Source organism: Physcomitrium patens, chromosome 16, assembly GCF_059467195.1.
Source record: "Physcomitrium patens ecotype Gransden chromosome 16, ASM5946719v1, whole genome shotgun sequence".
Taxonomy (NCBI): Eukaryota; Viridiplantae; Streptophyta; class Bryopsida; order Funariales; family Funariaceae; genus Physcomitrium; species Physcomitrium patens.
The window spans coordinates 7,583,210-7,655,298 of NC_143425.1; the positions used below are offsets into that span (position 1 = coordinate 7,583,210).

Genomic DNA, 72,089 nt, shown 5'->3' on the forward strand with positions numbered 1-72,089 from the left:
TGAGTCTAATATCTCTTCCACCTCAAATTCTTCATTATTATCTACTTCTGTAGGAGGCTGTGGCATTTGTCTTCTTCCTTGTATATCCTTTGTCTTATATGGTTCAAGTAGAGACATGTGGAATACAGGATGGATCTTCATTGACTCCGGTAGATGTAACCGATATGCAACTGGGTTGATCTGTTCAGAAACAGAAAAGGGGCCAAGCCTACGATAGTCCAACTTGTCACAAGGTCGAGTAGTCTTGATATTGCGACGAAGTAGCCATACCTTATTACCCACGTTGAGTTGTAGTTGCTCCTTACGATATAGATCTGCGTTTATCTTTTGTCATTCTTGAGCTTCCTTCAATTGCGTCTTCATTATTGCATGTAACTCTGACAACCGATTTGCCATATCTTCTGCTGCAGGATTATCAACTTTTGAAAAATCAAAAGTATCAAGTCGTGGATGATAGCCATAATTGGCAAAGAAAGGTGTTTGTTGCGTGGAAGAATGTATCGTATTATTATAAGCAAACTCTACCAATGGCAGAAGGGTTGTCCAATCATCTTGTTGATAGTTGAAAGTACACCTTAAATATTGCTCGAAGACTTGGTTTACGCGCTCTGTTTGTCCATCAGTTTGAGGATGGAAAGCCGAAGATAGCTTTATGTCCACTTTTAAAATCTTGAAAAGGGTCCTCCAGAATCTTGACACAAATTGAGTTCTCCTATCTGATATGATATCTTTAGGTAATCCATGATAGCGATAGATATTATCAATGAAAAGCTTAGCTGTTTCTTCACCTGTGATAGATTTTGTACATGGCACAAAATGTGCCATCTTGGTGAAACGATCTATTATCACAAATATAGAATCATAAGATCTTAAGCTTGAAAGATCTGTGATGAAATCCATAGAAACAGAAGACCATGGTTGTTCTGGTATAGGTAATGGCTGAAGAAGTCCGTAAGGTCGATAACGAGGAATTTTTGATCTTGAACAAATATCACATGATTGTACAAAGTCTTTGACTGACTTCCACATTTGTGGCCACCAAAAATCTCTTGATATGAGTTCTAAAGTCTTATTATATCCAAAGTGCCCTGCTGCTGGAAAGTCATGACGTGCTTGAAGAACACATAAACATGCTTCTCCTTCTGGAACATATAGGCGTCCTTCAAAATATAATAGATTATTCTTGAACTCGAACTTAGAAGGATCATGAGACTTGGAAGAATCATTCTCGATATCATGAACAAGAGGGTCTGAGGACATACTGAACTGGATTTGCTTGAGAAAAGTTGAATCAACAGTCAATGTTGATTTCATTGCTCGGAGATGAAATTGCTCCGGTTTCAAGACGACCGTTCTTTGTTGCTCAAAAGCTGCATCTCCTTCTTTTGGTGCAAAATAAGAACGTCTAGATAGGGCATCGGACAAACCTTGTTGTTTTTCTGACCGATAAGTGATAATGAACTCGAATCTTGACAAAGACATACTCCAACGAGCTTGACGACGATTCAATACGCGTGCTGACATGAAATACTCGAGGTTCTTGTGATCTGTATATACAGTGACTGGACTAGAAGCGCCTTCTAGATAATGATGCCATTCTTGAAAGGAATCCACGATCCCAAGAAGTTCTTTATCGTGGATCTCATAATTGATCTCGGTTGCTGAGAATTTCCTTGAATGAAAAGCTATCAGATGAAGTTTGTCATCGGTTCCCATTTGTGATAAAATTGCACCCAAGGCAAAATCTGATGCATCTGTTTCTATAAAAAATGCCTTGGAAAAGTCAACACGATATAAGACTGGTGCAGAGACAAATGATGTCTTCAAAGCTTCAAATGCTGCTTCCGCTTCTTGATTCCATTGGAATTTATCTTTACTAGTCAAGCGTGTAAGTGGAGCTGCAACTCGTGAGAAATCTTTGATGAAGATCCGATAGTAATTGGCAAATCCCAAGAAACATTGGACATCTCTTACTGTCCTTGGAATCTTCCAATCCATGATTATTTGGACTTTCTTAGAATCCATCATGAGACCATCATTTGAAATGATGTATCCTAAAAAGTCAACTTGAGTAGTGTGAAATACACACTTTTCCATCTTGGCGTACAATCCTACATCTCTAAGTTTTTATAATACTTGACGAACATGTATTTCATGTTCTTCGACGTTGTTAGAATAGATCAGGATATCGTCTAGATAGCAGACGACAAAATTGTCTAAGAATTTACAAAATACATCATTCATGAGATGTTGAAAAGCAGCTGGTGCATTCGTGAGTCCAAAGGGCATGACATTGTATTCGAAATGTCCATACCTGGTTCGAAACGCAGTCTTCCATTCATCTGCTTCTTTGAACCGTATTAGATTATATGCTCCTCTTAGATCTATTTTTGTATAGATCTTAGCTTGATTCAACTGGTCACGGAGTCTTGATATCAAAGGTAATGGATACCTGTTCTTGATTGTGATCTTGTTGAGTCCTCGATAATCAACACACATTCGTAAAGATCCATCTTTTTTCTTTACGAATAGAATTGGAGCTCCTGCTAGAAATTTTGAATGGCGTATGAAATTCTTTGCTAAATTCTCGTCAATATATGTCTTGAGTTCAGCCACCTCATCTTGCGATAAACTGTAAATTGGTCCAAATGGTGGCTGAGTTCCTTCCTTGAGGTCGATTGAACAATCATATGGGCGATGCTCAGGAAGAATATCTGCATTTTTTTTCTCAAAAACGTCTTGATACTCCTGATATTGACTTGGAATGCCACTTGAAGTCTTTACATTTTCAGCAATAGGTGCAGCATAAATAGCAAAAGTTGATCCTTCTTTTGCTGCGTGTATAAATGCTTTTGTACCTATTAGTACGGGTTTTACTATACTAGACTTATAATTTTTTACTTGGTTGGTAGAACTATTAATAATACTTTGGGAAAAGTCGAGTTTACACGAATTCCAATGTATTCGAGGGTTATATTTTTCTAGCTAGGATAAACCTAAAATAACTGGATTGGACGGGGATTTAATTATGTTAAAAGCTATGTAGCTATCATGACCGTCTATTGTTACTTTTATAGGATGAGTTTCATGAGTGACATCTCCAGAAGACAAGGGACGACCATCTACGACTTCTTCATGTACTGGTTTAGGTTTCTGTATAAAAGATATTTTACGACTTTTAACAAATTGTTCATCTAAAAAACATGCTGAGGCTCCCGAATCTAATAAAGCAAAGGCTTTGTAATTCTTAGGTCCTAAATATAAGTCTATTATAAAACAAGGAGAGAGTTCTGAGGAGAGGATAGGACCTTCATTAGGAATTGTACAAGGTTCCAGCTGCATGGTCCCTATTATAGCTGGACGAATCCGTTTTCCGACATGTTATTTTCTTTGACCGTCGTACCCCTCATTTTATAATTGCGTCGTTTCTTTGGACAATGTTGAGCAGTGTGCTTAGGTTCTCCGCAACATAAACATAATCCTTCTTGACGACGACGAATCTTTTCTTGCTCAGTTAGGAGTTTAAAATGTACCGCGTCAATTTGCATGTCTTCTACTTCCGAATGTACGTTTGGCAAAGATGTTGATGTTGCCATTGAGTAATAACGTTGAGGATCCCGTGAATGATTCTCGGATCGAAATTTGAAAAGTCGATTATCACATTTTACCGCAAAATTGATTGCTTGATTCAAAGTTTGAGGATCAGGTAAGTTGAGCATCAATTTCTTTACTTCGTATTGTAATCCATAAAGAAATTGATTGATGAGTGCAGCATCATCCCACTCGATGTCAATTGTAAGTTGTCGAAATTATGAAGCATACACTGTTACTGAGCAATTTTTTTGTTGAAGAATTCGGATCTTATTTGTTGCAACACGAGTTGCATTGTGTTCACCATACATAGATCGAAACTCCGCCAAAAAAGCTTTCAAATTGTCCAATATTGGATTTTGTTGTTCAAGAAAAGATGAAAACCATGATAATGGAGAACCAGAAAGTAGAGTGCCAATAAACCTGACTTGTGATCCTGGAGTTGGATAGCTTTGCGGTTGAAGTTCAATTACCAATTGTACTTGATTGATGAACCCTCGAAGCTTTGATCTCGTACCATCAAATTTCTCGGGTAAGGTAATTCTTGGTTTTCTAGTGCTTATAGGGTGTTGTACAATTGGAGAAGGAACGTGATTTGTTGTAGATGTCGAAGCAGCTCCAACCATCTCTATATCCCCACTTTCTGCTATTCTTGTTCTTTCCTGTGTTGGTGAATTGAGTTGATGCATCGCAAGCATTAACTCCCTCATTTGCTCTTGCATTTATGCCATTGCACTCTTCATTTCAACAAGCTCTGCCATAATGACACTAAGAAGAAAGATTTGTTTGATACTGCTTAAGACAAAAGAAAAGAAAGGCTTCATAACAAAGAAGATACTAAGAACAATATCAGTTTAGAAGTGGGTAATCCGCAAACTTCTAATACGCTTATGTCTTGTCAAGAGAAAGGGGTAATCCACTCTTACTCAAGAAAAACAAAGCTCTGATATTGTAAGTGTACTCTTGTCAATCTGTCAAGGACAAGAACTCGATGAAAAAACAATTCAAACAAGTGAGCATTCACTCAAAGAGAGGTAACAAAATATATATATATAAACAAGTATATATATTGAAAGAGAAACTGGAATGGCTATTGTCAAAAGACAAGAAAACTAGAGACCATTGAAACAGACTAGAAGGAAGAAAGGAGTTGACAAGAATGAAGAAGCCTTCACTCTTGTCTCTATATATACTATCTAACTTGGGGCTACATGGCGACGTTCTATAGGACCTCCAATATGTGTTGACTTTGTAGGACACATGCCTTGACTTACAAGGCAAGTTTTTCTACGTGTGGGCCACATAGTTAGCTTGATCTTCAAGCTAACAACATGTGTGGCACATGGCCAACTTGTTGACCACGTTTCTAATCCAAAAAGTCAATTAAAGACACCTATGAAGTCAAAGCAGCGTCTAGAAAGTTTCTAGGAAGCTTTTATATTAAATATTATAGAATTAACTTACTTTTATCTACTTTTACTTACTTCTACCTATTTCTATATGTAATTATTAGCTTACATGATTATGGCCGTGACAGTAAGATCCTGCTTTGGCAACTTTTTAAATCATCTAAAGCATCCTAGAACCCTCTTGAATCTCCTATGACCTTCTACAACTTTCTTAGAATCTATTGGAACCTTCTAAAATCTTTTTAGAGGCTATTAGAACCTTCTAGAATCTTCTAAGATCTATAAGAATCTTCTTAGAATCTTCTAAAATCTTCTAGAATCTTCTCAAACTTTCTTCAGTTGTATGTCCATGACATCACCCCTTTTTCTAACTTCAAGGTCTTTGAGAAGTGATGTTGCTCCAAATCATTATATGCGCAAGAAGTTGAAGATTTGTCATAATTAAGAGTGCGACTATGTAGAATAGGTAAGTTACTAATTGGTTATTGATAACTTTGAGAATTAGACTGATGGGTAGGCAATTTAGTTAGTGACAATAGGTTGTTAGTGGAATAAATGGTTAAGAATTCAAAGGGTCATAACCTTTGGAATTTAGTGGCCAACAAATCATCTATTTGGTAGGATAAATAGGTTAAGGAAAGAGAGATCGTAGCCAGATTGTGTGAGTCATAAGTCGGGATAAGCTTCGTGCTACTTTTTTGTTTTCTTTGCTTTTATTATTTGCTTATGAAGAATTATAATTAAGAGAAGTAGTGTTGAATTGATAGTCATAAAATGGATTATGTGTTGAAACAAGACGAATGTAGTAAGCCTTGGTATTTTGTAGTTTGATAATTGATTTCAGATAGCAACATAAGTTTATTTACCTATTCTACATAGCCGCATCTTAATTATGCAGCATCCTCGCAAACATTATTTAGTCTCAACTTATAAACACGTAGGAGTGTATATCTCTAAAGATGTTGTCGCTGAAACTGACATATTGGTCCGTACTAAATTATTGGCCTCCTTTGCTCATGCGGCTAGTTTAGTCTACAACATCGCAACCTCTACTTATAGCCGCTCTTACCGTTCCTTCCAATCGGTCTTCATCCTTGCTTTCTTAGATACCATGTTCACCATCTTCTCCTTAACCACAAAAGAAAACACGATGCTTGTCAAGAGCCCTCCTCATACTTCTTACTATAGGGCAATCAATTGGGTCCACTCTCTCTTTTGTAACAGAAAACCCGTCCCATGTTTATGTATAGTAAAGTTTAAGCCGATTACCATTGATTTGTGTCATAAATTTAGTACCCATAAAATCTTCCAATTGTATTGAATCATTTGAAAATCCTTCAATAACTCAATATGGCCCATGCCATCAAACTTGAAATTTTTCTTGGAAAATTTTTAAATTGACTATGATAAAGAAGTACCAAATCATTTGGCATAAAAGCCTTTGGTCTAAGCTTACTATCAAAATAAGTCTTCCTTCATTTTTGTATAGTTTCCATTATCATTAATGCATTGGCTTTAATTTCATCAATTTTTTCTATTTCTTCTAAACGGTGTCGTAATGAATTCTGATCGCCCAATCTAGTATCTATAGCAATTCGTAAACTTTGGACTTCCAATTCAATAGATAGTATTGCTTCCTGGCCTTAAATCAATTGGAAAGGGGTATCATTGGTAGTAACTTTATACGTAGTACGGTATGCAAACAACTTAGTATCCCAATCTGTTCCCGCTCTTAAAACTGTTTTTGTTAAGATTTTACATAAAATTCCATTAGTCTTTTCTATTTGTCCATTAGCTCTAGAGTGATAAGATGTAATCTTCCGATATTTTATCTCGTATTTAGTCGTAAATGCTTTGATCATACTATTTATAAAATGAGTTTCTCGATCACTAACCAATTCTCGTGGACAACCGAACCGTGTAATAATATTTTCATATAAAAAAGTTGCTAATGTACTTACACTATCGATTTTTGTAGCTATGGCTTCAGCCCATTTTGTTACATAATCTGTTGCTACCAGTATATACCATTTTTGTCCATTTCTCAAGGTTGATGCAATTGGTCCCACAAAATCAATTCTCCATTTTTCAAAAGGTGCTTGAGCCAGAATTGGTACCAATGGCATTGCTGAAGTTCCAGTAGGTCAACCCGTTCTCTCACATGGGTCACAATGACAGACGAATTGGTGGGCATCTGCAAACATTGTTGGCCACCAATAACTAGCTTGTAAAGCTTTACAAGCCGTGTTGTCTCCCGTAAAATGTCCACCACAACTGTCCAAGTCGCAACCTTCAAATATAGTATGCACTTCAGTCTGATAAATATAGCATCCCAAAACTCCATCTTTGCCTTATTTATATAAAGCTTTACTAATCATCATGTAAGGTGCACATTTTAATATTAAGTGTTGTTTAAGCTTTTCATTGAAATTAGGTGGAAAGGTTTGAAATGTCAAGTATTGAATTATTTCACTATACTCTGGAATAATTACATCTACCGCAAACAGTTCCACATCGGGTAGTGCATCGTTAATGGATTCATTACCCAATATATTGGATAATCAAGATAAATGGTCCACATTGGAATGTGATTCTCCTAGTCTTACCTGAATACTAAAGTTAAATTCTTGCAAGAGTAAAATCCATCATGCAATACGACCACTCAATTGAGGCTTATTAATCATATATTTTAAAGCATCATGGTTGACATGAAAAACAAATTTATTACCAAGAAGATAATGTCGAAATTTTTGTATGGAATAAATCATCTCCAATGCTTCTCTTTCAGTTGTTATATAATTTCTTTCAGCTACTACCAATTGACGACATGCATAATAAATAGGGTGATCAAAACCTCAGTCATCTTTCTAGATTAGAAGAGAACCAATCGCAACATTAGGTGCATCCACATAAACTTAGAATGGTTTTGTCCAATAAGGTGCCACCAATATTGGTGCTGAAACCAATTTCTGTTTCAATGTTTTGAATGCAATTGTACATTCTTTTGTCCAAAATGGACTAGATCCATCGGTTGGTGGTTTCTTCAAGAGATTTGTCAAGGAAAGACATTTAACTGCTAATAGATAGATAAATCGTCGATAAGAACTGATGTAGCCAATATCAGTTATTATCGATGATTTATCTATAGAATACATTTAATTCTACTATAATCTTTATTTTTATCTCGATCTGTAGCAATGCCTGCCATCGAAACTATATGATCCAATAGTTTACGAGAAGGTACACCAAATTGGTATTTTTTTGAATTTAAAGAAATTCTATATGTGGCACATTGATTCAAACATTGACATAGACATTCTAAATGCTTGGCTCTCATACTAAATGTATAGAAATCATGTAGAAATATTTCCATTAAGATTCATAGAAAATCTTGGAATGCTTACGTCATTATCCTTTGAAATGTAGCTAGTGCATTACAAAGCCCAAACGGTATAACCTTATAGGCAAAGGTCCCCCAATCCGTAGTAAAAGTAGTTTTTAATTGGTCTTCTTTTATAATCTTAACTTGATTATAACCAGAGAATCCATCAAGAAATGAATAACATTCATGTCCAGCGATGGCATCCAATACACTATCCGTGAATGGTAAAGGAAAATAATTCTTGGTAGCCGCATTTAATTTTTAAAAATCTTGACAGATGCAAACTTTTCCATTCTTCTTCGGTACCATAACAATTGGTGAAACCTATTCACTGAAAAGAACCGGATAGATAAATCCAACCTTCATGAATTTATCCAGTTCTTCTTTTACCATAAGTGAGTATTTTGGATTAAGTCAATGTTGTCTTTGACGTACTAGTATAGCGTTCTCCTCTAATATAATTCAATGCTCACAAACTTCACCTGGAATTCTTTTCAAATTCGTATACGACCATGTAAAAGTAGTTTTATGCATTAAAAAATAATCCACCCAAATTTCTTTCTCCTTGTCTTTTATACCATCATAAATCTGAATAATTTGGAGAGCCTCTCCTGTATCTAAATTAATTAGTTGACATCATGGAATTTCAGGAGTCTGTAGAATAAAGATCTGCTCGATTCTAGAATCTTTCATAAAATCCCACACATTAGAACTTTCCAACTCCAGTTCAATAGTACTAATGTGATAAACATCCTGTCTATTCATCCAATATGCAATCATATAATCAGAATCGTCAATAACATCTGGAGGAATTAAGTACTCTCTCGGTCCTCTACACTGGTAGTTCATTCTAATGTGCTCGACAACTTGCCTTGTATCAGCATAGATTGGGTCAGTTGTATCAATTGCTTTTTCTGTAGACTCATCTTCACAATCCGACATGAATTCTGAACTGACAACTTGAGTTTCTCCATGATATTGGACAGGGTACATTTGAAGCACAATTTTATCATTACCTTTTCCAATTATCAATGTACCATGGCCCTAGCTATTTCGAGCTTTAGCTTGATACAACCACGGTTGCCTCAATAAAATTGGGTATGATAATATAGAGCTTTGCACTCAGAAAATAATATAATCAATTTTATAGGTAATCTCCGCAATTACTGTATGAATACTTTGTCAAATACCCATAGGTTTAACTCGACTAGAGTCAACCATTCTCAAAACTACTGTAGTAGGCAATAAGTGATCCAAATTGAACTCTTCCATTGTTGCGACATTCACAAGATTTATACTAGATCCTCCGTCTACTTGCACTCCTGATAATAACACTCCATCAATTGAGACATCAATCGTTGGTGCATCCAGATCAGGATTCAAACTTATTTCTCGGATTTCTTTATTTCTAGATCTACAATAAATTAATGAGGAATTCAAGATAGATCGGCACTCAAGTGCTACCACTAATTGTTGCTTCATAGAGATCATGGATTGTATGGTGCCCAAATCTTTTAGAATATCATATGGTTCTATATTAGTCGTAATTCCTAATGTCCATTTCTTCTTTCCAGTCCTAGACACCGACGTAGGTAAATTGATTTTCTCTATATTGGAAATTGATAAAGCTCTTGGAACTGAATTTGACGGAGCCTATAAAATCGATTCTTTCAACGGATAAGATTATTTTTTCAATTGGGCAGATATTGCTTCTTTAGAATTCACGCCTCTGAGAGGATCTTTCAACGGAAAGGTCGTTTCTCGAAATCGTGTAGAGAACGGAACAACTTGACATGGAATCGAAGCCTCCGTAATCTCTACCTCATTGGGTTGCAAAATTGATTCAAGTCTTATACTGAGTAAGGGGTCCATGTCAGGACCTAGATTGGATGGCCCCGTAATTGAGTCCATTTGGTCCTTCGCTTCAGGATCACCCAAATGTTGAATTGGTCCTTTCTCCTTTTGTTGACTTCTTGTAAGGATAGCTTGGACTACTTCTACCTGAAGAATTGGTGAATCAAGAGGACCTTTATTTATCTCCTTCATTTTTCATTGCCTTTGGATCTGTTGATCTTGATTATTGAAATTGAACGGAGCATTACATTGCTGATAAGTATATCCCAACTGCTTGCAATTTGCATACACTCACGTATAATTGTCATTGGCTCTGGGATTAGGATATTCACTGGCATAATGACCAATCTGTCTGCAACGGAAACAATGAAGTGGTCTTCTTGTACCTCCATTCGATTTATTGGGTGTTTCCATCAATATATACATACTAGGCTTGTTCCATGTAGGATTAGAAAATGATCATAGTTGTTCCATTTATATGGAGGGTACTTAGTTTGATGACATTGGTGGAGCATATTGGTAATACCTCTACTACTCTTTCCCATAGTTTTGGAAGTTTGATAGAGACCCTGATTAAAATTGGAACTTTGAAAGTTATTGAATGCTTGATTTTGTTGATTAGTTTGATTTCTATTCCATCCATACGTATTTTCTATTTGAACTTGATTGACTTCCCACTGAGTCGGTGGAATTATGGTCTGATTACTGAATTGTTGTTGCCTTTGTAAATGCCAGTAGTTTTGGGTAGGGTGCTTTCCTCCACAAAATGTACATTGAATATCCGTTTGTCTGGGTGATAGACATTCTGTATTAAAATGATCTTATCCCTTACAATTATTATACCATACATTAGGTCTCATATTAGAAGGCTTATGTCATTTCTCCTTATCTTTAGCCAAATTCAAGGCCAATTCGTCCATCTTCTTTATTAGATTTAATAACAAAGCTTCATTTGGATCTTTAACAGTCACATTTGTGAACAATTCTGGTTGTTGATAGGTTGGCAATGTAAAATAAGGTATCATCATTATTGACGCTATTGCTTGTAGTATTAATTGGTTGTTGCAACATAACATTCTTCACATTAGAGGCAGCCATTTGTAGATAATTACCCATCGACACATTTCTTGGTTGTATTTGTCGGCTTCCTGAACTTAGAATCATCATGGTCCCCATTGTTAACAATTGGTCATAATGACATTCTTCCTCCACCTTTGCTCATGCCAACGATGCGTCTATCGTAGTTGGTCGAGTCTCTTTTACAAACATTTTTAATTCTGGTGGATGCAAACCGTTAATTAATATCGACGATATAAACGCATCTGGCATTTGATTATTTGACTATTTACAAAGTATATCTGCAATCTAGCCATAATATAACTCTACAGATTCCCTCGCAAATATCCTGCTATTCATAAAACTTTCTCGAAGCCAATCTTCAAATCCAATTGGTCCAAAATGGATTAGGAAGGCATTCCTCAAGGCCTCCCAATTTGGAAATCTATCCATTGGTTGCCGAATATACCATTCAAAAGTTATATCTTTCAAAGTTGTTGGCAACTATGTCAACCAAATGTCTTTAGTTCTACTATTATTAGCTACGTAGACTGTCAAGAATTGAGATATATGGTAATTGGGATCAAAGCCTGACCAACCACTAAAAGTAGGTAATGGTGCCACACCTATAGTTCGATCTCTTACTACTCCCATTTGTATCGCAATTGGTACTTCTGGCACTCCCGCGGCCATTGGTGTTATCATTGGTCTCATTACTATTTGAATCTGAATTTTTCTTCCTTTGATTTTTTTTGGACCTGCAATCCTTTTTGTCGTTCCCGTAGGATATTTCTTTTGCTTATCGATTAATTCTTTGATAATCCTCCCCTTCATGATTATTACTCATAATCTTTCATTCTTCCTCACAAAATCAATACTGCCTTCAATTAAAACTCACATATTTGTAATCCTAAAACTGGTTCTTTTCAAGTTCTCATTCAACATATAATTCCATCTCCCATACAATCAATTTCTTACATTTTATATTATTATCATTTCTTCGGCAGCGGTGCCAAAATATTGATCTCGTTGTGTTCAAGCTTCATTATACTAAAGCAATTGAACTAATAGAGGTGGGTTCTGTCAAGGACAAGAACTCGATGAAAGCTAAAGAGTAAGTGAGACTTTTCTCAAAAAGAAATAGGACAAAATAGAAATATGTATATTAAGAAAGAAACTGGAATGGCTATTGCCAAAATACAAGAAAACTAGAGACCCTTGAAACTAGACTAGAAGCAAGAAAGGAGTTGACAAGAGTGAAGAGGGCTTCACTCTTGCCTCTATATATACTATCTAACTAGAAGCCACGTGGCGATGTTCTATAAGACCTCCAATATATGTTGACTTTCTAGGCCACATGCCTTTGCTTGCAAGGCAAGTTTTCTATGGATGGACCACGTAGTTAGCTTGTTCTTTAAGCTTCTAACATGCGTGGCACATGGCTAACTTGTTGACCAAGTTTCTAACCTAAAAGTCAACTATAGACTCCTATAAAGTCAAAGCAGCATCTATGAATCTTCTAAGAAGCTTCTCTAGAAGATATTACACAATTAACCTACTTTTACATACTTTTATCTATTCATATAGGTAATTATATGTATGTCCGTGACATTACCCGCCCTTCTAGGGACGAGTTCCACGAGGAGCGGTGATTATATATTGAGAAAATCTAATATGCGGCGAATTGTATTTGCTACATACTCTGATCTTTGTTCTCTTCGAAGATAGTTGATGGGTCCTCTTAGCCATCGATAGTGTCCCATTCCAGGGCGAGAAGACCACCCTGTTATTTGATCACTGTTGAGGCCTTCATAACTTCCTTCAAATAATACATTTGAAAGACCATCAGGAGTCATTCCTATCTCCAATAATATCACCAAACATCGAGAATCTCTTCCAAGGTCGTGATACCAAACGCGTTGTATCTCACCATCTATTCGAAGAAGAACATGTCGTTCTTGAGGGTCTTCATCTCGGTTGCGTCGTCTTGAAGGTTGTGACAATCGCAATGTCTCATCCGGTAAGTCAGCAAACGAAGGTTCTTGAGTTGAATCCGCTGGTTGTTGGCTCTCCATCTAATTAGCGTCACAAAATGCAAAGAAGTTACAAACAAGAATAGGAAATTGAATGTTATCTTGCCTCAATCTTGTCTCTTTTATAAGAGAGGTTTTCATCTTGGTTTTGATGGATGTCGTTGATGAAAAACTTTGACTTTAGCTGATGCATTTGCTAGATTCCTGGATGGCTCCCATGTGCGCTCACTAATATCATATCCGCACCAATGAACAAGATATTCCAGCTTATTTTGGCGCCGCCTTGAGTCTAATATCTCTTCCACCTCAAATTCTTCATTATTATCTACTTCTATAGGAGGCGGTGGCATTTGTCTTCTTCCTTGTATATCCACTGTCTTATATGGTTCAAGAAGAGACACGTGGAATACAGGATGGATCTTCATTGACTCCGGTAGATGTAACCGATATGCAACTGGGTTGATCTGTTCAGAAACAGAAAAGGGGCCAAGCCTACGATAGTCCAATTTGTCACAAGGTCGAGTGGTCTTGATATTGCGACGAAGTAGCCATACCTTATCACCCACGTTGAGTTGTAGTTGCTCTTTACGATATACATCTGCATTTATCTTTTGTCGTTCTTGAGCTTTCTTCAACTGCGCCTTCATTATTGCATGTAACTCTGACAACCGATTTGCCATATCTTCTGCTGCAGGATTATCAACTTTTGAAAAATCAAAAGTATCAAGTCGTGGATGATAGCCATAATTGGCAAAGAAAGGTGTTTGTTGCGTGGAGGAATGTACCGTATTATTATAAGCAAACTCTGCCAATGGCAGAAGGTTTGTCCAATCATCTTGTTGGTAGTTGATGGTACACCTTAAATACTGTTCCAAGACTTGGTTTACGCGCTCTGTTTGTCCATCAGTTTGAGGATGGAAAGCTGAAGATAGCTTTATGTCCACTTTTAAAATCTTGAAAAGAGTCCTCCAGAATCTCGACACAAATTGAGTTCCCCTATCCGATATGATATCTTTAGGCAATCCATGATAGCGATAGATATTATCAATGAAAAGCTTAGCTGTTTCTTCACCTGTGATAGATTTTGTACATGGCATAAAATGTGCCATCTTGGTGAAACGATCTACTATCACAAATATAGAATCATAAGATCTTGAGTTTGGAAGATCTGTGATGAAATCCATAGAAACAGAAGACCATGGTTGTTCTGGTATAGGTAATGGCTGAAGAAGTCCGTAAGGTCGATGTCGAGGAATTTTTGATCTTGAACAAATATCACATGATTGTACAAAGTCTTTGACTGACTTCCACATTTGTGGCCACCAAAAATCTCTTGATATGAGTTCCAGAGTCTTATTATATCCAAAGTGCCCTGCTGCTGGAAAGTCATGACGTGCTTGAAGAACACGCAAACGTGCTTTTCCTTCTGGAACATATAGGCGTCCTTCAAAATATAATAGATTATTCTTGAACTCGAACTTAGAAGAATCATGAGACTTAGAAGAATTATTCTCGATATCATGAACAAGAGGGTCTGAGGACATACTGGACTGGATTTGCTTGAGAAAAGTTGAATCAACAGTCAATGTTGATTTCACTGCTCGGAGATGAAATTGCTCCGGTTTCAAGAGGACCGTTCTTTGTTGCTCAAAAGCTGCATCTCCTTCTTTTGGTGCAAAATAAGAACGTCTAGACAGGGCATCGGACAAACCTTGTTGTTTTCCTGGCCGATAAGTGATAATGAAGTCGAATCTTGACAAAGACATACTCCAACGAGCTTGACGACGATTCAACACGCGTGCTGACATGAAATACTCGAGGTTCTTGTGATCTGTATACACAGTGACTGGACTAGAAGCACCTTCTAGATAATGACGCCATTCTTGAAAGGAATCCACGATTGCAAGAAGTTCTTTATCGTGGATCTCATAATTGATCTCGGCTGCTGAGAATTTTCTTGAATGAAAAGCTATCGGATGAAGTTTGTCATCTGTTCCCATTTGTGATAAAACTGCACCCAAGGCAAAATCCGATGCGTCTGTTTCCATAAAAAATGCCTTGGAAAAGTCAACACGATATAAGACTGGTGCAGAGACAAACGATGTCTTCAAGGCTTCAAATGCTACTTCCGCTTCTTGATTCCATTGGAATTTATCTTTACTAGTCAAGCGTGTAAGTGGAGCTGCAACTCGTGAGAAATCTTTGATGAAGATCCGATAGTAATTGGCAAATCCCAAGAAACATTGGACATCTCTCACAGTCTTTGGAATCTTCCAATCCATGATTGTTTGGACTCTCTTAGAATCCATCATAAGACCATCATTTGAAATGATGTATCCTAAAAAGTCAACTTGAGTAGTGTGAAATACACACTTTTCCATCTTGGCGTACAATCCTGCATCTCTGAGTTTTTGTAATACTTGACGAACATGTATTTCATGTTCTTTAACATTCTTAGAATAAATCAGGATATCGTCTAGGTAGCAGACGACAAAATTGTCTAAGAATTCACGAAATACATCATTCATGAGATGTTGAAAAGCAGCTGGTGCATTCGTGAGTCCAAAAGGCATGACATTATATTCAAAATGCCCGTACCTGGTTCGAAACGCAGTCTTCCATTCATCTCCTTCTTTGATCCGTACTAGATTATATGCTCCTCTTAGATCTATTTTTGTATAGATCTTAGCTTGATTTAACTGGTCAAGGAGTCCTGATATCAAAGGTAATGGATACCTGTTCTTGATTGTGATCTTGTTGAGTCCTCGATAGTCAACACACATTCGTAAAGATCCATCTTTTTTCTTTACGAATAAAATTGGAGCTCCTGCTGGAGATTTTGAATGGCGTATGAAATTCTTCGCTAAATTCTCGTCAATATATGTCTTGAGTTCAGCCAACTCATCTTGCGATAAACTGTAAATTGGTCCAAATGGTGGCTGAGTTCCTTCCTTGAGATCGATTGAACAATCGTATGGGCGATGCTCAGGAAGAATATCTGCATTCTTTTTCTCAAAAACGTCTTGATAATCCTGATATTGACTTGGAATGCCACTTGAAGTCTTTACGTTTTCAGAAATAGGTGCAGCATAAATAGCAAAAGTTGATCCTTCTTTTGCTGCGTGTATAAATGCTTTTGCACCTATAGGTGCGAGTTTTACTATACTAGACTCATGGTTTTTTACTTGGTTAATAGAACTGTTACTAATGCTCTGAGAAAAATTAAGTTTACGAGAAATCCAATCTATTCGAGGATTATACTTTTCTAACCATGATAAGCCTAAAATTACTGGATTAGAGGGAGATCTAATTATATTAAAAATTACGCAACTACTATGACCATTTATTACTACATCTACAGGAAGTGTTTCGTGAGTTACATCTCCAGAAGACAACGGACGACCATCTATGACTTCTACGTGTACAGGTTTAGTTTTTTGTATTAATGATATTCTATGACATCTAGCAAATTCTTCATCTAAAAAACAAGATGAGGCTCCTGAATCTACCAAGGCAGAGGCTTTGTAATTATTAGGTCCTAAACGCACATCTATTATAAAACAAGGAGATGGTTCTGAGGAGAGGATAGGACCTTTATTAGAAGTTGTACAAGATTCCAGCTGCACGGTCCCTATTGTAGCTGGACGTACTCGTTTTCCGACATACTGTCTTCTTTGACAGCCGTACTCCTCATTTTGTAGTTACGTCGCTTCTTTGGACAATGTTGAGCAGTGTGCTTAGGTTCTCCACAATATAAGCACAATCCTTCTTGTCGACGACGAGACTTTTCTTGCTCAGTAAGAGGTTTGAAACGTACCGCATCAATTTGCATATCCTCTACTTCTGAAGGTATGTGTTGAGGAGACGTCGGTGTTGCCATTGAATTGTAGTAACGTTGAGGCCCACTTGTGCGACTCTCGGATCGAAATTCAAAAAGTCGATTGTCGCACTTCACAGCAAAGTCAATTGCTTGACTCAATGTTTGAGGATCAGGTAAATTAAGCATCAATTTCTTTACCTCATATTGTAATCCGTAGAGAAATTGACTCACAAGTGCGGCATCATCCCACTTGATATCAGTTGCAAGTTGTCGAAATTGTGAAGCATATAATGTTACTGATCGATTGCCTTGTCGCAAAATACGGATCTTGTTGGTTGCAACACGAATTGCATCATGTTCTCCAAACATGGATCGAAACTCCGCCAAAAAAGCCTCCAGATTATCCAATATTGGATCTCGTCGTTCAAGAAAAGATGAAAACCATGACAATGCTGAACCTGAAAGAAGTGTACCAATGAATCTTACTTGTGACCCTGGAGTTGGATAGCTCTGGGGTTGAAGTTCAATCACTAGTTGGACCTGATTGATGAATCCTCGAAACTTGGATCTGGTACCATCAAACTTCTCGGGCAAGGCAACTCTCGGTTCTCTAACACTCGAAGGGTGTTCCATTCTGGGAGAAGGGACATGGTTTGGTGCAGATGTTGAAGCAGCCCCAATCATCTCTATATCTTCACTTCCTACCATTCTTGTTGCTCCTTGTGGTGGTAAATTGAGTTGATGCATCGCAAGCATTAACTCCCTCAATTGTTCTTGCATCTGTGCCATTGCACTCTTCATTTCAACAAGCTCTGCCATAGTAGCACTTAGAAAAGAGAAGATGTCTAATAACGCTCAAAACAAATAGAAGAGAGGAATTGATAACAAAGAAAATACTAAGAACAATATCATGTTAAAAGAGGGTAATCCGCAACTTCTAATGCGCTTATGTCTTATCAAGAAAAAGGGGTAATCCACTCTTAATCAAGAAAAGACAAAGCTCTGATATTGTAAGTGTACTCTTGTCAATCTGTCAAGGACAAGAACTCGATGAAAGCTAAAGAGTAAGTGAGACTTTTCTCAAAAAGAAATAGGACAAAATAGAAATATGTATATTAAGAAAGAAACTGGAATGGCTATTGCCAAAATACAAGAAAACTAGAGACCCTTGAAACTAGACTAGAAGCAAGAAAGGAGTTGACAAGAGTGAAGAGGGCTTCACTCTTGCCTCTATATATACTATCTAACTAGAAGCCACGTGGCGATGTTCTATAAGACCTCCAATATATGTTGACTTTCTAGGCCACATGCCTTTGCTTGCAAGGCAAGTTTTCTATGGATGGACCACGTAGTTAGCTTGTTCTTTAAGCTTCTAACATGCGTGGCACATGGCTAACTTGTTGACCAAGTTTCTAACCTAAAAGTCAACTATAGACTCCTATAAAGTCAAAGCAGCATCTATGAATCTTCTAAGAAGCTTCTCTAGAAGATATTACACAATTAACCTACTTTTACATACTTTTATCTATTCATATAGGTAATTATATGTATGTCCGTGACAGGTTCAAACACAAGGAAAGACTGGTTATATGAATTTGGTCTGCTAGTGTCACAAATGACTGTACTCTAGCTATCTGAAATCAATTATCAAACTATTAAACACCAAGGTTTACTACTTTTGTCTTGATTGAATACATCATCAATTTTATGACTATCAATTCAACAATACTTCTCTCAATTATTATTCTTCATAAGCAAATAATAAAAGCAAAAAAAAAAGAGGTAGCACCAAGCTTACGCCGTCTTACGACTCTCATAGTCTAGCTCTCGGCTTACGACTCTCATAGTCTAGCTCTCGGCTTATGACTCTCATAGTCTGGCTCTTGGTTTACGACTCTCACAGTCTGGTTCTGATCTCTCTTTCTTAAACCTATTTATCCTACCAAAAAGATGATCCATTGGCCAGCAGATTCCAAAGGTTATGACCTTTTGAATTCTTAACTATTTATTCTACTAACAACCTACTGTTATCAACTAAACTGCCTAATCATCAGTCTAATTCTCAAGATTATCAATAACCAACTAATAACTTATCACAAAGTTTATTTACCTATTCTAAGCATGAACTTTAGTATCTTTGTTATAATATTGTCGTGCAAACACTCCTTCATAGATAGGTTCTACCTCAAATACAATTATCAGCAACCTATTACTGGATATCTTTTGACGTCTTTATGATTTAGGTGGTTCTTTATCTGAGGGTCATCTCTACAAGCTATTTGATTGAGATGGTATGACCAACAGGGTGTCTACCTCTAGACTATCCTTATTACATAATGTAGATAAGACCAAAAGAATATAAACAAGTTATGGTCATGAACTCAACCTATTAATTTATATTGTTTTAAACATTTGAAAAAACTACTTCTTTGGAAGCTACCTCCTCCCCTTCTTTATGAGGCTAAGAAGTAAGAATCTTCATAGTTAATCTATCTTGTCAAATTATCATTCTTCATTTTGCCTCTTTTAGTTTGGATGGATGTCATTGATCGAACTTTTGAATCTTCATTTGTGCATTTATAAGGTTGCCAGCTAGTTCCCACATGCAATCGTTGATATCATATCCATGCCAATAGACTAGATATTCAAGCATTCTATGTCTTATCCTTAAATCTAATACCTCTTCTACCTCAAATTCAACATGATAATTTATTTCAATCATAGGAGGTGGTGGTTGTCTTTGAGTTCGTATGTTTGATTTTTTAAACCTTTTCAAAAGAAAAATATGAAAGACTAAATGCATTTTCATAGATGAAGATAACTCCAAGTGATGAGTTATGTTATTAATTTATTTTTGAATTACAAATGGTCCCAATCTTCAATAGTCCAACTTATTACATGATTTGTTGGTTTTTATATTGCATCAAAGAAACCACACTTTGTCACCAACTTGGAATAACATTGTTCAGCTCTTTCTAAGTGAGTCTTCATAATTGCTTGAAGTTTGGCCATTTTCATAGCAAACTCTTCTACTACTGGATTTGTCGACTTTGAAAGCTCTATCATATCCAACTTTGGATGATGACCGTAGTTTGAGTAGAATGGCATTTGTTGCATAGATGCATAGATTGTGTTATTATTTGTAAATCCTGCCAATGACAAGTAGGAAGTCTAGTCATCTTGTTAATAATTGATAGTGCACCTCAGATATTATTCAAGAATTTGGTTGATCTACTCTGTTTGGCCATTAGTTTGAAGGTAGAAGACAAAAGAAAGGTTGATGTCAATCTTAAGAATCTTCAAGAGTTCCTTCCAAAATCTTGATATAAATTGTGGCCTACATTCCAATATGATATCATTTGGCAACATGTGGTAACAATAGACATTGTCAATAAAGAGTCTTGATGTCTCTTTACCAGTAATTGAGTTCATGTAAAGTATAAAATGAGCTATTTTATTCAATCAATCAATAACTATGAAGATAGTATCAAATGAGCTTGATGGTGGAAGATCTATAATAAAATTCTATGGATATACATGACTATAATTTTCTTAGAATAGGAAAGGATTTAAGAAGTCCATATGGCCAATATTGAGGATTCTTTGATCTTGAATAAGTATCACATGATAGTTCGAATTTCTTAAAGTCCTTCCATATTTTAGGCCACCAAAAGTCTCTAGATAAAAGTTCTAAGATCTTGTTGAATCAAAAATATCTGGTTGTAAGAAAGTCATCGCATATTTGAAGAACACGTAGGCAAGTTGGTTCTTTAGGAATGAACAAGCATTCTTCAAAGAACAAGAAGTTGTCTTCATACTTGAATTTAAAATACTCTTCAAGAAGGTTGTTAGTAAGATGCTTGATATTAAGAACAAGAGGGTCAATATTTGAGGCTTTATGAATCTAATTAAGAAATGATAAATCCACACGCATTGATACATTGATTGCTTGAAGATAAAATTGCTCAGATTTTTATAACGTTGTTTACTATAAATCATATGCTGCCTTGCATTTTTTGGGTTCAAGGTATGAATGTCTTGATAATGTATCTGATAGTTCTTGTTGGCTCTTAGGTCAATACGTGATGCAAAAGTCAAATTGTGATAATGATATACTCTAAGCTGTTTGGCGACAATTCAAGACTTAGGCTGATGTGAAGTATTCAAGCTTCTTAATATCTGTATATACAATCACCTGATGAGAGATGCCTTCAAGAAAGTAGTACCATTTTTAGAAAGAAAACCACAAAGCCACTTAACTCTTTATCATTGATTTTATAGTTGATTTTTATCGTTGTGAATTTTCTAGAATAGAATGCAATTAGATGAAGTTTGCTATCTTCTCCATATTACAACAAGATTACTTCAAATGCAAAATTTGAGGCATCTATCTCCATAAAATAGGGATTTTTAAATTTTGGATATATCAAAATTGAAATTGTTGTAAAATCATCTTTTAAGCTTTGAAAATATTTTTTTGCTTCAAGGCCCCAATCCAGCTTATCTTTGCATGTCAACATTATAAGTGGAGCAACGATTTCAAAGTAATTCCTAACAAAAATCCTACAAAATTTTACAAATCTAAGAAAGCATTGGATATCATTTATAATTTTTGGCTTCATTCAATTGATGATTGCTTATATCTTCTTTGAATTTATAAAAAGGCCTTTGTTGAAAATAATATATTCAACAAATTTGACTTAAAGTGCATGAAATACACACTTCTCTAGTTTTGTATATTGCCTACACTTCGTAGCATTTCCAACATAAGGCAGACAGGTTTTTTGTGGTCTTTCAAAATCTTGAAAAAATATTAGAATATTATTTAAATAAATCATAACAAAGTCATCAAGATGCTCGCAAAATATGTCATTTATTAAGTGTTGGAATATGACTAATTCATTGGTAAATCCAAAAGGCATGACATTTTATTCAAAATGTCTATACTTGGTGCAAAATATTATCTTCCATTCATCTCCCTCCTTAATGCATACCAAGTTATAAGTGCCTTGTAGATTAATTCTTGTAAAGACCTTTGCTTGGCTAAGTTGATCAAGAAGTTTGGATATCAACGGTAATGGATATTGATTCTTTATCATGATTTTATTAAGAGTGCAATAATCGACACACATCCATAAAGATCCATCTTTTTTCTTCACAAATAATATTGAAGCATCAGCTGGCAACTTGAAATATCAAATAAAATTCTTAGCCAAATTTTTTTCAATATACTCTTTTAAAGTCGCAAGCTCATTGTGGAATAAATTATAAATGGATCAAAACGATGGTTGAGCACCTTCTTGAAGGTCAATTGTACAATTATAAGGGCAATGCTTTGACATAATGTCCGCATTTTTTTTTCAAATACATTTCCAAAATCCTTATACGCCTCTAGAATTGTTGTTGTAGCAACCTTAGGTTCTGATTGTGGATTTGCATAGATAACAAATGTAATGCCATATTTCATTGCCCTCACAAATACTCTAGCTTCAATAAATAAATGTTGATTAAGTTTTGGCTTGTCGGGTGTTAGAAGTTTTTTCATAGATCTGAGGGTTCTATGATATACTAGAAGAAATTCTAACTTTTGGGATAACCAATCTATCTGTGGATTATATTTTTCAAGCGATGATAATCTTAAAATGATTGGACTTGATGATGATCTAATGACATTGAATACTACTTGGCTGCTATGGTTGTTAAAGGTTATTTCAAATGGAATCATTTTATGAGTAACATCTCCAAAGGATAAAGGTCAACCATCTATTACTTCTATATGTACAACTTTGGATTTTTTGACCGTACAAATTTAATGTAATCTAGAAAATTCTTTGTTAATAAAACATGAAAAGCCTCCCAAGTCAAGTAATACATAATACTCTAGTTTTATGACTTCTAATTGTATAGGTATAGTAAAACAACAGGAAGGGCTGGCAGAGAATATGAGATTTTTTTTGATTTGTGATAGTGAAGAATCAAGTCGCACTGTGTTGTTTTACATGGCATTTGGCTTGAAAATACACCAGGCATTTGATTGTAGAAGATAAAAGGAAAATTGCAATAATAAGTTCTAAAAATTTTAATATATTTTTAAATAGATTATAATTAAAGATTAGCAAATATAATCAAACATCAATCAAATTCAATTAAAATTTCAAAAAAAATTATACAAGAAACACAAAGAATTCCTAGAAACCCTTTAAAGAAATCATAAAAGAATAACATAGAAATTCAAAAAAAATATAAAAAAATAATAATCTTAATAGAATATTATAATAAAAATCTTTATTAAATTCTAATCAAAATTTAATCAAATCTTAGTCAAACCTTAATCAAATCCTTGTCAAACCCTAGTCAATTTCTAAATAAGATCTAATCAAATCCTAGACAAAATCCTAATAAAATCCTAGTCAATTTCTAAATAAGATCTAATCAAATCCTAGACAAAATCCTAATAAAATCCTAGTTAAATCCTAATCAAATCCTAATCAAATCCTAAAAAAATCTTAATCAAATCTTAAATAAATCCTACGTAAATCCTAATTAAATCTTAGTCAAATCCTAAAAAAATCCTTAATAAGTCCTAATCAAATCCTAATTAAATCTTAATCAAATCTGAATTAAATCCTAATTGGTGTATATATGTGGTGTAATTGAAGAATGTTTAACTTCGTGTTGTTGAAATAAATAATTATTATACTTCAAAACTTAATTAATAGCTTCATTGAGGATTTGAGGATCTGGAATATACAACAATAAGTCCTTGACATCATCTCTTAATCCCTAATGAAATTGGCTCATCAACCCATCTTCTTTCCAATTTATATCACATGCTAATTGTCAAAAATCTGAGGCATATATTGATGCAAAACATGTTTTTTTTATTAAAGGCTTCAAATTTTAGTTGTTGAAGAATGAATCTTATCATGTTCACCAAATGCTTCTGCAAATGCTGCCAAAAATGTTTCAAAATTGTGTAATATATGGAAATATTTTTCAAATAATGGAGTGAACTAAGATAAAGCTTGACGTAAATCCAAAGTTTCGACCAAACCAATACGAGATGCTTTAGTGGAATATCATTGGAATTGGAATAAGTCAATTAGTTGTACTTGATTTATAAAGCCACAAAATTTTGGGTGGATGCCATCAAAATTTTTTGGAAGACTAATCCTTGGTTCTTTTACTATTATTATTGTCAGATTATTGCCTTGAATGGATGCACCTCTCATGTTTGATAAAGCAGACATAGTTGTTTGAGAATATGGAACCTCTATTGCCATTTGATGTGGTGGTTGAGGCACTCCGATTCTTTGACCATTATGTATGGTCATATATAGTTCTTCATTCTGCTTCGACAAAGTCTCTATCATAATCCTCAAAACTACAAGAGCATTAATAATAGAATCTAACTTGATCTCTTTAAAGACTATCATATTAACTTTTCTACCTTTTGCCATAAAAAATCAGAGAATCACACACATTCAAAGGAAAAAATAAATAAATAAATAAATAAATAAATCTAATCTATAGTATAAAAAAAAACCAAAAGAATATTAAAAAAATAATAATATTAGTCTAGGAGAGGGTAATATGTAACTTCTAGAATGCTATAGTACTTCCAAGAAGAGGGGTAATCCACTCTTTATTAAGAAAGACCAAGCTTCTAATATTGTCATTGTAAAGCTTTACTTGAGAATATATCAAATACGTTGTTATTGAAGATAGAAGAAAATTTGAAAAAACAAGATTCTAACTCTAATAGAATCCTAAATAATTCCAATTAAATCTTAATAATGCTAATGAAGCTTTAATCAAATCTGAAGAAACCTTAAAAAAATTATGAAAGAAGCATGAAAAAATCCTAAAGAAATTCAAAAGAAGTATTAAAATAAAATTTTACATATATTTTACATAAATTCTAATAAAATCTTAATTTAATTTTAGTTAAAATCCTAATATTTCTTAATTAAATCCTAAGTCAAATCCTAATTTAATCCTAAAAAATCCTAAATCCTAAACAAACTCAAAATCCTAACCAATTCCTAAATTCTAAACCAAATCCTAAATCCTAATAAAATCCTAATCAAATTAACCTAATCCTAGGATAGTTTAGAATCTCAATATTAACAGTTATATTAATGATTTAGCTTAAGATTTTCCACACCTCTTAATAACTAAGTTGAAAAGAAGCACGCAAAATTTGAAGAAAATCAAACTTATAAAATAGAAGATCAATCCTAAATTTGGCCTAGGTATTGGCCAGTCTCCTACTTCAATCTGAATGTTGAACTTCTAGCACCAATATTTCCTTCTTGAACCATTGATTTGCTCCCAAAATTCACCTAAATTTTTGAAAATCAAGTCTACTGTCAAAAAAAAAATACTTCAATCCAATTGACAAATTGCAAAAGATCTTAAAAATATTCACTAACCTTCAAATTCTAATTTCTGAGACTTTAACTAATAAAAACCTTCATATACTTTGATCCAAATATTTGATTGATCTCAAATTTTGCAAACACCCTAACAACTAGAACACCAACACATTACCTAAAATTCATTTATATATACACTAGAAAACTCAAGAGGTTTTCAATTTTGTAAACATAATTTAATTTTTCATAATCTAATCCAATCTTAAATACAATTAATTTTGAAATTCCTCCAAAAATTGAATATTAACTTGATTATCATAAAACCAATGCTAAAAAATTAAAAAAAAAAAAAAAAAAAAAAAAAAAAAAAAAATCTCTCTAATTCTATTCTAGATCTTTGAAAAAAACCTTGGAATTGTTGTAGGTGCATGGTTTTGTCTCTTAGAATTTGATTATGATCCAGGTCAACAATTGGTCCTCTTCAAGTATCAATATTTAGTAATTTGAGGTAATTTTTACTTAAATCTATTGGTAATTTTTTTTCTAAACATGTCTATATCAATTACTTATCTCATTTACTATGATTTGTGATATTTATATCCCTATAGAGCAAATAAAAGGCCCTTCTCTAGAAGACAACATTAAAATTAAACCTTTTATTACCTTCCTATCATTTATCCTTGTTTTTCTTCTACATCTTCCTACTAGGCTCTTCAATAACAACATCCATATTTTTGTTTTTTTACTATATAATTGTGTTATTACATGACATTGTAATAGTAGAGAGAATTTGCCTCAAGAAAGTATTGGGCCTCTAGTTAATCATTCAAATAAGTTGTACGTTTATAAAATAAAAATTTTCTTTATAGCTTCTTTTCATAAAGTTATTTACATCAAATATACAAGTCTAGGATGTACAAGAGTTCTCAAGATATGATTAGAAATCCTAAAATTACTTCTATTCTTATGGAAATTCCTTCCAAATATGTATTATCCTATAACATTTAATCTATTTGTCTAGTTAGATTCAATCTATTCTATAAATTATCTTTTATCTTTAATTGCTTTTATAAAAAAATAGAATTATATATTCATTACAAATCTTTGGAAATTGTCAAACTTCTAGAAAATACAAAACGTATTTATTTTTAGGCACCTATGCACTAAATCCATTATATCTCAAAAATTCAATACTTAAATATTATGAATTTTTTATATATAATTTTTTAATGTAGTCATCTATACTTATAGAAAGTTTGAGCCAAAAAGTCATCCAAAAATTCAAAATATAGCCCAACTTAAAACTTCTATGAAAAGAATTCACTTACAAAATTTAGATTTGAAGCATAGACTTCAATAGCTCATCTTTTTTGTTCAAAATCAGAATTTGACAATTCTTTCATATAAAATGTAATTCTTCAAATCAACTTTTCAATGCTATCTTTTAATTATTAAATGCATTCCTGAAACTCTTTATATGCTTAAAAGAATAACAAGAAGTACCAAATTTATACCCTAACTTCAAACAACCATATCTCTCCCATCCAAAATCTAAATTGCACATTTTTTTTTTTTCAATGTTTAGCCCAAAATATAAGCTTTTTGAATCCAACCTCTAAGCTTCTAATGCATTGCCTTGCTTTGAATGGTCCACCTTGTTTTAAATGAATTGCCTTGAAGTGACTTCAAATTCCAATATGGTCCTAGACAACATCTCAAAGTCCATTGGACATAACTTTCAACCAATGGAAATGAAGTCCTCTATCACACATCTTATCCATCCACATGAGATGGCTTAACAATCAAAACATTATAGTTTTGTCACCAAAGCCCCTCAAAATTCCTTACTAATGAATCCTACAACTTCTATCGTTCATTAAAAAACTTAAACAAATTAGAGAAATATTTTATTTTATTTATTTTATTTTTGACTAGAATCCAAACTTTTGTAGCATTTCATATTGTTTTTACATATTATGCTATTTTTTAGCACAACAACACCTTGATCAACTATAAATTGCCTCATAGAGTATCTTAGTCATATGTAAAACGTCTTGTAGAACTTTAATGAAGGTTAACTTTTTTGATGAAAATGATGACTGATCCATGCAACCATTGAAATCCTCTATTAAATGAACTTGTATTGTTGAGAATTCTTGACAATATTACATTTTTTGATGCATGCAGTGAATAAAAGCCACGTTCTGTCTCTACAGAATGTGAATATTTTTTTGATAAAAACAAAGACCATATAAGTGCATGAAGGCACTCACTCTACAATGCAAAGCGACTTGTATAACAACTTGTGAATTCTAAAAATATGTGAACTTTTTTGATGAAAATGAAGATTCATCCATGCAACCATTGATAACTGCTGCTTGTCAATTTAAATGATCTAAGCAATATTTTTTTTCTTTATAAAATTTATTTTAAATATGATTTTTTTCCAAGAAATAATATTGATAGGAAACGGTTCTCTATAAATTTGGAAGGCATGTAATAACATTTTTTTGACTTTGTTATAGATTTTTACAGCAACTATTATTTTATAATTTTATTAAAAATTGTTTTTTTAAGAAATAGATCCATCCATAAACAAAATAATTTCTCAGTATTAAATAAAATTATATTGATTAAATATTACATTTTTAAATAAATAAAATTTTAAAATTATTATTGAAATAGTAATGGTTCAATAATGGGTACTTTTAGTGGTTGTTTATTCTGATTAAATTCTTTGGTTGTCACTGATTGGTATTTACTAGTGACATGAAAGGCAGTATTGTTAAACTTATGTTTAAGTCTCTTTATTTATCAGATTCTGGCATGAGTTGTAGAAAAACGATTTGCTATATAATGTATTGTATTTGAAAAGAAACTTGCCTAGCACATCTAAAACTTGTTGATGTAAAGAATAACATGTTTAGATGGATGTTGTTATAAGCTCAAAACCAAAGAGAAATATTTAATATTTAATAAATGTTAAATATCATTTCAAACTTCAAATAATATTGCAGAATTATTTTAATCATTGAGGTGCACTGTTACTTCTAAATTTCCTTATAAGTTTCTATATCAAAGAGATACAAAAACTGAAAATAAAAAAATAAAAAAGATCAGAAAACTGTTTATTTATTTTTTATTTCATGTAAATAATTATCTTTACATCTACATTTGATCTTAATATCATACTATTTATTTATTTATTTATATTCTACCAATAAACACACAGAGAGCAATGAACATATAGATAAATATATATATATATATATATATACACACACTTACTGACGTAGAAACATATACTTCTTTAATGCTTTAAGTTTTATTGAATTTTAAACTTTTCTTTTCTTTTCCCTGTATGTATATGTATACTTATAGGATTGTAGTTATAGATAAATTACTGGAACAATTATCTGCAGATAATATATTTTCAAAAAACATGAATTCAATTAAAATTATTGACCATGTTAGTACTTAATGTATTTATATGTTTAGTAGTTGTTATTTATGTTTTGCATTCAGATAATTATATATTTTTTTTTCAAAATTTAGCTTTCACAAATATATACTTAAATTTAGAGAAATGTTAAATTGAATCACTTTTACTAAATAGATCCATTCATGATGAAGAATATGGTAATGATGATGAATGTCATTGGTTTTTATTGGTTGCAAATCTAATCGTAAAGAAATGAATCTAGATGTTATTTTTTTTTTATATATTCATGATGGTTAGGATGGGTGGGTTGATTTAGTAATAAGTTGGGTCTATTTAACATTCTCCAAAATTAATGACGTGTTCATTGAGCGAATTTCTATATTCTTAATTTAGTGATTTAAATATAAAATAATGATGCAATTATTAAAATGAATCAATGTTTTCAAAAACACATCAACAATAATTAGTAAACTATTATATATTCAACAAGTTGTTTCAAAAACAACCTTCCATGACTTTATATTTGATTGGTCCTTGCAACATTTACTACAATTTCCACAAACTTATTTCCATTAATACTAATATTAAGTTTTAAAACCTTAATTTTAAAATGTAATAAACCTTATACATTTCTCATAGGAATTCCACAAACAATTTGTAAATGTTTTCTCTGTGTGGTTAATTTCATGAAAAAGATTAATAGCTTTATTGTTGTTAAAACATCAATATTCTTTTAAGTATAAAATCATGAATTAAACGATCTTAATACAATACATATTTCCTCAATTTGATTTGATATTCAAAAGAATACAACATAATATTTCAAATCTATGAACATTCAATCTAAGATTATTTTGTATTACTTTATCTTGTTTATATTTTATTCCACAAATTTTAAACATTACATATTCAAAAGCATTTCCGCACACGCATTTAAGAATATTTTGATAGTGAATTATTATTATTATTATGATAACATCGTCAGACTGACCTTCACTGCAGAAAGAAAAACTTGCATGGAACTCCTTCCATGGCTAAACCATGACATTGGAAGCAGCTCCTGCAGCTGACATTCGGACAGAGAGCCCGGCAAATTTTGTGCTGTTCTGCAGGCTAGAAGCTTTTCTCCTTTGAAAAGGTTTCATGAAATCAAGCTGCGGTATCATCCCATTCATTGCACTCTGAGTCTTCGAAGGTCTCCTGGGTTGAACTATCATGTCTATAACCCAGAAAGCGACCTGTGTTTATAACCAACATTTTCTAAGCATGTCAAGGAGATAAAGAGTCATTTCCAGATCACGGAATTTGGGTTCTCGCAGCTGAAGTGGCGACCCATGACGTGTTTGCGACTCTACATTGATTGTCACATGCTCGGAGCCGCATGTTGTACATGGGCTTCGGTCGAAATAGCTCTAGATAAAGTGCACATCGCTGGTAGTTAGCTTTGGAATCTCATGGATCTGCCTAAACGTGGTCCGAAGCTCATGTTGTATACATCGGGCAGAAGCTCCCCGTTGAGATGACATGAGAGGGTAACCTACCTAGTACCCCAGAGAGTACTGATTCTGTAGAGGCTCAGTTTATGGGGAGTGTGATTGCACTTAAGGCTCTGCAGTTGCAACTGTAATCTGGTCATGGAACCACCATGAAGGACATGAGGGTGACAGACACGGTTGAGTGTATCAGGTTGTTGCTTCGTCACGATCACAACAGTCTCGTGTCGACTCTTGTGCACTTCAAGTTTCTTCTAGCACATGGCAGGATACGAGGTCGTCATCGTGGTCGCTGCGAACAAAGCAAGGAGGACTGGCAGAAAAAGCATGCTCACCGAATTCGAGGAACTGGAAAAAGGGCATCGGCCAGAAGCAAGCAGACTTTAACAACTGTTCCCCCCATACGTGAGATGCTGCTGTTAAATATTTCCTCAACTCTTCCATAACTTGGAAAGTTAAGAAAGGCACGACACAACTGCTCACATAAAACAACCAGAACTGCCAGCACGCCCGTCACAATCTCAGCATCTACAAGTCTCACCTAGACGATGATTCATAATCAGGATGCGTGCACGCTGAGGACGGTCTGATTTTTTGTGGATGCAAGCTGGAAACACGAAATTCTGCTCTCGGTACCTCCTGGGTGACAGCCACTCTTCATGAAACGCCACCCCAACTTTGCTAGCTTCACCGCCGCGAAAATACAAGATGAGAATCACGCGTTCCACCTGCCGAATTAGCCATCAAGTTCCAATCAACCGGAAATAAGCCTAAGTGCAGACCCGACAAAACTCAAGCTCCAAGAAGACCAACCACCACACGTGACGAGTGATGACCAGGTATACTAGTACCCACAACCGAGCTCGACAAGACGAGTCACAGTGACCGTCTGCAGACTGTTGGACGAGGAAGCGCCACGGCCATCGCCACCCTGCAACACGATCTCTCTCGCACGTGCCCGCTCCCCGGCCCCGGCACTTCGGTCCAGACTGAACCCACACAATCTTGTTGTGTGATTCACGTCGGCGGTGCGAGCCAACGGCGCGCATTACTCGACTCCGGGGTGGCGCTGTCCATAGCTACAGCAAGAGCCGACATCGCTCGCGGTGGTGGTCCTGCGCCATCGCTGCATCGCTGCTCTGCAATGCCACTGCCCCAGGGCAGGAGCAGTAGAGGCTGTGCCAACTGGCGTGCCACGCGGCACTGACCCAATCGGTGTCGCCCGCTGACGTGTCTATGCCGCGTGAATTAAGTGGTCCACGTGTACCCTTCGGTTTTTGTGTGTGTTGCCTTTTGGAGTGAATGCCTTCTCAGATGTTTGTGTTTGTGTGTGTGTCAGATATTTGTTTTTGACATGTGGATTTCGATGATTGTGGTGGGTGCAGGGGTCATGTATGTTGTTTGGTTTGTGTGTTTTCAATAGGAATTTAGAATATTTTTGTATTGATATTTTGCTTTTGTTCTGAGATGACATAAAATGGAATGCATGCAATTGTTTGGGTTAGAAGGTTTGCCACCACACTGTTTATAAGGAAACCAGTACTTACCTCAGATAAATGATTATATCTCTTTTAAACGCTTACTTTTTATACTTTTCTTGTTGTTAAAACATGATTCAAAAATGAAACATACCAACTAGTCTATAATGTTTTAAAACTAGTTTCATTGTGTTTATAAAAATTATGTTTGTGACTTAATGTACATTGTAATATTTATGCTATTTTAATATCAATTTTTGAGTCTCTAAACAAATGAAAACTCAAAACTATTCTAACTAATCATATAATCTTTGTACCTCATGTGTAATGACATACAAACAAGCATATGTAGATATATTTTTTTGAAGATAGAAGTGCTTGTATGCAAAACAATTCTATTTTTAAATCTTCTATAATGGTTTAGTAAAAATCAAGTAACTAATTTACTTTGTTTTATTATATTTTCAAAAAATGATATGACAAACATTATGTTTGCCAAAATCATAAAAAATATTAAAAAAGTCTCTTGATCCAAGATTTTTCTAAAGTAATGTTATTAAAAGCCTAAATACAAGAATGTGTGGTTGAAACCCTAAAGTAAAAAATTTAGCTAAAAAGCAATCCAAGAACCTTTTAATCTTAAGGCTTATGCTTCATTGTTACACCACTATCTACACTTTCATTTACTATCTTTCACTACTTTTCTAAATTTCTAAAACTACTTTTGTTCATCAATGTCCACATATAGATCTTTGGTCTTTTCTTCTTTGCAGCTCTTGTCATGGCAACTAGCCCCACCTTATGCCACAACAAGTTGTAGAATTTCTAAATTATATATATATATATATATATATATATATATATATTGCATAAGTAATATAATGCATTTGGAATTACATTATACTGTGTAAAAAATATATATTGTGCTATTTTAAAATCAAATAAAAATGTATAAATATATTAAATTTAAGAAATATTTTTGTATATATATATATATATATATATATATATATATATCATTAAAAATATTAGAAATTAAAAATATTAGCAACGAAAATCTTATATCTACAAAGATATGTATAATAGACATATTTGTTTACATGTACACATATTATTTAAAACATGTTTTTATAAAAAACTTATTAAATCTAAAAATAGACATGGTATTTAAAATAACAAATTGGAAAAGTTTCAAATTCATTAAGCACATCTTACATATGAAAGATAGTCCTTTATATTTATGTTTTTTGATCTATCCAGAAGACCGTATGTCTACTTGGCAACTATTCAAATATATTTTCTAACCACTCTTATTCCTTTTTTTCTCCTATTGTTACCTTCACTGCTTCTTCCTGGTAGAAAAATACAATTAAAAGATAGGATTTGAAACATCATATAAAAAGAGGCAAAATTATGTATATTCGTCTGTTTAAATGTCCATGTTTCCATCTTAATGTTTTTTTGTTTATTGTTGCACCTTAATGTTTGCTTACAACATTGTTCTTCTCAAGCAAAGCATGGAGTTAAATGCTATTATGTATGTATGTATATGCATCCATACATACACAAGTACATATATACATCCATACACATGCAAACAAGCATTGAGACCTTTACTTGGTTTTTAAAATAACAAGCTTAAGTATACTACTAATATGTAGTTATTTATAATAGAATGATGAATCATTATACAAACAATGTAGCCAAAAATCACACAATTGTATTTTGTTCATATGAAATAAGAATAATTTTATATGATAAAAAATTATATATATATATATATATATATATATATATATATATACACACAAATATAGAAAAATAAATAAATAAATAAATGTAGTTAGTAACAGAAAATAATGCAAATAATTATGAAACGTAATACAAAAGAAATCAAAGATGCAATTATATGAACCTTTAGAGTATGATTCTCTTTACTTTTGTCAAATTGAAAGGTATAAAAAGTTCTGTGCAAATTAATGTTGAGCTTTTTAACTAATTTTATTATCTCTTGAAATCTTCATTGAAAAATGTCAAAAATGTGGAATGACTTCGGCATTGAAAAAATATAGAAAAAAAAAAAAAAAAAAAAAAAAAAAAAATCTTTAAGTTCTCTTATTTGTATAAATTTAAAAAGTTGTAGTACATCTTCTACAAAAAAATATAATTTGAACACACCTTCTTTTGTCAAAAACCAAAATTAGATCCAAACACATTTTTGGTATACATTGTGATCAAAATGCAACAATTCATTGTACCAAATTCAAGATGCAAAAAGCATTGCAAGGCGCCTTGTATTAGATGTTTGCTTCCCTAAGAGTTATACCACATAAACTAGTTTTATTATATTGTCGTAAAGAAAGTAGGCCTCTTTTTAAGAAAAAATAGTTTGCTAAACTTTGAACATTAATACTTGTACTTGAAGTGCAAGATCTTTTATAAGGAAGAACATTGAAATGATATCACAAAGAATCTCATAGCTAAAACAAATATTGATGTTTTATAGTTTGATTACTTTGTATTAAAATAAATGCAAAGAAATGTAGATGGCCTATATAGACAAACACAACCAACAAGTGTAGAGGAACATGAGCAATGGATTTAAACAATATTTATTTATATAAAAATTAAAATGACTAAATTGGAAATCATCTTTTTTATAATCATAATGCAAATAATATTTGAAACATAAAATTGCAAACTCTTTGGCTATTTGATTACCTAGCATGATACAATGTCCATTATTTGAATATGAAACTGTAATTGAAGGAGTGAAATGATTTTTTTTCCATCAGAACTCAATATTTTAAAATATGATCTTATTCTTAACCACATTTAAACAAAAAAAATTACAAAAAGGAAATTAGAATGATTTTCTATTCCTTCATATGAGCACAAATAATACATTACAAATTCCGTTTCATTTTTTATTTTCTTCCTACTGAAAGGATGCAATGAGTCTTGTCCCACATAGCAAGCTATGCTATATTTAAGAACAATAGTCAATAGAAAAGAATGATTGGCACATGGGGCACTATGCCTGAGTAATACCTACCACATGGCATTCACACATTTTCTTTACAAAATTATTTCCATGCCTTCCTCCCATATTTCTGTTATGTAACTCCTGAAGATGGGTTCATAGAGGTTTTAAAAGTCCACTGTGCTGTTGTTCTGAAGTTATTGTGATGTGGAAAAACGTTGAATATTTTATTTAAATCAAAATGATTTCTGATGAAAAAAAAGCATAATAAACTTCTAAAGCTTAATGGGTAAAAATATAAATAAAAAATAAATAAAAGCAAGTTTCAGAACATGAACACTTGAAGTATTAAAAAATCATCAACAAACATATTTTCTATTTTCAAAAATAAGTGTAGTATACATAGTAATTTTTCAGGGCACATATCATATATATATATATATATATATATATATACATATACATATGATTTCAAAAAAATTACACAGTTTAAGTCTAAGTCAACCTCAATTGAAAACATTGACTAACAATGCTTTCAATTGAGATAATGTTTAAACATAACCCAAGATAATATCCAATGATTGTTGGGTGAATGTTAATTTATAATTTCATTGTTTAATCAGTTATTTAAGGTCATAAATCCAATCTGTAGTCTTTAGCATCTCAATTTTTTTTACTGTACATTCACACAAGTAATTCATTTTACTCCATTCAGTGGTGTTAACTTTATTTAAAACTTTGCAAATGTGGATAAAAAAAAACATAATTACTCTTTCTTCACAAACGGTTCCCTGTTGCAAAGAGTCATCTTTCTTCCTTTGTCAATTATTTACAGTACAATATGTGGATGCCAATGCTTCAGAAGGAAGAGACAGCAAGCAAGAATCAATTGGTTAATCCTAATAGTTCATTATTCTGAAGCACCAACCACAAGAGCACCCACTTCCCAGGCAATGCAGTTAAACCATAGAAACTCTTCATGATCTGGCTTGGAGCCCAATTCTGTCTGGAATCTTCATCATTTTATACACAGTCTTCAGAGCACTTCCTATTTCTTATAGTTTAAAATTACCCACCTCAAACAATGCAGCCACTAAATAATACCACACCACTCTTTTAATGTTCAGCTTCAATGCAGAAGACCATGTGTTTTAACACATGAACAAAAGAATGTGGGAGGAGCACATTGTCTAGTCATCTCATTGGAGAAGAACATTCATTCTTGGCTGTGTTTTGCCACCAACCCTGCAGCCACCAAACCCTAGAGCACCTGCTCCTTGGAAGTACTTGCCACAGCTCTGTACAAGTTCCTTTTAGTTTCTGAGCTCAGCAAAGACTCCTTCAAGTCAACTTCAAAGCATGCAGTCAGCTACAGTAAATACACAAGTAATCAGTTGAACTATACTCGTCCTTGCCAGATCAGCATTTATGTTACTTGTTCTTCTTATCAATGTACACCTTGCAGCAAGTCAATGGTGCGCATTACACAAAACACAAGGTGACAAACTATTCATTAAAAAGATTGCGTGATGCCATGTAAAATTGTACCCCAGACAGTAGTTTGTTGATCAAGAATGTGTACTCCCCCCAACCAAATTGAATCTGAGGTTTTTTGTCCCCTTGCAGCAGAGTAGGTGAAGTTTTGTCCCCAGAAGCTTTAAGCTCAAGCACCATTTCTCTAATGAGCTTTATGCCTATGACTAAGTCCAATACATTCTGGAGCTGTTGGTGAAAGTATCTCCACACTGCTTAAGTTTTTAATGTGGTGATTACCCTTTGAGATGCAGAGTAAGAAAGTTGTAACAAGAGAATCAGCTCCTGTGCTTGTTGGTAGAGCAGCCATCTCCCTTCTGGATTCTGAAGCATCTTCTTCCAAGTTGTCAAACACAGTCAGCTTTTGTCAGGAATTGCTCCATCAACATCCAGACACTACCTGGACACAACAAAGAGATTTCTTTATCTGTTCATATTTTATTTTAAATGACAAGCTCCTTTAGGGGAAAAACAAAACAAAACAAAACAGAAACATAGGAGGGTGGGGAAGAAAGAAAGAGGAGTGGCATGAACGAAGAGTCTGAATGTGATTAGACCTGTAAAGCTGGACTTTATGGATCCTGAGCAGCAAGTGGGATAAGATAATTCTTGCACAAGAGCACGCATACATACATACATACATACATACAAACGCCTGCAATTCGTTACCCCTAAAACTCCTTGGCCTGCATGTTCTCCTCACCTTGGGAAGTGAGCCCTAACTGACCGGCTCCAGAATGTGGCAACATCCATTGACTTGATAACTGTACTGAACACGGTACAAGAGCTTGAGCCATAAATGACCGCTCTGAAGCGGAAGAAAAAAAAACAGGAGGAAAAAGACGACCACGAAGCAGCAGGAGCAGCAGAAGCTTCTTGTGACGCTCATTAGCGTTGAAATACAGGGCAGGGGCAGGCGGCGGTGAGGGAAGCAGTGGGGGAAGGGGAGGGGAAAGGAGAAGAAAGGGTGCTCTCCCTCTCTCGCTCTCTCTCGCTTTCTCTCTGACATGTACAGATAAAGGCCCAAATGCAGTGATTGCAGACGACAATGCGATTGAACAGAGAGAGAGCAAGCATCAGACGGCGAGATCGAATTCGAGGAGGGCCTGACAAGACCCGATTCTCCTCCCTCTTGCTCTTTCTCACATGGTCGTTGTCTTCGTCTTCGTCTTGGTCTGCATCGCCACTTTCAATGCTCCTCCAGTGTTCCGTTACAATTGTGCGCGTCGAGTTTGCCTGCTCGCCTGCGACACTGAGGAATCCCATCGCCAGTCCACTGCCCCCCACCGATTGCGTTTCTCGTTACTTTAACTTTCTTTCGCTTCCTTTTGCATTTCTCGTTACTTTCCTTTTTCTCCAGCTCACTTTTGCGTTTCTCGTTGCTTTGTCTCGATTACTTTTTCGTTTCTCGTTGCTTTTCCTGTCGTTCTGTTCTTTGCTTTCATTCCAATATAATATTAATGTGCATGTGGTGGTAAGGTTTTGCATTTGGTTGCCATTTTGTGTTTTTATAAGACAGACTTTGAAGAAATCATGTGGGTTTTCACTCTTTCTTCACATACTTCATAATTAATCTTCTTCTTCTTCTTTATTATTTTTTGTATAACTTACTTTTATTGAATTTTGTTTTGAAGTATGGTATTCAATTGCATAGCATTTGAATTGGATGAAAAAAAAGGTTGGATAATTACACGGGATGAGACTCTGCTTTTATTGCATTTTTAGCATTTTCATTAACTCAAAATGACACATCGAATTCTATCAAGTACAAGAAGTTATTACAAGTTTGAAAAATAATTTCTATTAGTGTTACTAGTAATATTCTCAAAGGCATGGTTTGAATTGACTTTAATATTGTACTCTTGTTTCTTGGTTCTTCTTCAATTTATGATTTTCAATCTCAAATTGGATCTTAAAAAAATGATTTCAAATTTATTTTGTAAAATTAAAAATTAAAATAATTCTGTTACCAAATTAAGTTTGATATATGTGATACATATGTATGTATATATAAACATGATATAAAAATCATCAAAAATTATTTTTATAATTGTGGTAATTTTTTTAACAACATTTTAGTCAACACGGAGATATAATAATATACTAAAATAAAATTCTTAATTTAGAGCTCAAAGTACCAGGATATTATTAAATTATTTGAAAGAATTGAAAAAAGAAAAAACCCAAAAACGCAAAAAGCTTGAAATAAGATCTTAGAGATGTGTGATTGCAAGTTATGATATTAAATTAGGTATTGGAAATACAACAATCCTAAGTAACTTCAATCATCTATATATAATGAACTAGAATTATTTTAGTCTTATTAAATTATTAGCAGAATACTATTTGGAACCATTTCAAATTTTCACATTAAAACTTTTTTAATCTTTTGAATGCAGTATATAAAAATTGAAAAAAATACAATGAATATAGTAATATCCTTCCATGTATTAAATTAAATTAAACAATGATAACATTAATAATAATTTCGAATATATTTTGATGTGGCTCTTGGAAAACCTTAAAAGCACAAGTAATTATACTACTGAATATAAATTTTATGCAAAAGTATACTTTAAAAAAATAAAGAAAAAAAATATTTACATCTTTTACAAGATTATTTTTACTTCTATACATAAAATTATTGATCGAAGAATTTTTTCCAATTTAAAGAAGATTATGTATTATTATTATTATTGCTAATATTCAAAATTAGAATCACAAAATAATTAATATGAATATGATAATAAAGGCTCTACTATATATATATATATATATATATATATTTTAATTTTAAAGTTTCGATGTTATTTTTTAACTAAATTTATTAACAATAATATTAATATTAAAATATAACACTTTACTTATTACGAATACACGATAGATGTTATAAGTTAAATATTTTTTATAAGCAGAATTAATGAATATAATGTAAATAGTTAGAGTTTGATAAGAAATTAAACAGCAATCAATAAAATTAAAGAAATGCTTGACACTTTATTTGCAAAAATAAAACACAAATAGAAAACCAGTAATGTATACAAATTGTCAAAATTTGGTAGTAGATTTATCAAAGATTGCAACATTTAATAAAGTAGAAAATATTATTTTATTTACAGACATAAAATCATGATGTGTAGTAACCATTTATACACATACGTAATTAAAATGCAACAAAAATATTTACATGGTTATGTTTATATTTACAAAAATGTTATATAAAAGCTTTGGTTCTTGGAGACAAACACTTACATTTGTTGAGGCAAAGATTTGGGATCATAACCAATTTAATGTAGGTTTAGGCTACGAGTACATTCCAAGTTGCTATGTATACACCCATTATGTCTACAACACACCCAAGGCTATTGATTGGCTCATCTAGATTTTTTTTTTTTTTTTTTTTTTTGTTTTGTTTTGTTGTCTTGGTGCAGGTTTTCATCCCCTCCCTCTCTTTCTTGTCCCTTGCCTCTAGAAATTGTATTAGCCACTTGGGCATTGAAGAATTAGGGATGACACATTATGAGATTTCAATATCAAAAGTAATATCCATGCCAAGATTCTCTATCATGTTTTCTTCCTTTCCGTCCAAGATCTCTTTGCGAATTGTCGTTGCAATGCTTCATTTAATTTGTATTTAATAAGAAATAAGAATAAATACCTATAGTTAAAACCTTTAAATTGTCATGAACTTTAAAAATTTTGAATTTTTTTTTTTATTATATCAAGTTCTACAAAACCAAAAAAAAAGCTGTGATTATAGAGAATGACAACTTAATTTTGATCCTTAGATTATTTATCAAAGGACAAAGCGGGATGACTCTTATCTTGAAGGTACCAATAAAAATACATTAAGTAGTGAAAGTAAGAATAATTAGCATAAACTCTTTTTTAAAAGTTCAAACAAAGCATCTCAATGAAAAATTCTTTGAAGAGGGTGAAGTGAAAGACACAAATATTGTCGAAACTTTCAAAGCTCAATGGAATTCATGCATATAATGCATATCTATATTTAGTGTGGTATGCCTACCAAGACTTTCATTGGGACAAAGAAGAGGAGGGGGATTAAAACCCATGCTGAAGAAAGAAAGAGATGCAACAAGACTCATGTTAGGGCAAAGAAGAGAGTGAGGGTGATTGAGAGGCAACAAGACTCATGTTAAGGCAAGGAAGAGAGTGAAGATGATTGAGAGGCAACAAGACTCAAGTCAGAGCAAGGAAGAGAGCAAATGTGATTGAGAGGCAATAAGGCTCATGTTAGGGCAAGGAAGAGAGCGAGGGTGATTGAGAGGCAATAAGGTTCATGTTAGGGCAAGGAAGAGAGCAAGGGTGATTGAAAGGCAACAAGACTCATGTGAGGGCAAGGAAGAGAGCAAATGTGATTGAAAAGCAACAAGAATCATGTTAGGACAAGGAAAAGAGTGAAGGTGATTGAGAGGCAACAAGACTCATGTCAAGGCAAGGAAGAGAGTGAAGATGATTGAGAGGCAACAAGACTCAAGTCAGAGCAAGGAAGAGAGCAAATGTGATTGAGAGGCAATAAGGCTCATGTTAGGGCAAGGAAGAGAGCGAGGGTGATTGAGAGGCAATAAGGTTCATGTTAGGGCAAGGAAGAGAGCAAGGGTGATTGAAAGGCAACAAGACTCATGTGAGGGCAAGGAAGAGAGCAAATGTGATTGAAAAGCAACAAGAATCATGTTAGGATAAGGAAAAGAGTGAAGGTGATTGAGAGGCAACAAGACTCATGTCAAGGCAAGGAAGAGAGTGAAGATGATTGAGAGGCAACAAGACTCAAGTCAGAGCAAGGAAGAGAGCAAATGTGATTGAGAGGCAATAAGGCTCATGTTAGGGCAAGGAAGAGAGCGAGGGTGATTGAGAGGCAATAAGGTTCATGTTAGGGCAAGGAAGAGAGCAAGGGTGATTGAAAGGCAACAAGACTCATGTGAGGGCAAGGAAGAGAGCAAATGTGATTGAAAAGCAACAAGAATCATGTTAGGACAAGGAAAAGAGTGAAGGTGATTGAGAGGCAACAAGACTCATGTCAAGGCAAGGAAGAGAGTGAAGATGATTGAGAGGCAACAAGACTCAAGTCAGAGCAAGGAAGAGAGCAAATGTGATTGAGAGGCAATAAGGCTCATGTTAGGGCAAGGAAGAGAGCGAGGGTGATTGAGAGGCAATAAGGTTCATGTTAGGGCAAGGAAGAGAGCAAGGGAGATTGAAAGGCAACAAGACTCATGTGAGGGCAAGGAAGAGAGCAAATGTGATTGAAAAGCAACAAGAATCATGTTAGGACAAGGAAAAGAGTGAAGGTGATTGAGAGGCAACAAGACTCATGTCAAGGCAAGGAAGAGAGTGAAGATGATTGAGAGGCAACAAGACTCAAGTCAGAGCAAGGAAGAGAGCAAATGTGATTGAGAGGCAATAAGGCTCATGTTAGGGCAAGGAAGAGAGCGAGGGTGATTGAGAGGCAATAAGGTTCATGTTAGGGCAAGGAAGAGAGCAAGGATGATTGAAAGGCAACAAGACTCATGTGAGGGCAAGGAAGAGAGCAAATGTGATTGAAAAGCAACAAGAATCATGTTAGGACAAGGAAAAGAGTGAAGGTGATTGAGAGGCAACAAGACTCATGTCAAGGCAAGGAAGAGAGTGAAGATGATTGAGAGGCAACAAGACTCAAGTCAGAGCAAGGAAGAGAGCAAATGTGATTGAGAGGCAATAAGGCTCATGTTAGAGCAAGGAAGAGAGCGAGGGTGATTGAGAGGCAACAAGACTCATATTAGGGCAAGGAAGAGAGTGAGGGTAATTGAGAGGCAAGAAGACTCATGTCAAGGCAAGGAAGAGAGCGAAGATGATTGAGAGGCAATAAGACTCATGTTAAGGCAATGAAGAAAGTGAGGGTGATTGAGATCCATACCATGACAAGGAAAATAATATCTAAATGAGCAAATCAAAAGCCTTGGATGTGTATATAGACATAATGGGTGTGTGTGTAACAACTAAGCATGTGCTTGTAGCTTAGGATGTGCTTGTAACTCGAGCCTTTTATGTATAACCTATTAAGATTCCATGACAATATTCTAAACAACCTTGAATCCTATGCTAAATGAGAGAAGCCATCACCAGAAGCAAGGAATCACCAATAAAAGTTCTTCTTCACAATGTTCAGCTCCATAGAAAAGCTTTGTCTGGTGGGCATTTGTGGGTGCAATACAACATGAGTCAAAACACATGAGCCTGAGAGGAACACCCATCCTACAAAAGCTCCACATGAGCAGGCAGGCACAGGAGAAAATGAATGGGACAATGGTTTTGGCAACAAGGGGGGCTGTTACTTTCAACAATTGATAGATATTTTCAGGTTCTTTACAATACAACAGGGGGAAAGCTACACCGGAATAAGCTGATGGACTGGCTGCCCGGTCAAGAGCCAGCCATCACATGGGTCTCCTCCCTGGCGGACCGGGTTTTGGTTTTCCATTATCTGGTCCGGGGTCGAGTCCTGATAAAGGCATGGAAGGACAACGAGCGGAACCAAAGGGATGGATGAATACAAAACTATATACATTCATACACGAAGGAACGAACGAATAAATATGGACGGATGTATAGTTGGCCACCTTAGTGTCAACGTCATCCAGCCCCGTTGCGTTTCGTTCCGTCCCCTCCCGTTTCGTCTCGGGCCGTCTGGTTCGTATACATCGAAAGGCGAGAAACGCAGACTGGGACGACGTTAATGACGACGTCGGTGGTGGTGCGTCGGAAGCTAAAGTCTCGATCATAACGCCAGATAGACAGACAGACAGACAGACAGCCAGAAAGACGCAGAGTGCTACTCCGCGGAAGGCTGAGCGAGCAGCTTGGGTGGTAATGCTGGCGCAAATGAGGGGGAGCCCAAGACCTGGAGCCCGAGAGATATCGAGGGGTTTGAACTTGGCATTAGTTAGCCTCCAATGTTAGCGATTGTCAGTGTGGACTCCGTAAGCCGACCGATTTTTGTTTAATGTGCAAGGTATTAGCAGCCAGAGGAGTTGTGTGTGTGTGTGTGTGTGTGTGTTGGTTTTGGCTCAGTTGCCGGGTTTGGAGTTTGAAAGTTTGAGAGGGTTTGTGGTGATGGAGAGAGGGCGTTGAGGCGTCGATTGGATTAGGTGTCGATTGGGCGGGTTTCGGACGAGGGCGCGGTGATTTTGAGCCTAGCAAGGGTTGATGCGGCTCAGGGGGAGAGGGAAAAGGTGCTGGAGTGCTGAAGTGTGCTAAGGATATTGCTTTAGAAGCTAGAGCAGAGTCGTGAGGTTTTGTAGCTTGTGAGGGCGGAATGTGGACGTGAAGATATTGATTGCTCCTAGTCCACCTTTCAGTCCGATCGTTGGTCCTCGTTTTCGTAATTCTGTATTGGTGGTGCAAGTGATGTGATTACATTGCTTCTGTTGTCGGGAGGTCAATCAAGAAGCTGCAGTCAGCAGGAGAAGTGTGTTGACTCTGCTTTTTGAATCATATTGACATGTGAGAGCCTTTTTCTAAATTTAGAACGTTGCGGTTTAGCAGGAGCAGAAGAAACTTGCCGGGCGGAATATTGATTGACAGATGTAGTTTCGGATTTTAATGGTTCTCTTGATCGTCGTATGGCGAAGACAAGCATCTACCAACTTGATCGATGTTTGTAAATTTGCCTTTGGTAGCCGCATTGAGTGTCGAAGTTTGCAATGGTGTTTTGCGGAGGGCGAGGTTGAGACTTGTAGACGGGTGTGTTGTTTCGATAATGAGGCGTATCTGAAGATTATGCATCTATTTGCGATGAACAGAGGCAAAATTATGCATAATGAAGGGAACCGGGCGGAGAGAATGAGAGGAACACAGTGTACGGTATTCAGCGCGTTTGAGATTCAAGCGTTTATGGCGAAGGTCAGCTTGAGTTGAGGAGATGAGTTGAAGAAATCAAACGTTCATGGTCACTGGTCGTTGTTGTAGAGCTACATCGTAAGAAATCTTCACGCGTTTATAGTCACATTTTTTAAGACGTATCGTAGACGTTGTGGTTGCCGGCATAAGGATCTCATCAACAGAGAGAAGGGTTTATGCAGAGTTGAGGAATCTGTCGATAATGTGGTACAAGGTTTGCTGTTTCTTGTTCAAGAAGAAGGTAATCGAAGCTAGAGGTTGTGAGGCCACAGGTATAATTGTCGTCTACGAAGTGACAATTATCCTCAAGGTTGTCAACCTTTCGAATGTTTTGAGACGAGGGATTGTGCCCTTGGATTCAAAATATAATACCCAGCTCTTGTTAGAAGCCATCTATTGATGCAATTGATTTGTTGAGTCACTTGATTGACTTTCAGTGTTCGAGAATGCACTCTTTGTGTACTCGTTCTCTTCCTTCTTCTTTAAAAAACATAGTATGATGTGGCAACTTACTTAGTCTCCGACTTCAGATCGTAGTAGCTGTTGAAAGTTTTGAGGATACGATATTGTTCTCATTCAGAGAACTTGGAAGGTCGTAGATGGCGGAGATGGTCAAGCAGTGGAAGTCCAGCACACGCCAATATAGATGTGAATGAAATTTCATGACACGCGTATTGTTCGCAGATGTTATCAGCAAGTGAGTGAAAAATGAAGGGTGAGATTATGTGGTTTTTGACTCTTTGCTGGCGGCTGTGGTCTACTAGACGCACTGATTTCTGAAATTATCTAGGATGGTCTGGTTGGCTGAAAAGGGAGGGTGGACTTTGTATTACTCTCCTCTCCGTACTCAGGCGCACTGATTTCCTTCTATCATTTTTCAAACGCTACTATTTCTTTTGCTTCATATATTTTCTCTGTCCTCCCTGCAATTTGTTATTGCAAATGTCTGGATTTCAAACCTTGTTGAGTCCGACTGTGGGTTTTTGTTTTCTTCTCTATGAGGAACTATTTTATTTGTTATTTGATTTGCGTTACGCTCGTACTTAAATGAGAGATTGTACTGGCACTCTAAGGTTATTTCACGACAATACGCTGTTTCTAGAAAGCAAAAACGTTTCTGTAGAAGTCACCACAGTTATTCCATTCTGATATTGAAAAATAAATTTTTATGCAGCTTTCAAAATCAAGATCCATTCTTGTGGGCCGCAACTTGACAGTCGAGAGCGCTGAGAATGTGCTGAATAATCAGTTTGTGTATGAACTTTCTATGAACAGTTGTATAATGTACTTTATCCCAGATACAGACAAGGTCAGTCCTTCGTATCAGTTACATTCATCTCTAGCTTGGAGCTTGGTAAAGTGATTCGCAACTAGGATTGGGTTGGAAAGAAAACTTGAACAGTTTTGAATCGGCATGCTCATGTACAAATCTTAAGTGCCCCAGAAGTCTGATACTATCTTGTGAGCTTAAATTCTGTTAAGCTCCCAATTTAGAGCATCGACCTGGAATTTTTGATACAGGAGAAGAGAAGGTGGGATCAACGCGACTGGGCGGTATATCGTCCGTCATTCCAGGTCGGTTACAGATGATGAGGACTTGTATAATCAAGCAGGCGCACTATATAGTGGCTGGTTCTCTTTAAACAATTTGGGACGAGGGACTGAGCCCTCATATTGAGAATAGAATGCCCAGGCCTCGGCGTTTAGGGTCGTCCTCTTCATTGAATCGATCTTTATCAAGGTTATCGTCATCAACGTCTTTTTCTTCGCGGCAGTCAAATTCAAGAATCTACTTATTTCTTATCGCTGGAGGTTTACTCTTGTTTTCCAGCGTTGCTTTCTTGCAAATTTATCTGCTGAGGGCTCCACAAGGCTCCAAACTCAGTCCTCTCGAGAATGGAAAATCAGGTATGTGTCTTTATCAAGTTTTAATCTCCAGTTTTTTTTCTTCTGTAGAATGAGTGCCAGCGTTTGCTGCAGACGAATATCATCTGGCTGTACCCTATCAACCCAGCTTGCATCTAAGACAAGATTATTTTGATTTTCCTGAATCATGCAATTCGACTAATTATGTTACTGACAAGCTTTTATCATCCTAACTTCTCTCTGATGATTTTAGGACGGCGGATTCTTCTCGTTACCTTCTAATGATTTTCTTCACATCTGTGATTCATGAGTTTAGATTGGAGATTTGGTATTTCACGCGTAATTACTCTACCACGTACTTCGCTTCCTGGCTCTAAGCGTACTAGTTTTGAGCATCTCATTGATTCTTATGTCACGTTTTCTTCAACAGATGAGAGCATTGGAGCTGAGCAGGCTTGGTGGAAGGAGGACACCAGCGTAAGAAATAGCGTTAATTTGGATGTGAGGACTAATAAAGTAAGAGCGGGTGACAAGGACAAGGTCGGAAGAAAAATGGGCATTGGAGAAGGTGAAGAAGGAGAAAATAGCGATGAGGACATGGAGGTTGAAGAAGAAATGGGAGACGAAGGGGATGAAGACGAAGATGTTGATCAAGACCGGTTCGATATTGATCTAGATGACAGAGTGCTCGAAGACGAGACTGAAGACCTCGACGACACGCATCTGGAAGTTCTTGCAGAAATGTCGAATGAAGACTCTGCTGAACGTGACACAGATGAGATAGATACTCGAAGAAAATCTGGACATACTGCTGTAGATAATCCAGTTTCGTCTGCGGCAATTAATCGGGGAATTGAAAGAGTGGCTTCTGTTAAGTCACCTGATGGTACTCTTGTAAATATGGAGAAAGGTATTAGTGTTTTTAAGGACAAGGATGAAGGGAACCGGGGAGGGCACGATTCTAAACGGGACGACAAGACGGCTAAGGCAAGTGCCATTCCGGATTGGGTCCTTGATAGCAATTTAGATAACCGGCAAAGAGGAAGGGTCGATATTTTCGAGGAAGGTTCTCATAGAGATCCAGTGAAGGATCTGGAGAAGAAGAAGAGGTCATTCCTTTGGGATCACACTGTAGGTGTCAGAAAGAAGCCTTCTGTGGGCACAGAAGGAACAAAGGACTTGACAGGCATATTCAAACCTGGTGAAAATGTGACCAGCAAGCATCCTGTTGCTGCAGGGGATGATGGTGCAGCGAAAGTGGCTGTGCTGCAACTGATGGGGTTCAAGGAGGTTGTTCAGAACTGGAAAGAGAGGTTTAACAGCGATGATGAGTTGATAGATGACAACGTTCAGCAACGCCTTGAAGGTGTGCGTGAGATTGAGGATGCCTTGTTGCTGAATGGGGATGGAACACCAGACCACAAACCAATTCCCTCAAAGAAGTTTGGTGTAATCCTGAAGAAGGGGAGAGGTGCATTCGACCCTATGAATCCTGCTAACAATCCCATGCTACAAGATCCTGACACGACTCCGGGAACTTGGATGACGAAGAGTGACAAACAGATGTTGCGAGCTATGAGAGGGTATCACCTACGTAGTCGCGGGCAGCAACCGAAGGTTCTCTTGAGAGGTAGCGTCTCTGAAATTGTCACTACGGCAGTTTCTGAAGTGGACACACAAGCTTTAGCAGTCAATGTTTTGAGTGGGTCAAAGGAGGAGAAGGGAGGCAACAGCGAGGCTGTGCCAGCTGAAATGAGAGATTTACGTGATTCTGGAAAGATAAATAGCGCGGGTGAGGACGTTGGTGAAGGGCGGAATAGAATAGCCGAGTCGTCTCATTCGAATGCTACCGTTTCTGTGTTCGATACTCCAGCCATTGAATCGAAGTCTTTGGAAACGAGTTCCCAAAGCAAAGGAGATGATAAGCAATGGGTATCTCATGCAGGAATAAAATCCTCTCAATCTTCGAGTATGATTGAAACTTTCTTGGGGCAAGAGAGCTGCTCATTGAATGTCTTTATGGCTTGGACTACCTCTGCGTGGGGCTTCACCGCTAGACACGAACGGGTGTTGGAGAGCCTTTTTCGGTTTCACCGGAATGCTTGTGTGGTCATTTTCTCTGAATCGTTTGAGTTAGACCATTTCAAGAGCTTCATCAAAGAAGGGTACGCTGAGTGCGTTGTTTCTTTACATTTGTAAGTTTCGTGTTCAGCATTGAATTTCTGCAGTTCCATGTTAACTTGTCATGACTCACCTAACAAAGTCATTGGAGGTTTTTCTTCAGGTACAAGGTGATTGTAGTGCGACCAAATCTGCACGAGCTTCTGGCAGACACCCCATCTGATGCTTTCGCTGCTATCTTGCCAAAATGGAGGGAAAAACCTTTGTTTTACTTGCATTACACTGAGCTTTTAAGATTGGCTGCCCTCTACAAGTGAGATTTCTGGCAATTTTAGTTTTATTCCTTACTGGCCTGATTCCATAGTAATTGAGGAAGACTAAGTTTGTTAAAGGTGTTTTCTCACATGGATCACCACGAACGTTCACTTTGGTGGGATTGCAATTTTATACTAGGAAATTCAAATAGAAATATAAAATTGTAATTAATTTTTGCGTAACGATCGTTTGGTTTCCATGTTATGAAACTGTTTCTTCACGAGTTTTGTGCATATTATGCCACAGTACGCCTCCGTGTGTGATCACTTTGACAATGGTGCGCGGTTGGAAACTATGCAGATTTGGAGGAGTATACCTAGATATGGATGTGATTGTCTTGAGAGCCTTAGACAGTCTACACAATACTGTGGGTACAGAGCTTACTAGCAATGGAGAGCTGCGACTTAATGGTGCTATTCTGGTCTTTGATAAATCCAGGTCAGGGTTGTCATCTTGTTCTCCTGTTTTTTGCGATATGGTCAAGTTTCTTCCCTTTCATGTGATGTATCTAATGGGGATTGACCAGCTTCGGTCTGCTAGACTAAACATGCAATAATCCATTAGCTATTTCTTTCGGTGATTTTTGAAGCATTAGTAGTGTATTAGATGGTTTCCTCTAAATCCTGCAGGTCTGACTTTTTCCTGGTAATACTGAGCTAGCTCATCTTTGTTTAAATTGATCAGGATTGTGATTTGTCTTTGTTCTTGCAGTCTATATTTGAAGAAGTGCATGGAGGAGTTCACAAACACATATAATGAGACATTGATTCAGTGGAATGGAGCAGATCTTTTGACACGAGTTGCTAATTCTACTGTTCTTGAAAACGGTAGCACGTGGAGACAGTTCCCTGATCTTTTGAACGTTCAGGGGCCATTTTCTTTCTTCCCTCTGGATTCAAGTCGAATCTCAAAGTGAGTGCAAACTCCTGAATTAGTTTTGATTGGGTTTGTTAGGTTTCTTTGTCCTAACCTTCTCCCTGTAGGTTCCTGCAAGTCTTCATGTGTGCTGATGGGGATGTTTTTGCTTTTACGCTTTCTTGTGGGCAGATTCTTTGCAGCACCAGAAGATTCCATTCAAAAACAACGGCAAATGAAGCTGCTGACCAGGATTTATGAAGAGGCATATACTGTCCATCTTTGGAACAGTTTGACATCGAACCTGGTTCCAGAGATAAACAGTCTTGTAGAAATCATTTTGAGTCGATCTTGTCTGCGATGCAAGGATGCTGTATGATATCCTGTCTTGGATAGTTTTTAACCCGGCAGACTTTTTAAAATGATGTGTGTAATATACGCACTAATAGCACTCTCGCATCTTTTCTCCATTCCAATTGAACCTAGCCGTGAGGGCGTTGTCTAAGATTTTAATTGGACTGCTGAATCGTGTGGACCTGTGGTTGAGTGGAAGGAAAATTATATAGCTGAGTTCTTATGTATGATCTTAAGGTAGGTGCTCTGGAGCAGTTTTGATGCTAGTACTATCATATGTCATAGATTTTCCAGCTAAACTGGAAACAAACGTGGGATAGCCTCCCTTTGATCCGTTTTCAACATACAGGATTATAAAATTGAGAATTTAATTTTTACAAGACTCAGAAGTGTGGCACCTAATTATGCTATTATTCCATCCCAATCAATTTACAACTATCACCTATATCAAAATACACTCATTCCATCTTTGGATTTTTTTTTGTGATTAGAAATGTTGTAAACTTAATTGGTTTTGAACCTATTTTTAATTACAAGTAAACATCATTTTGACTAGTCCTTGATCTATTTCTAATCACAAGTTAACATCATTTTAACTAGCCTCTAATCTATTTCTAACCAATGGATGTCAAATAGAGTTGAAAATAGGTAACTAGACTAATAGAAATACTCCACCCTATGGAAGGGTGGTCAATAGTAGATTAGCTATCTTAGCTCACTTTGCTTGACTTGGAACTTTAATTTCTTCGAAGATATATCACTACAATAATCATGTGTATTAATACAAATATATTGATATTACCACATATTTCTTATTTGTCACATAGTTCCTTAGTTAGATAATATGTATAAAAGCAAGAATGATTCTTTCTTCATTTTTATCAATTTCCTTGTTTTTTTGTTCAAGATGCTTAAGATTCTTGAATATCTTTGAATTTAGAAATAGCTATTTTAATTTCTAAGTTTATATCTATCTTTAATTTGTCTACTTTGTTTTTTTGAATGTTATGAGATTATATTGTATCTTTAGAATTTTGTCATAACTTATGTCTTTGATAATGTTCAAATTTATTTCAAATGTACATAGATCAAACTTACAACAATGTAGTTTAAAAAACATACAAGAAATTTGATTCTATTATACAAAAAAACAAATTGTATGGCACTACAACGTCCATATAAGGTATGGGCTAAAATCTTATTGCTAATTCTAGCAACTTTTTCAAACAAACATAAAATTGTATCTACATCAATCTACAGAGGTGCTGCTTTGGCACATCCTCAAATAAAGGAGCTAGGAATTTCTTAATACAAGACAAATATCAATAAATAATTTAATAAGAATATTAATTTTTTATTCTTGTTTTATTTTAGAAGTGAATAGATTACCGTACTTCTTATTATTGTACTTTAAAAGTTGTAGATTACCTATCTTTAAATTTATATTATTTATTTTTCTAATATTGATTCTTTTAAAAAATATATATATACTATCTTTCTTTATGGAAATTTTGATTTGATTTTAGAGATTGCAAATTATCCTTTTTTAATTTGGCTTGTTAATTTGTTGTCTATAATAGAAATAGAAGGAAAATAAATTTCAGATTCTTCACTTCATAGAAATAAAAATAGATTTATAACTATTGCTTATCAACATTCTTAGGACAAAAATTTCACATATTACTAATGTCAATCATAGAAAAATTATTCCTATGTCTATAAAAGAAGTTGACAATGTGTCAAGGACAAGAACTCGATGAAAAAACAATTCAAAGAAGTGAGCCTTTACTCAAAGAGTGGTAACAAAATATATAAGTATATATATTGAAAGAGAAACTGGAATGGCTATTGCCAAAAGACAAGAAAACTACAGACCCTAGAAACTAGACTAGAAGTAAGAAAGGAATTGACAAGAGTGAAGAAGCCTTCACTCTTGTCTCTATATATACTATCTAACTAAGGGCTACATGGCAACGTTCTATAGGACCTCCAATATGTATTGACTTTGTAGGACACATGCCTTGACTTATAAGGCAAGTTCTTCTATGTGTGGGCCACATAGTTAGCTTGATCTTCAAGCTAACAACATGTGTGGCACATGGCCAACTTGTTGACCACGTTTCTAATCCAAAAAGTCAATTAAAGATACCTATGAAGTCAAAGCAGCGTCTATGAAGCTTTTAGGAAGCTTCTATATTAAATACTATAGAATTAACTTATTTTTACCTACTTTTACTTACTTCTATCCATTTGTATATGTAATTATTAGCTTACATGATTATGTCCGTGACATTACCCCCCCTTCTAGGAACGAGTTCCACGAGGAGCGGTCATCATATGTTGAGGAAATCTATGATGCGACGAATTGTATTCGCCACATACTCTGATCTTTGTTCTCTTCGAAGATGATTGATAGGGCCTCTCAACCATCGGTAGTATCCCATACCAGGGCGGGAAGACCACCCAGTTATTTGATCATTGTTGAGGCCTTCGTAACTTCCTTCGAATAGAATATTTGGAACACCATCAGGAGTTGTTCCTACCTCTAGCACAATCACCAAACATCGGGAGTCCCTTCCCAAATTGTGATACCAAACGCGTTGTATCTCGCCATCTATTCGAGGAAGAACATGTCGTTCTTGAAGATCTTCATCTCAATTGCGTCGTCTTGAAGGTTGTGACAATCATAATGTCTCATCCGACAGGTCAACAAATGAAGGCTCTTGAGTCGAATCCACTGGTTGTTGGTTCTCTATCTCCTGAGCGTCACTACTACAAAGAAGCTACGAACAAGAATTGAAAGTAGAATGTTATCTTGCCTAGATGTTTTTTCTTTTATAAAGAAGGTTTTCATCTTAATTTTGATGGATGTCGTCGATGAAAAGCCTCCACTCCCTTTGCTGCATTTGCAAGATTCTTTATTGGCTTCCATGTGCATTCACTAATACCATATCCGCGCCAATGGACAAGATATTCTAATTTGTTTCAGCGCCGCCTTGAATCTAAGACTTCTTCTACTTCAAACTCTTCATTATTCTCCACTTCTATAGGAGGAGGTGGAGCTTGTCGTCTTCTTGGTATGTCCATTGTCTTATATGGTTCAAGAAGAGACACGTGGAATACTGGATGGATTTTCATTGACTCTGGTGTCGTATTGTAACACGAGTATATCGTGAAAATATAAAGAAAAAGGACTTTTATTAATATTCAGTTACCTCGAATATTAGGAGCAACAACCAACTCCAGTGCAAATACTGAGTGGCCAGGTTCAGTCACCCCGTTACAGTCAGCTGGGGCATACTGAAATGCTCCGTTCGATTCTAATAACGGGAGTGAGCAGAAAGGAAAAGGACCAATTCACGCGACGGGTGAGCCTGGTTCGAAGAGCCAATTGGATCCAATTTCGAGAATCCAATCCGGGTCCTCTTACCCAATATGAGACCTGAATTGGTCGGGCGACTCAATGTGGTCCCGATTACGGGGTTTTGATTCTGTTTCAGGCTATCCTGTTCTATGTGCCATTTCAGGGAACATTGTTTTCGATAAAAGGATCTCTTAAAGGTAAAAACGGGGGGAAAAGCTCTGACGGCAAGAGCCAATTTTGGATCCAAGCTTGATGGTGGGAGCCAATTTCGGATCCAAGACGAAAGATTGAAGAAATTCAGAGGATAAGGTTAGGGGAGAGAATAAGTTTTGGGGGGGAGTTTTTTTGAAGATAGGAGAGAGCTAGCTTCATGCTTCGGGGTCGGGGAAGAAAAGACAGAGAATTGGGTTTTTCTTCTTCATAGGGTTTTGGGAAGACTGAGGCAATCGTTGCTGAAGTGAGTGTTGTAATGGTGAATCGGGATTTTAATGAAGTGGGTTTGATTACTCTTGACTGTTTTTGTGAAATCGAGTTACGTCTGTGATTGAAGAATTAAAAGGGTGTCTATAGGATTGAGTATGCGGAGTGAATGAAATTTATTGGATTAATTTAACAAGACAGTCAGTGGATACAAGATCGTAAGTACAAAGCGATATTGAAGATTAATAGTTTGGGTTGTTCGGGGTTCTCTGTAACGTCTAGAGACCTACCGGCTAGGGCAAAAAGGACTTTGACAAGCAGTCGAAGGGCATCCGTATAGATTTACGATGGATTCTTGCAGTCGTTTATATTCCAGCAGTCAAAAATTGATAGACTGCTTGACTATTGGCGAATCTCGATACTACCTTCTATAGCCAGACGCCCGGTGCGTTCTCGAGTAAGAAAGCACGTAATACGACAAAAGTGGTGAACCCGACGTGAAAGCTTGAGGTGGAAGGTATTGGATTTCGGTTGATTTTATCTTTATTTTATGGAAAACGAAAATAAAAATTTTGTAGGATTTTTGGGAGGAGTTTCTGGTGAGGATTCTTCTAAAGGACAAGGTATGCACATGGATCCGTCTATTGCTAATATGTTTCAAGCCTTCTCATTATCAATGCAGCAACAACAAAGCAATGATCGAAAGGAAGCTTTGGCAACCAAAGCATTGCAAGCAGTGGTCAATAAAATTGATCAATTTGATGGGAGGAATATTTCAAGGTATTTAAGATGTTATGTTCGTGAAATGGAATTAAATCGGATATTTTGAGAAGAAAATGGTTGAATTATTTGGACTTGCTACGATATCGGAGATAAGAGACCACATTACATCGATTATGGATCGTTATGGGAATTCATGGGAGGTTTTTTTACATGCATTGAAAGACGAATATTTCTTGGAAGATGCTGATCACGTTACTAAGAAGCTGTTTCTGGAATGGATTGAACGGCCCAATAAGAATTTGCAAGCAACAAAGCTACTAAGGGAATTTGAGAGGCAGTACTCTCAATTATCAAAGGTAGAAAAATTGACATTGGAGCCGAACAAAGTTGATCTATTTCTTCAAGCTGCTGATAGAGAATTGCAAGGAAAATTAGAACTTCTTCTTGAAGACAAAGAAGAAGATGAAGGATTGACAACAAAGTGGAAGAACGTTGAAGATGCAGTGGGGTTGCTTACAAAAAAAGAAAGGAGGAAGGATAGGAGCAATATTCTGAAAACAGTACAAGCACCCAAAGCTGCAATACGTACAACACCACCAACGATGCCTACAGTTCAACCTTCGACATCCTTATCGAAGAAAGCAGATATGGGGATTGAAGAAATTATACGAGGAATGCGAGATCTTCAAATCAAATTGGCAAGACTTCAAGAGAATACTTCTATAAACAATTCGAAGAATGTTTCAAAACAAGGATATATACAAAGATGCATTTGGTGTGATGATGCTTCACACACTAGAAAAGATTGCAATGAATTTAATAATATGATACGGCAGGGAATTATTTGCTGGAAAGATGGAAAGATAAGATTGAAAGATAGGGATGATCTTCTTCAAACCAATTTTGGCAAGGGAGGAATGAGAGCATTGGTTCAAGATTACCTAAAAGAGCATAAAACAGCAGCACAAGAAAGTGTAAGTTATGGTACTAGAGTAGATGATGAAATTGGTAGAAGTACGGAAACTAGTGAGTTTTGGGCTTCTGTCGTTTCTACAATACAAGAAGGGAAATTACCTCGAGAAGCGTTATTGAGGACTGCAGCTACAATACGAGGTAGAACAGGTTGGGAGGATCGTGTTGAGTCTCTTTTAGTTCATGCATATATTGCTAAGAGCCAACATGAAGCTTTGATGGAAGAAAAGAGACGAGGAAATTTTGATGATACTAGAGAAGGAAATTCTTCTAAGAGGCAAACTCGAGGAGACAAGGCTCGGGAGGCAGCTTCACAAGAATTGCCTGTAAAGGATACCTCAGCATCATTGGGAGAAAAAACAAAGGATACAAAAGATAAGGACAAATCAATTGCTTATAAGCTACTTTCTGACATTGAAGTGGCAACAAATTTGAAAGGGGTGTTGGAAGAACGAATATTAAACGCTAAGGTGGAATTCACATTGAAAGAAGTCTTGGGAATTGCAAAGAAGGAGTTTCATGATGTTATCATTGACAGCATTAAGCGAAAGAGGCAATTAATGGACGAAACTGGAATGAGTCATGCTATTGATGCAAGAATATATAGAGATGAAGAAGAGGTTGATATTGGTTACAAGCAACCAACAAATGAAAAGAATGGATATAATCAACGAGTACGTTTCGAAGATTATAGTGATAAAGAAATGGAAACTTTGAGCCATTATACTCGAAAGCATTGGGTAAGGGCAACTACTGAGGTATTGGTGAAAGTAGGAGATATAGAAGAACCAATAGTTGCTTTAGTCGACCATGGTTCTGAAATAAATCTCATGTCTAAAGATCTTTATAAGAAGCAAAAATGGCCAATTGATATGGAACATGGATGGGCAATTTGAGCAGCTAATAATACACGGGGCAAATTATATGGGGCTTGTCCAGATGTCAAAATTCAGATTGGGGATGTTGCGACGGAGCAATATTTTTTTATTCAAGATACAACGTCTTATCCGTTGATTTTAGGACAACCTTATATTATGGCAATACGGATGGAAACAAAAGTACTTGACGATGGTTCTGCTTATGCAAGGGTACGGAACGAAGATGGAAGGAAAGCTGTACAATTTCTAACAGTACCTCCTAACCATGAAAGGAATCGAGATAGGTTGAAGGAGAAACCATTGCCAAAGATTGTTGAAGGATTTAAGGATTTTGGGGAGGTACCACTGTAAAGCGAGATTATGGAGGTACAAAAGAGGAGGTACTCTCGCGAGATGAAGGTGCCTTTGATGCGAGTTTTATTGGTGTATTGGAGGATGGAAATATTATGTATAAGAAAGTTAATGATTTTAAAAGAAAAGAAAGAAAAAGATTATATGATATTGAAGGACAATTACGTAAGTTAGGTACATTGCAAGATGATGAGAGGATTTTAGGTGTTTATGAAGAAAATGGACTGGAAGATTCATTGGAATTGATCACATCTATTGGGTTAGGGGATAATGATAAGATTGTTGAGATTCATTCGAGAGAGGTTTATACCATGCTTGAATCTTTTCAAGCACCAGAAGTCACTGTAGAGACGAGATATAAAACGGCAGATAAGAAGGTAAAGCCTGTTGCCGGACCATTATCAGAAGATTCTAAAGAACAAATGGGAGAAGCATCAAAAGAAGCAAGTTTAAGAGATCCAATGAGTATTGGACATCAGTTTACTAAAGAAACTTTTGAAGAATTGAAAATTGGTTTTGATGGTTCTTTATTGCTGGAGGAAATTACTTGCTTCAAAAAGATGTTGGCTAAACAAGGTAGATCGTTTGCTTTCGAATCTCATGAAATTGGGTGTGTGGATCCAAATATTATAAAACCTATGGTTATCTTCACTGTACCGCATGTACCTTGGAATCTAAGACCGATTCCAGTACGGAGGGCACATTTACCTAAATTGGTTGAACTATTAAAAGAAAAGATAAAGATGAAAATATTGGAACCTTCGTTTGCGCCGTATTCTAGTCGATGGTTTACGGTACCTAAGAAGAATGGGTCACTACGGTTTATTCAAGATATGCAACCGGTGAATGCAGTAACTATCAGGAATGCACGAATTGGACCTATTGTGGATGAATTTGCTGAGGCGTTTGCTGGAAGGGCGATCTATTCAATGGGTGACTTGTATTCAGGTTATGATCAATTTCAACTTGCCGAAGGAAGTAGGAATATGACAACAATGAGGACACCGCTTGGATTGGTTAGAATGTGCACTCTTCCTCAAGGCGCGACCAACTCAGTTGCGCATATGATGAATGGGATGAATAAGGTATTGAGAGATTTTATTCCAGAAAAGACTATGCCTTTTCTGGATGATGTTCCTATAAAAGGGTACAGAGAAGGAGACAAGGATGAAACTTTAGATACGAGGGGGTGTCGCAAATATGTTGTTGATCATATATAAGATTGTGAAAAGATTTTAACTCGGCTTGGAGAAGTTCATCTTACATTATCGGGTATGAAGTCCGTATTTGGAGTACGAGAGGTTGTAATTGTTGGACATTTATGTGGATCTTACGGAAGAAAACCAAATCTGACTAAAGTTGATGCAATTGGAAGGATGAAAGAGGATTGTGATTCTTTAATAGAGGTTCGTAGGTTTTTGGGTGCATGTGTATTTTATCGAATCTGGATCCCTCATTTTGCTCACATAGCAGATCCATTATATGAACTGTTACGCAAGGGTTACCGATTTAAATGGGAAGAAAGGCATATTCAGGCAATGCAAAGATTGAAGAAATTATTGATGTCACCTCCAATATTGAGGAAGGTTGATTATAAGTACAATAGACTAGTGATTCTTACTGTGGACGCTAGTCCAATTGCCATTGGATGAGCTGTGGGTCAAGATGATTCAAATGGGAATAGATTTGCAGTTCAATTTGGGGCTAAAGTTTTAAGTATTTGTCAACGTGCATATTCGCAAGTCAAAAGAGAACTTTGGGGAGTCGTTTCGGCTATGAAAGCTGAAAAAGACTATTTGATTGGGGCAGTAGTAGTAATTGAAACAAATTGCTTGCCATTGCTAGGAATGATTACTAACTGTTCAACACCAGATATTGCAATGTTGAGATGGATTGCTTATATTAAGTCACTAAATCCAGAATTTAAGCATATTACTGGGAAGGACAATTTAGTAGCAGACATGCTATCTCGAGCAAGATACGAGAGGGAGGACGAAATGGTTGAAGACATTGATGACGTCGGATTGAAATTCTATTCAATATCAAATCTCAACAGAGAAGACAAGCTATTTCTTGAAGAATCTTATGAAGGAGAATTATTGGATATTGGTCATTACTTGAATACCTTGACTAAGCAGGGGAATTGGTATACAGAAAAATTCAAACAAATAAGAAAAAAAGCATATGGATTTTTACTTCGAGATGGATTCTTATGGAAGAGACCGAAGAAAGGAATTGGGATGCCACGATGAGTGATAGGCAAAAGGGAAGAAAAACTAAAATTATTAAAGGAGTTTCATGATAGTTTATGGGCAGGGCATAGAGGAATCTGGGCTACTTTTGCTAAACTCAAGGAACGATATTGGTGGAAAAATATATATCGAGATGTACTCTCATTTGTAGAGTCATGTGAAATCTGTCAATCGTATTCTAATATCCGACAACGAGATGGTCTTCATCCTACGTGTCCTCTGGCTATTCATTTTAAATGGGTTGTTGATTTGGTTATTATGCCGGTTGGGTTATGGCAGATGAGATATTTGGTTTTAGCTCGTGAAGATTTATCAAATCAAGTGGAAAGAAGAGCATTGAGGACAAAATCTACACAGGGGATTTGTAGGTTTTTGCTTGAAGATGTCATTTGCCGCTACGGATGCGTAGGAAAAATCACTGCAGATCATGGAGAATTAAATGCACAAGAAGCTCTTAAGTTCTTTGAAAGATGTGGAGTTAAACTATCACTGACTACTACTTATAATCCAGAAGAAAATGCAAAAAGCGAACGCGGTCACCCACCGATTGTGAAAGCATTGCTTAAAGCTTGTAATGGGAAAGTTAAAGAGTGGCCACAGCTTTTGTCATTTGCATTATGGGCTGATGGAACAACACATAGTTCGGTGACAGGATATATGCCAGTAGAACTTATGACAGGTCGAAAACCAATTATGCCGATTGAAGAAAAGGTACTTACTTGGAGTATGCTACCATGAGAAGATGGATTGACAAGAGAAGAACTTCTGGCTATTAGGATTCGACAATTGGAGCAAAGAACGGAAGATGTCCAGATAGCATTGGAAAGGTTAAAAAGAACAAGATTACAAAGCAAGGCGCCATTCGACAAGCAACATCGATTGAGACCTAAAGCAATCGAAGAAAGTGACTGGGTACTTATTTATGACAATAGTCTGGATAATCAACATAGTACTTTGCGGAAATTTTCAAAACTTTGGTTTAGACCATATGTAGTAACAACTGTTCATGATAATGCGACTTTCTCGTTGCGGGAGTTAGATTGTATAAAATTGAAAATACCAATTACAGGGAAGCGAGTAAAAATATTTAAACGAAGACATGCGGAGATGAATATGGAAGACTTTAATGAAGGTATAGAGATTCCGCAGCAAGAAGATGAAAGTGATTTGGGTAATGAAGGTGACGAAGACGAACTGCACAAAGACGTAGATGATATATTCTGAATCAAACAGTAATTGGATAAATTGGTGCATACCGGAGGATGCACAGGTTCAGAGAGGGTGGATGTCGTGTTGTAACACGAGTATACCGTGAAAATATAAAGAAAAGGGACTTTTATTAATATTCAGTTACCTCGAATATTAGGAGCAACAACCAACTCCACTGCAATTACTGAGTGGCCAGATTCAGTCACCCTGTTATAGTCAGCCGGGGCATACTGAAATGCTCCGTTTGATTCTAATAACAAGAGTGAGCAGAAAGGAAAAGGACCAATTCACGCGACGGGTGAGCCTGGTTCGAAGAGCCAATTGGATCCAATTTCGAGAATCCAATCCGGGTCCTCTTACCCAATATGAGACCTGAATTGGTCGGGCGACTCAATGTGGTCCCGATTACGGGGTTTTGATTCTGTTTCAGGCTATCCTGTTCTATGTGCCATTTCAGGGAACATTGTTTTCGGTAAAAGGATCTCTTAAAGGTAAAAACGGGGGGAAAAGCTCTGACGGCAAGAGCCAATTTTGGATCCAAGGTTGATAGTGGGAGCCAATTCCAGATCCAAGACGGAAGATTGAAGAAATTCAGAGGATAAGGTTAGGGGAGAGAATAAGTTTTGGGGGGGAGTTTTTTTGAAGATAGGAGAGAGCTAGCTTCATGCTTCGGGGTCGGGGAAGAAAAGACAGAGAATTGGGTTTTTCTTCTTCATAGGGTTTTGGGAAGACTGAGGCAATCGTTGCTGAAGTGAGTGTAGTAATGGTGAATCGGGATTTTAATGAAGTGGGTTTGATTACTCTTGACTGTTTTTGTGAAATCGAGTTACGTCTGTGATTGAAGAATTAAAAGGGTGTCTATAGGATTGAGTATGCGGAGTGAATGAAATTTATTGGGTTAGTTTAACAAGACAGTCAGTGGATACAAGATCGTAAGTACAAAGCGATATTGAAGATTAATAGTTTGGGTTGTTCGGGGTTCTTTGTAACGTCTAGAGACCTACCGACTGGGACAAAAAGGACTTTGACAAGCAGTCGAAGGGCATCCGTATAGATTTACGGTGGATTCTTGCAGTCATTTATATTCCAGCAGTCAAAAATTGATAGACTGCTTGACTATTGGCGAATCTCGATACTACCTTCTACTGCCAGACGCCCGGCGCGTTCTCGAGCAGGAAAGCATGTAATACAACACTGGTAGATGTAAACGATATGCAATTGGATTGATTTGTGTAGAAATAGAAAATGGTCCTAGCCTTTGATAGTCCAACATGTCACAAGGATGAATGGTCTTGATATTACGATGAAGTAGCCATACCTTATCACCCAATATGAATGATGGTTGTTCCTTTCGATAGACACCCGCATTGACTTTTTGTTGTTCTTGAGCCTCTTTTAACTGCGCCTTCATCGTTGCATGTAGCTCTGATAAATGAATTGCCAAATCTTTCGTAGCAGGATTATCAACTTTTGAAAAGTCAAAAGTATCAAGTCGTGGATGATAACCATAATTAGCAAAGAAAGGTGTTTTTTTTGTAGAAGAATGTACCATGTTATTGTAAGTAAACTCTGCCAATGGCAAAAGAGTTGTCCAATCATCTTGTTGGTAATTAATGGTACATCTTAGTTATTGCTCCAAAACTTGATTAACACGCTCCGTTTGTCCATCAGTTTGAGGATGGAATGCCAAAGATAGTTTTATATCCACTTTAAGAATCTTGAAAAGAGTCTGCCATAATCTTGATACAAATTGAGTTCCCCTATCTAATATAATATCCTTGGGTAATCCATGATAGCGATAGATATTGTCAAGAAAGAGCTTAGCTGTTTCTTCACTTGTGATAGATTTTGTACATGGTACAAAATGTGCCATCTTGGTAAAACAATCTACTATCACGAATATAGAGTCATAAAAATCTGAGATTGAAAGATCCGTGATGAAGTCCATAGAAACAGAAGACCATGGTTGTTTTGGAATAGATAATGGCTAAAGAAGTCCAAAAGGTCGATGACGAGGAGTTTTTGATCTTGAGCAAACATCACATGATTGTACAAAATCTTTAACTGCCTTCCACATTTGAGGCCACCAAAAATCCCTAGATATCAGTTCTAAAGTCTTATTATATCCAAAATGTCATGCTCTTGGAAAGTCGTGATGAGCTTGAAGAACACGTAAACGTGCTTCTCCTTCTGGAACATATAGGCGTCCTTCGAAATAGAGTAGGTTGTTCTTGAATTCAAATTTAGAGGGATCATGAGATTTAAAAGAATTATTCTTGATATCATGAACAAGAGGGTCTGAAGACATACATAATTGAACTTGCTTAAGAAAAGTTAAATCAACAGTCAATGTTGATTTTATTGCTTGAAGATGAAATTGCTTCGGCTTTAAGAGAATCGTTCTTTGTTGGTCAAAAGCTGCATTTCCTTCTTTTGGTGCAAGATAAGAACGTCTAGATAAGGCATCAGACAAACCTTGTTGTTTTCTTAGCAGATAAGTGATAAGGAACTCGAATCTTGATAAAGACATGCTCCAACGAGCTTGGCGACGATTTAATACGCGTGTTGATATAAAATATTCGAGGTTCTTATGATCCGTATACATGGTGATTGGACTTGAAGCACCTTCTAGATAATGACGCCATTCTTGAAAAGAATCTACAATTGCAAGAAGTTCTTTATCATAGATCTCATGATTGATTTCTGCTGTTGAGAATTTTCTTGAATGAAAGGCAACTGGATGAAGTTTGTCATCTGTTTCCATTTGTGATAAAACGCACCTAGAGCAAAGTTCGATGCATCTGTTTCCATAAAGAAAGCTTTGGAAAAATCAACACGATACAAGATTGGTGCAGAAACAAACGTTGTCTTCAAAGATTCAAAAGTAACTTCCGCTTCTTGATTCCATTGGAGTTTTTCTTTACAAGTCAAACATGTAAGTAGAGCTGCAACTCGAGAGAAGTCTTTGATGAAGATCCGATAGTAGTTGGCAAATCCCAAAAAACATTGGACATCTCTTACCGTTTTTGGGATCTTCCAGTTTACAATAGTTTGAACTTTCTTAGGATCCATCATAAGTCCATCATTTGAAATGATGTAACCTTAGAAATCGACTTGAGTAGTGTAGAACATACACTTTTCTATCTTGGCATAGAGTCTTGCATCTCTTAATTTTTGTAACACATGACGAACATGAAGTTCATGTTCTTCTGGATTCTGAGAATAGATCAAGATGTCGTCTAGATAACAGACCACAAAATCGTCCAAAAATTCTCAAAAAACATCATTCATTAGATGTTGAAAAGCTGTTGATGCATTTGTAAGTCCAAAAGGCATGACGTTGTATTCAAAATATCCATACCTAGTTTGAAACGTAGTCTTCCATTCATCTCCTTCTTTGATATGTACTAGATTGTATACTCCCCGAAGATCTATTTTTGTATAGATTTTAGCTTGATTCAGCTGATCAAGAAGTCCAGATATTAAAGGTAGTGGATACCTATTCTTGATGGTAATCTTTTTGAGTCCTCGATAATCAACACACATCTGCAATGATCCATCTTTTTTCTTCACAAATAGAATTGGAGCTCCTGTCGGAGATTTAGAATGGCGTATGAAATTCTTGGCTAGATTTTCTTCAATATACTCCTTGAGTTCAGCCAACTCATATTGTGATAAACTATAGATTGGTCCGAATGGCGGTTGTACTCCTTCTTGAAGGTCAATTGAGCAATCATAGGGACGATGTTTCAGGAGTGTATCTATATTCTTTTTTTCAAATACATCTTGAAATTCTTGATATTGGCTTGGAATGCCACTTGAAGTCTTTTCACCAGTAGAAACGGGTGTGGCATAAATAATATATGGTGATTCTTTCATAGCAGCATGCAAGAAAGCTTTTGCACCTATAAATACAGGTTTAATTGAACTGGACTTATGACTCTCTACTTGATTAACTACACTGTTAGTTATACTTTTAGAGAAAGTAAGAGTTCAGAAAATCCAATCTTTTTGAGGGTTGTATTTTTTTAACCATGATAAACCTAAAATGACTGGATTAGACGGAGATCTAATGATATTAAATACTACAAAACTATTATGACCATTGATTATTACTTCTATAGGAATGATTTCGTGAGTAATATCTCCAGAAGATAATGGACGACCATCTATGACTTCTACATGAACAGGTTTAGTTTTCTTTACTAAAGATATGCTATGTCTTTTAGTAAATTCTTCATCTAAAAAATACGCAAAGGCTCTTGAATCTAACAAGGCAGAGACTTTGTAATGTTTAGGTCCTAAAATAATATTTAATGTAAAACAAGGAGAGGGCTCTCAGGAGAAAATAAGACCTTTACTAGATGTTGTGCAAGGTTCCAGCCACACGATCCCTATTGTAGCTGGACAAATTTGTTTTCTGACATATTTTCTTCTTTTACAGCCATATTCTTCATTTTATGATTGCGTCGTTTCTTTGGACAATGTTGAGCAGTGTACTTTGATTCTCCAAAATATAAACATAATCCTTCTTGACGACTACGAGTCTTTTCTTGCTTAGTAAGAAGTTTGAAACGTACTGCATCAATTTACATATCCTCTACTTCTGAATGTATGTATTGAAGAAGTGTTGGTGTTGCCATTGAATTATAGTAACGTTGAGGTCCACTTGTACAGTTCTCAGATCGGAATTCAAAAAGACAATTGTCACATTTCAGAGCAAAGTCAATTGCTTGACTCAATGTTTGAGGATCAGGTAAGTTGAGCATTAATTTTTTTACCTCATATTATAATCCGTAGAAAAATTGGCTAATAAGTGCAGCATCATCCTATTTGATATCAGTTACAAGTTGTCGAAATTGTGAAGCGTATAACGTTACTGATCGATTGCCATGTTGTAAAATATGGATCTTATTGGTTGCAACACGAATTGCATCATGTTTTCCATACATGGATCGAAACTTTGCCAAAAAAGCCTCTAAATTATCCAATATTGAATCTCGTCGTTCAAGAAAAGATGAAAACCACGATAGTGCTGAACCTGAAAGAAGCATACCAATGAATTTAATTTGTAATCCTGGAGTTGGATAACTTTGGGGTTGAAGTTCAATCACAAGTTGCACTTGATTGATAAATCCTCGAAACTTAGATCTGGTGCCATCAAACTTCTCAGGTAGGGTAATTCTTGGTTCTCTAACATTTGAAGGGCGTTCCACCATAGGAAAAATGACATGGTTTGGTGCAGATGTTGAAGCAGCTCCAACCATTTCTATATCTTCACTTTCTGCCAATCTTGTTGCTCCTTGTGGTGGTAAATTGAGTTGATGCATCGCAAGCATTAACTCCCTCAATTGTTCTTGCATTTATGCCATTGTACTCTTCATTTCAACAAGTTTTGCCATGATAACACTTAGAAGAGAGAAGATGTCTAATATCGCTCAAGACAAATAGAAGAGAGGACTTGAGAACAAAGAAAATACTAAGGACAATATCAGTTTAGAAGAGGGTAATCCGCAACTTCTAATATGCTTATATCTTATCAAGAAAAAGGGGTAATCCACTCTTAATCAAGATTATACAAAGCACTGATATTGTAGGTGTATTCTTGTCAATTTGTCAAGGATAAGAACTCAATGAAAAAACAATTCAAACAAGTGAGCCTTTACTCAAAGACAGGTAACAAAATATATAAGTATATATATTGAAAGAGAAACTGGAATGGCTATTGCCAAAAGACAAGAAAACTATAGACCCTTGAAACTAGATTAAAAGCAAGAAAGGAGTTGACAAGAGTGAAGAAGCCTTCACTCTTGTCTCTATATATACTATCTAACTAGAGGCTATGTGGCAACGTTCTATAGGACCTCCAATATGTATTGACTTTGTAGGACACATGCCTTGACTTACAAGGCAAGTTCTTCTACGTGTAGGCCACATAGTTAGCTTGATCTTCAAGCTAACAACATGTGTGGCACATGGCCAACTTGTTGACCACGTTTCTAATCCAAAAAGTCAATTAAAGATACCTATGAAGTCAAAGCAGCGTCTATAAAGCTTCTAGGAAGCTTCTATATTAAATACTATAGAATTTACTTACTTTTACTTACTTTTACTTACTTCTACCTATTTGTATATGTAATTACTAGCTTACATGATTATGTCCGTGACACAATGAGGTTCAACATCTACACCAAAAAGTTGTATAATTGAAAGAAGCAAGTAAATCAATCTTACAAGTAAATATAAAAAAATTTGCTGCTACAAGTATAAAAGAGTTAAAGATTAGTATGTCCAAATTTTATATAGAATAAGATTAAAATTTTTAAGATTTCTATAATAAATCAAGTTGTATTTAGGATTACATCTTTCTAAATATCTTAATGGATTTACTCAAATTGGATTTGTAAGTGCACTCTTATTTGAAATCACTATTTTTTTTTTTATTTGCATCTTTGATAAAAAAAAAGATTTATAATTTCTATATAATTTAAATTTATTTTTGGAAGTATTTACAAAATTATTTAGATAGAATGATTGAAAAAGAGTAACAAAAACATAACTCATATTTATACAACATGAATTATAATTAGCTACCACCTATATTATCAAATTCTAAAGCCTTGCTTGTATCAAGGATTCAAATAATAAAACCTTTAATAACCAATTTTCATATATAGCAAAGGATAATATTAAAGATTTATTATTATTAATATTAAATATAGATTCATTAAAATAATTTATTCCTCAAGCCATTGGATACAATAATTGATTCTTTAAAAGATGCCAAGAACAAAGAATTATTTGCAAAGAAGAAATTAAGAGATAATAAAAAAAATTAAGTTTTTAGAAACTTAATCATTAAGATTAGAACCTATATAAATTGATGTGACATGTTTTAAACCTCTCAATAAGCAAAAAAAGACTTAATATTGTCAAGAAGGATTGTACTTATATTATAAAGAATTTAAGCAAATTGCTTCAAATTGTTCAAAGAAATAATATAATTACAAAATAAAAACCATGATTGTCAATGAAGACAATGTTTTGAAAAAAAAAATTGTCTAGCCACAATAAAGACCATGAAATTTGAATTTTATAAAACATATAATAGATGTCATATTCTTTTTTCAAAATCATGATCTTGTTTTATAAAAAATATTAATTTAAGACATAAAAATCACAAAGCTATTGTCTTGCTAAATTCAAAAGCCTCAACTTATTTTTTTAGATAAAGACTTTGTTAAAAGACATAAAACAATAATAACCTGGATATTTTGAATATATTTTCACGCCTTTTAGACTCACAAATGCATCTATTGCTTATCAACATGTAATGAATGATGATTTTTTAAGAGTTTTTAGATGATTTTGTTGTTTATTATCTAAAAGACATTTTAATTTATTTTGAGAATGAAAAATAATGTAAACTTCATGTTCATTGTATATTAAAAAAACTTAAAGATGCAAGATTGTACACCAAAATAAAAAAAATGTGTATTTTATATAATTCAAATTAACTCCTTAGAATATATCATTTCAAATGATGGTTCTTTTATGGATTCTAAGAAAGTTTAGACTATTATCAATTGAATGATTATAAAAATAATAAAAGATATCTAATTTTTTAAAATATTTTCTACTTATAATAAAATATTTATATAAAATACAAATTAATTTATATATTTGACTTGTAAAGAAAAATTTAAAAAAAAAATAAAAGAATGCAAAGCAACATTTAAAGCTTGATGATAGTTTTTCCTATAATACCAATCTTATATTGTATTGAATTTTTTAAGATTTTATTTTTATTTTTATATATAAATAGATACATTTAATTTTTTTTGTGTAATATTATTATCAATGAAAGTAGATAAAAAACTTCATCCTATAGCTTTTCATTCAAAAAATGTTTTAGTAGTTGAGATGAATTATATGATCTACAATAAAGGACTTCTTGTAATTGTGAATTTATTTTAAGAATAGCACCATCATTTAGAAAGTAAATCTAGTTTAGTAATTATTTATACAAATTATAAGAATCTTAAATGTTTTTTTATCAATACATAATTTGAATTATTATTAAGTCTATTAGAGCATGTTTTTATTATTATTTGTATTCAATATTGCCTATTGACCAAAAAAAAAAAAAGGTTTATAATATGTCATTTCTAAATATTCTTATCTAAGAAAAAAAGAAAAAAAATGTAATTTATTATCAATTATAAATATCTCTTCTAAAGCTAGAATAATTTCATCTTTAATCAATGAAATCAACATCAACTAATAATTTAATATTTCTTTATGAAATTCAATTAAGTATGTTTTTAAATCTTCTTGTACATAATATTAAAAATAATTTTTTAAAATCTTATGAAACTATTGAACATTTAGATCCATACATCCTAAAAATTATAGAATATTTTTTTTATGCTATATAAGAATTATCTCTATAGTTATAGTAGCATTTTTATGATTACTATTTTTTTTTAATATTGATATAAGTGGCCAAAATTGAGGTTGATTTCGTTAAAAAGGTCAAGTTTGATAATAAGATTAAGAATATTGTTGAAGTCAATTACTCTATCTTTGCTAAAATTGACTGATTTGTTAATATATAAATATTTTTGAACCTGTCTTAAATGTCATGGTTCTTCAATTTCTTTTTTCTTATAATTTTACATATCTTGTAGTATTTAACTATTTCTAAATATATCTTTTAAATTTAAAATAATCTGTTGATGTTATTTGCTTATAGTTGTCAACGACGTAAATTTCAATAAATCAAATGATCAATATATTCTTAAGTCATTTAAAAAGAATAAACAATCATTTAAAGATAATAGTATATTAGAACTAAAAAAGGCTTTTCCAAAGACAAGAAGCTTAAACACTCTTGAAACAAGACTAAAATTAAAAAAAATATTAATAAGAGTAAAGAAGGCTTCAATCGTATTTCTATATATACTATCTAACTAAGAGTTATATGATAATATTCTATGAAACCTCCAATACTTGTCTAACTTCCAAGACAAGTTTCTTCCATATCTGCCACATGTCCAACTTATACCACAAGTCGCCAATATGTATAACACATGACTAATTTTTTGGCTAAATCTTCAACTTATCAATCAACTATAAATATGTTTAAAATCAAATCCTTGTCTTTTAAGCTTCAAAAAAGCTTCACAATAAGATATTATCAAAATTATTTAAATTAATTTTTTACTTAAGTCTTTTCATTTAAATAAATATATATGTCCATGACATTATCTTCCATTTTAGAAACAAGTTATACAAAGAGTAATAATCACATTTTAATGAAGTTCAAGATGCAACAAATTATATTTGTTACATATTATAAACTTTATTCCTTTTTATGGTAATTAATAGGTCCTCTCAACCATTGAGTCTTTATATTAGGACATAAGGACCACCTTAACATTTAATTATTGTTGAAATCTTTATAACTTCTTTCAAATAAAATATTTAGAATACCATCAAGAGTAGCTTCTACCTCCAATAATATCACCAAATATTGAAAGTCTTTTCTAATGTTGTGATATCAAACATGTTGAATCTTATCATTTATTTGAAAAAATACATATTATTTTTGAAGGTCTTCATCTTTGTTATATCTTCTTAAAGGTTGTGTCAATTTCAATGCATTATTTGATAACTTAATAAATAATAGCTTCTAAATTAAATTTGTTGGTTTTTTATATTTTATCTCTTAAGTGCCACAAATATACAAAAACTACAAACAAAGATAGAAGATGAAATGCAATGTCTATTGGACTTTGTTTCTTTTATAGCAATAATTATTTGACTCTTTATTTTGATTTTGATAAATATTATTGATGAAATACATCAATTTTTTTTGCTTCATTTCTAAGATTCTTTAGATGGCTCTTATATGTATTTGCTAATATCATATCTATACTAATATACAAGATATTCTAACTTATTTTGTCATTTCCTTGAATCTAAGACTTTTTCAATATCAAAATCTTGATTATTATCTATTTTTATAAGAGGAAGTGATATTTATCTTTTTCTTAGTATAGCCATTGTCTTGTATGATTCAAAAAGAAACATGTAAAATACATAATAAATCTTTGTAGACTTTGGTAGATATAATTAATAAGCAATTGAATTGATTTTTTTACAAATACAAAATCTTTTAAGTCTATAATAATCCAACTTTTAATAAGAAAAACTAGTCTTAATATCACAATAAAGTAATTATACCTTATTGCTTACATGATGTTTAATTTATTTCTTGTAATAAGCATCTACATTCCTCTTTGTTGTTCTTGGGCTTCTTTTAATTGTACCTTTATTGTTGTGTATAGATATGATAAAAAATTTGAAAAATCTTATGCTATAGGATTATCAACTTTTGAAAAGTCAAAAGTATCAAATTATGAGTAATAACTATAATTTACATAAAATGGTGTTGTTAAATAGAAAAATATGTAATATTATTATAAAAAAACTCTACCAATGACAAAAGAATTGTTCAATCATTTTAATAATAGTTGATGGTATATCTCAAATTTTACTCTAAAACTTATTTTTTTTATTTTTTTATTCATTGATTTGAAGATAGAAAATTAATAATAGTTTTACATCTATCTTTAATATCTTCAAAAGAGTTTTCTAAAACCTTGATATAGATTAAGTCTTTTTATCTAATATAATCCCTTCATAATCCATGATGGCAATAAATATTATCAAAGAAAAATTTAGCTATTTTTTCATCCATGATAGATTTTGTATATGATATAAAATATTTCATCTTAGTGAAAAAATCTATTATTTTAAATATGGAATCAAAAAAAACTTCAAATTTGAAGATCCATGATAAAATCTATACAAATTAAAGACCATAATTATTTGAGCATAAATAATGATTGAAGAAGTCCATAAGATTGATGGTAAGAAGTTTTTAATCTTAAACAAATATCATATGATTGTATAAATTTTTTAACTACCTTCTATGTATAAAGCTACCAAAAAATTTTAGATAGTAATTTTAAAGTCTTATTGTATCCAAAATATTACGTAATTAAAGAGTCGTGATAAACTTAAAGAATAAATAATTATGTGTCATCTTCTAGAATATGTAAGTGCATCTTGAAATAAAGTAGATTATTCCTAAGTTCAAACTTAAAAGTATTACAAAGCTTACAAGAATTATTTTTAATATCATAAATAAAAAAATTAGATATCATATTCAATTAAACTTAAGAAAGATTGAATCAATAGTTAATATTGGTTTTTTTTACTTAAAGCCAAAAATACTTTAATTTCAAATGAATTATTTATTCTTGATCAAAAGTTGCAACTCTTTCTTTTGGTTTAAAATAAAAATGTCTAAAAAAGATATTTAACAAATCTTATTATTTACATAATTAATAAGTGATCTTGAATTCAAATCTTAACAAAGATATGCTCCAATGGGCTTATCAATGATTTAAAATACACGTTGATATGAAATATTTGAGGTTATTGTGATTTATATATACAATGACTAGATTTGAAGTGTCTTTTAGATAGTGATGCTATTCTTGAAATGAGTATATAATTACAAAAAGCTCTTCGTTATAGATCTTATAGTTGATCTTAACTACTAAATTTTTTTCAAATGAAAAGCTATTATATGTAGTTTTACATTTGCTCCCATTTGTGACAATATTTCATCCAAAGCAAAGTATAATACATTTTTTTTTATATATAAAATTCCTTTATGAAGTCAATGCATTTAAAATATATAAAATTCCTTATTAAAATATTAGTACAATTTTTAAAAATAATTTCATATTTTTAAAATTTAATTTTTTTTAAAAAAAATATTATTTTTAAGATGTTAAAAAGCACTTGATATATTTATAAGTTCAAAAAACATGGCATTATATTCAAAATTTCTATATTTAATTTAATTTATAATCTTCTATTTATCTCTTTTTTTGATATGTGTAATGTTATATACTCTTTGTAGATCTATTTTATATTATTTTTTTATTTGATTTATTTAAATAAAAAATTGAAATAAAAAATAGTA

General features: G+C 34.5%; 3 protein-coding genes across 19 annotated transcripts; 1 reads left to right on the forward strand and 2 right to left on the reverse strand.

Annotated features, from left to right (window-relative positions):
• Window positions 1-29,897: 29,897 nt before the first annotated feature.
• Window positions 29,898-31,599, reverse strand: LOC112293340 (uncharacterized). 2 transcript variants are annotated; one of them, XM_024542633.2, is made up of 3 exons: window positions 31,310-31,599; window positions 31,000-31,186; window positions 29,898-30,806 (listed from the first exon to the last, which is right to left on the reverse strand). In XM_024542633.2, exons 1-3 carry the CDS (start codon window positions 31,505-31,507, stop codon window positions 30,790-30,792), a joined length of 402 nt encoding a protein of 133 aa, XP_024398401.1. In that variant the 5' UTR covers window positions 31,508-31,599; the 3' UTR covers window positions 29,898-30,789. The 2 variants fall into 2 exon arrangements, with proteins under 2 accessions (XP_024398401.1, XP_024398400.1); XM_024542632.2 differs by having other exon boundaries at window positions 29,898-30,848.
• Window positions 31,600-35,710: 4,111 nt separating this feature from the next.
• LOC149987626 (uncharacterized) lies at window positions 35,711-37,723 on the reverse strand. 13 transcript variants are annotated; one of them, XM_090256854.1, is made up of 3 exons: window positions 37,156-37,723; window positions 36,693-36,776; window positions 35,711-36,288 (listed from the first exon to the last, which is right to left on the reverse strand). In XM_090256854.1, the coding sequence occupies exons 1-3, from the start codon at window positions 37,247-37,249 to the stop codon at window positions 36,272-36,274; spliced, it is 195 nt and encodes a 64-aa protein (XP_090112980.1). In that variant the 5' UTR covers window positions 37,250-37,723; the 3' UTR covers window positions 35,711-36,271. The 13 variants fall into 10 exon arrangements, 6 of the variants coding, with proteins under 6 accessions (XP_090112980.1, XP_090112979.1, XP_090112976.1 ...); XR_016507020.1 differs by having other exon boundaries at window positions 36,693-36,852; XM_090256853.1 differs by having other exon boundaries at window positions 36,693-36,785.
• A 5,124-nt stretch (window positions 37,724-42,847) lies between these two features.
• Window positions 42,848-50,238, forward strand: LOC112293558 (uncharacterized protein At4g19900). 4 transcript variants are annotated; one of them, XM_090256857.1, is made up of 8 exons: window positions 42,848-43,458; window positions 43,992-44,423; window positions 45,520-46,253; window positions 46,642-48,376; window positions 48,496-48,645; window positions 48,948-49,085; window positions 49,359-49,559; window positions 49,695-50,238. In XM_090256857.1, the coding sequence occupies exons 3-8, from the start codon at window positions 46,031-46,033 to the stop codon at window positions 49,879-49,881; spliced, it is 2,634 nt and encodes an 877-aa protein (XP_090112983.1). In that variant the 5' UTR covers window positions 42,848-43,458; window positions 43,992-44,423; window positions 45,520-46,030; the 3' UTR covers window positions 49,882-50,238. The 4 variants fall into 4 exon arrangements, with proteins under 4 accessions (XP_090112983.1, XP_090112982.1, XP_024398887.1 ...); XM_090256856.1 differs by lacking the exon at window positions 43,992-44,423 and having other exon boundaries at window positions 45,520-45,654; window positions 45,867-46,253; XM_024543119.3 differs by lacking the exon at window positions 43,992-44,423 and having other exon boundaries at window positions 45,867-46,253.
• The last annotated feature ends 21,851 nt before the right edge of the window (window positions 50,239-72,089 follow it).

Excerpts from the sequence above, each read along its gene's own strand:
- LOC112293340 (XM_024542632.2), bottom strand. The coding sequence starts at position 31,507 with ATGCGCGCCGTTGGCTCGCACCGCCGACGTGAATCACACAACAAGATT. Across the intron at positions 31,187-31,309 it reads CTTGTCGAGCTCGGTTGTGG|GTGGAACGCGTGATTCTCAT; the intron begins GTACTAGTATAC and ends CTAATTCGGCAG. Across the intron at positions 30,849-30,999 it reads GATTATGAATCATCGTCTAG|TTGTTAAAGTCTGCTTGCTT; the intron begins GTGAGACTTGTA and ends TGGGGGGAACAG.
- LOC149987626 (XM_090256849.1), bottom strand. The coding sequence starts at position 37,249 with ATGGCTCAAGCTCTTGTACCGTGTTCAGTACAGTTATCAAGTCAATGG. Across the intron at positions 36,786-37,155 it reads GTTAGGGCTCACTTCCCAAG|ATGCTTCAGAATCCAGAAGG; the intron begins GTGAGGAGAACA and ends ACTTGGAAGAAG.
- LOC112293558 (XM_090256857.1), top strand. The coding sequence starts at position 46,031 with ATGCCCAGGCCTCGGCGTTTAGGGTCGTCCTCTTCATTGAATCGATCT. Across the intron at positions 48,646-48,947 it reads AGATTGGCTGCCCTCTACAA|ATTTGGAGGAGTATACCTAG; the intron begins GTGAGATTTCTG and ends GAAACTATGCAG. Across the intron at positions 49,086-49,358 it reads CTGGTCTTTGATAAATCCAG|TCTATATTTGAAGAAGTGCA; the intron begins GTCAGGGTTGTC and ends TTGTTCTTGCAG.